The 72,089-nt window shown below is 37.8% G+C and overlaps 1 protein-coding gene and 1 pseudogene across 1 annotated transcript; both read right to left on the reverse strand.

Moving 5' to 3' along the window:
• Positions 1 to 38,235: 38,235 nt before the first annotated feature.
• LOC149212466 (auxin-responsive protein SAUR71 pseudogene) lies at positions 38,236 to 38,541 on the reverse strand (annotated as a pseudogene).
• Positions 38,542 to 41,415: 2,874 nt separating this feature from the next.
• Positions 41,416 to 41,931, reverse strand: LOC149212467 (uncharacterized). The gene has a single exon (XM_089388701.1). The coding sequence runs from the start codon at positions 41,929 to 41,931 to the stop codon at positions 41,416 to 41,418; it is 516 nt and encodes a 171-aa protein (XP_089244827.1).
• Positions 41,932 to 72,089: the final 30,158 nt, after the last annotated feature.

The following is a 72,089-nucleotide window of genomic DNA, read 5'->3' on the forward strand; positions in this document are numbered from 1 at the left end:
AAAACTGAACTCAATAAGTTATTGAAAGCCAAAATAATTTTTCCCATTAGACATTCTAAATGGGTCTCCAATATGGTACCTGTTATAAAGAAAAACAGATTGACTTTCGAAACCTTAACAAGGCCTGCCAGAAGCATAATTTTCCTTTGCCCCCCATGGAACAAATACTGCAGGCAGTTGCGGGCTCAGAATTAATGTCATTCTTGAATGGATTCTCAGGATATAACCAAGTGTCGGTACATCTCGACGATCAATTAAAAACCACATTTAGAACTAAATGGGGCACATACGCCTATCAAAAGATGTCATTTGGTTTAATTAACGCGGGTGCCACATTTCAGAGAGCCATGGACATCGCATTCAAGGGGTTAGTTAATAAGTCAGTGGTAATTTATTTGGATGATATAACTATTTATTCCAAGAAACGAAACAACCATCTTAGAGATTTAAAACAAATCTTCCAACATTATTTAAGGTATGGGATTTCGCTTAACCCGAAAAAATCTTTTTTCGCATTAAGTGAGGGAAAACTTCTAGGATTCATAGTGTCAAAATCTGGAATTCACATTGATCCTGACAGAATCAGGGAAATTTCCGTAGTACCCCTACCTCACAACAAGAAAGCCATGCAATCATTCCTTGGCCAGATTAACTTTGTAAAGAGGTTCATTCCGGATTTTTCAAGAATCGTATCTCCTTTACAAGCCATGATTAAAAAGAATGCAAACTTTAAATGGGGCCAAGATGAACATGAGGCATTCAATCTAGTCAAACAAGCCATTATCAATGCTCCATCTTTAGCAACTCCAAATTTTTATGATCCTTTTATTTTGTATACATTTGTCTCAGATAGGTCATATGCTGCGATACTCACTCAAGCAAATCAAGAAAAGGCGGAAGCCCCAATTGCTTTTTTTAGTTCCAATTTACAAGGAGCTGAATTGAATTATTCAGATGTGGAAAAACAAGCTTATGCTGTTTTCAAAGCAATTAAATATTTCAGACCTTTTTTACTCAAAACACATACCAAGATCATAGTACCGTTTCCAGCAGTGAGAAATCTTCTAGTACAGAAATATGTGGGTGAGAAAAGGGCCAATTTGAGTCATTATATGCTGATATTATTTATTATCTAAAGAATTGATATGCTCCTCCAAACCTCGATCATACCAAGAAAAAAGCCCTGAGGTTAAAAGCCAAACAATATCAACTCGTGAATGACATTCTTTTTAGAATAAATTATGATTATGTTCTCCTTAGATGTCTTGAGAAAGCTGAAGCTGAAAAACTCTTGCAGGAACTCCACGATGGGCCAGCAGGTGGAAACTACGCTGGAGATGCAACTGCTACAAAATTTTACGCGCAGGCTATTACTGGCCCACATTATTCAAAGACGCACATAACTGCGTAAGGAAATGCCAAGTCTGTCAAACCACTGCTGGGAGACAAAAGAAACCAGCCTTGCCACTACAACCAGTTACCATTGAACAACCTTTCGATCAGTGGGGATTGGACGTAATAGGTGAGATCATTCCTCACTCTTTTAAACAACATAGATACATCCTTACAGCAACAGATTACTTTACTAAATGGGTAGAAGTAGTTCCACTCAAGACGGCTAATGCTGAAAATATCATTGAATTCATAGATCAGTTCATAATCACTAGGTTTGGATTGCCTTCCGCGTTAATGTTTGATAATGCATCATATTTTTCTGGTAATGCGATGACTGAATTTGCACTCAAAAGGGGTTTCAAACTTAAATACTCAGCCAATTATTATCCACAAGGGAATGGGTTAGCTGAATCCACAAATAAGAACTTAATTAGAATAATTAAGTGAACCATTGACCAAAATCATAAAAATTGGCATAAGTCTTTAATATATGCTTTATGGGCAGATCAAATAACGCAGAAAGCCTCTATCGGCACTTCTCCCTTTAATTTAGTTTATGGGAAAGAAGTGGTTCTTCCAACACATCTGGCAATTCCCTCTTTAGCCTTGGTTCAATATATTTATGAAGCACCAACTTCTTCTTTACAACTTAGGCAACTGGAATTGATTAAATTAGAAGAACAACGAGAACGGGCTAAGATAACTCACGCTCATCATCAAGCATTGGTGAAAGCCTCTTTTGATTCCAATATAATATCCAGAAAAGATTTTCAGATGGGAGATCTAGTTTTAAAATGGGACAAGGCTCATGAGGAAAAGGGAAACATACAAAATTTCAAAGAATGTGGCTTAATCCTTTTCAAATCATAGAAGTCATAGGTTCGTCTACCTTCATGTTACAAGATTTAACAGGGAGAAGAGATTCTTTACCTGTTAATGGTCAGATTCTTAAGAAATATTTTCCATAGAAGATCATTCTTCTATTTTTGTAGAGTAGTCGTTTTTCTTTCCATAATAAAACCGGTTGTAATGGTTACTTTTGAGATTCACGAAAAGGCACAAGTTCTCTTCTAGATTTTGTTTTTTGCTTGTATAAATAGAATTATGTCTGAAAAATTAATCATTACTATTGAAAGATACAGTTAAAGACTATACACCTCGAAATGATATTAGTTTCAACTGTATAAATTTTGATGAAAAGCCACCTTTAGTTAGAAATTGTTTTATTTCAGTCAATGAAAGGTATCAATAACAAAATGAAGACTCTCTGTAGAAAGGTTCTTTCCAAAAAACTCTATCATTGTCGTCCAGAGCTGTCTTAAGGAAACAATGACTTCCTCCCCACCTAAGAAACTACAATATTCAGAGAATGAACCAAAGATACACTTTAACTTAAAGAGTAACAGGTCTCATCACGAGCCGACTTATCATGATCATAGATGTACAGCTTGCTGACTTTGCCAATACTGCATACCACAACAGGGCAATGACTCAAGATTGTTGCAATCAAAAGACAAGGGGTCTCATCACGAGCCAGCTTATTTAACAAAGTTATAAATCAGTGAATGACTGTGTCATGAATTGGCTACCAAACCAAGACATTGCTCTTTAAGAATAAAAAAGAAAATGAAAGAAAAAAGTGTGGAAATGGATTTTTCTTTGGAAAATTGTAAATTTCTCTAAGTAGGATACATGATCATTGCTGGATAATAGGTAACCCTGTCGAAGCTATAAATGCTTGCTGGTAGCAGAGGCTCTACCTACGACAAATGAGCATATTTCAAATTGATTTACAAAGAAGAATTTGTTTTTATCTTTCTAAACCAAGTAATGACTGATGTAGATACAAGGATTGGCTTGAGTAAGTAAATAATCAAAGTTGATAAAAAGAAGAAACAAAATATCATTGATAGGCAAAAGCATAATGTACTTAGTCTTTCTATAGTAAAGTTTAATTTTCTGGAAAATTTTCTGTTTTGGAAGTTTTGAAAATTCAAAAGAGAAACAGAGATAACTGGTTCTTCCAAGTGAATCGCCAATTGTTGTGGCCAGCAATAACCCCCCTTCTTATTTAGTGTTATTCCTAATACTAAATAAGTGGGGACCCTTAGTTAAAAATTTAAAAAATCAAAGTAGTGCTTAAATTTCCTTTTGGAATAAACTTACCATCATAAGCTTAGGAGACCCCCCTGAAAAATCCAAAAATCTAAGTTTTATGATAAGGTAAAACGAAAATATTTCCTTAGGAAATATCGCATCGCAAAAAGATAACAGATACCTCCTTACGAGCTGAATTTTAAAACATTGCGAGATCGCGATACACGATAATATCGCATCGCATCCAGCAAATACAACTTACATTGAAACACTTTAAAATTTGCCGATATACGATGACGTCGATCACAAATCGCATTTCGCAGAAAACAGGTTAACAAAGATTGTCATATATAACGTTCCTGCGATCTGCGATAATACGATATTGCAATTTCGCGATAACACAATAATGCGATAATACGATAATGCGATGACACGAGCAATTAACTCCGCGATGTTGCGATTCAGCGACGTTATCATTTTGCGATGTTGTGAAGCAAATCGCAAAATCGCTTCATCGCAGATCTTTCGGGCTCGTTATTTAAGAAAAGTATTTTCCATAAGCTAACACCTGGTTATGCGCTTTAATGCTAATAAATGAGTTAGTTGCCAATTATTAAGGGAATATGGTTTCATGCTTATTGAAAAGTCATCTCACGTAAGGTGGTATATTTGATGTGTCTTCAGCATTTAAAACTTTCCCATCACCCTTCCTTGTCATTATTTTCACTTCACTTGTGAATTGCAGGAATGGAGAACAGAGAATGATACAAAGCAATACGCAGGTTAAAATGGAAAAGAAAAGCAAAGCTCCGAGCTCTGAAGAAAAAGAAATGGCGCCCTTATATACATACACGGCCTGTAACAGAGACGCAGGAATTGCTACGTGGGAAGGCATGTATAATCTGCTTGAAGAGGAAAATCCCAGAGTAATGGAAGTTACTGCTACTGCGGGCTCAAATAGTTCTTCTGAGGCATCCATCACAGAGCTAGCTTGCTCATTCTTACACCGGGTAGCAGTAAGACACAAAATTCTTCCATACACGGACATGGTTAAGTGGATACTGGACACCGTTGATATCCGAAATAGACAGTTTAAGATTCAGGGTCAAGAGCTTGCAGAAATATTATTTTCACAAAATTTGAACTTTATATCACTGATAAGGAAAAAGCACAAAAGGTGAAAAACACATCAAGGAAACCCGGATCACGAAACGGAGGCAGTTTCCGCTAATCGCGCATCGCTGAGAAATTTTTTTCCGAAAGGGAAAGCTGCTAATTGCACAGTCACCTGCAAGCCCCAAAAATTGCAAGAAAGCAACGATACAAACGAATTGGAAGCAAAAAGCTCAAGAAAAGGCAGAAGCAATCCAAGGGTTAACCAAGTTGAACTGAGATTATTACTGGGCATACTTGGTAAAGCCACATAGCCAGTGGATGACTCTTAAGTGTATCATCAATTCGGCCGAAAAGATGGCGCTAGCTCTTGTCAATTCTGTTTTCTCAGCTCAACTAAAATCGGAAGTCGGCCAGCCGACTCTTCTCGAACAGATGCTGCTTGCGTGCGATTTCAAGGACCAAATACAGAAGTAGTTTTAATTTTAGATTCAATTTTAGTTTTAATTTTGTTTTATTTTCCTGAAATGAGGACGGTCATTTAAACCGCATCCTACATTTTTGTAGTAATTTATTTTTAGATTTAGTTAGTAGTATTTAAACCCTTCTCATGCATTTAGAGAAGGGTCCTGAAATTTATCAAAAACTTATCCCCAGAACATGCACTTCTGTACCCTCTGAGGAGGTTTTGATGAATGAAAGGAACAAGATTTATTGATGTTTGCATTTGATATCTGCTACTGATGTTGCACTTTTGTACTCTTAGTGGATGTTAGATCAAGAAGAGATAAATCGTTATCGCTTGAAGCTCATGAGTAGGACTAGTTATAAATGGTACTTCTATCCTTAACTATTTCTGCCTTATGTTAGAGTGATTTTCATGTTCAGTTATTTATATATTAATGTATGAATGCCTGAGTTATCATTTGGCACTTTTGTACAATGATAGCCATTTATTTATGCTTAGTGTATGAGTAGCTTACTATGCGATATGTTTTTCACAACTGTTTCGTCTAATTTTTTATACGAAGTGGTTCATCTTTATTGAATTCTTTTCTCATAACAGCGGAATGATCTTTATTACCAGTTGTTATTTGAAATCATTTTAGATCGCATAAAGGAAAGATTACACCCCGGGTTAGTGTAGATTTAGATATTTCTGCTTATTAGAATATAATTTCCTTATCATTAGATTAGAATTAGAGTAGTTGTATTCCATTTAGAAACTGTTAGAAATAGAAATATCAGTCCAACACACACACACACACACCTAAATTGGGAAACTAGTCCCATATCCCTAGTCAAACTCACTATACCAAACGGAAAAGGAGCTGCTAACCAAGGTCCGGACTGGGTGGGTATCCCCCTTGTTGTAGACCCGATTTTCGGGGCTTCAACAGAACCCTTACCTTTTCTAGGCATTCATTTCAAAAAAGAAAGAGAAATAACAAACAACTTCTAATAAAAATGTTGTCAGAAATCAATCAACACCAGTAAAATTCCTTCAAAGAATCTTTTCCAAACAATACTGCAAAAATAAAGAAAAAATTACCTCTATTGTATATCAGAAAATTCTTACCAAATCAAATCACCTCCCCGACAACAGCGCCAAAATTTTGGGTGCAGGAATTACAATTAAGTAAACTCCTCAACACTTAATTTGTCAACCTGAGGGATCCGTAAACTTAGAGACGAAGCATAGGCAATGCCAGAGATGGTATGAATCTTTCTAATATAAATCTCTACTTTCTTTAAAGGAAAGATTGCAGAATCAAACTAAGAAGAGAAAAAGGCAACTTGAATCATCAAAATAATCTAAGACTGGAACAAGGAAGAACACATTTACAAGAGGGAATTAAAGATAAAGGGGCAATCACTCTAGCTAATTATTGTTTAACTACTAAGTGTGTGTTTTTCTTTAGCAGAGACACTTAGCAGTCTCATCAGATGGGCCCTTTAAATCTGCTCCTTTAGAGATTTCCTTCTTGCACTAATCTGTCATACACTATCGCAATTTGCTTGCACTAGTGTAGGAATAGAGGCTTATGCAAAAGGTATAAATGGTGTCTTTACTAAAGGCGTTTTACTTCCTTGAAGGGCTTGAACTTTTCCAGGTTCAAAGCACTTAGATCCTGTGGCAAGAAACTAGTTCTTGCACCGGATTAGAGCTTCTTGCACTTAACATTTAATCTTAAAATGAGTGCTTGGTTACTGCAAGTGCTATTATACTATTAAATCAAACTTCACACACAAAAAATGAATGTTTCTAATCTTGACAGAGTGAAGAAATAAAGAAACAACCCATATACATTTATCTTGTCATAAAGTGTTTAATGAAAGAAGATTGCGGGAAGTATACTAGAAAGGCTTGCTGCATCACACCAATGTGCACTGGTGCGGGTTCATTTCTCCTGCTTGGACTAGGCAGGGGAAAACCAACCAATCAGAATTGCAGAAAAGGAAATATCATACCAACATCCACTGGTGCAGATTTATTTCGCCTGCTTGGACCAGGCGGGGAAAACCAATATGAAATCAGGTGCAGGAATAGGAAATTTAGCTACTTCATACAACGGATCCGCTTTCACTGAGACAGGAATGCATGTGCTTGAAATTAAATCACACTTGACAATATAAACACAAATTACAAGAAACAGGAAATAGGGTGAACGTGTTGGGTTGGCTGGGCCCTACCCAACCAGCGTGTTTCTCTTTCAAACAAAAACGTTGCTCAGTACTTTAATCAATTCATCAGCTTCAAATACAGAAATGAGATTTAGAAAACATGAGGCAGAGCTCCCTTTTTATAAATTCAATGAAGCAAGTACATGCGTTAATACATCGTCTAGCCCAAATTCGGGTGATAAAAAAATACAGTAACCTGTTACCGCCTCTCTGGCTGTGTCTCTGTTCTATACAAAAACTCCTATCAATAACTATTCTCGTCCTATTTACATTCTTCATTATATAGATCTTTGGCCAAAGGCCAAAATAGATTGTTCAACCGATTACATAAGTAAACGCTGAATTTAGCTTTTAGGCCTTCAAAATTAGACAATGTAACAAAACTGGCCATAGCCAATCTCCAGCTATTCGTTCTTCATAAATTTGATCTCGGCTGCCTTTGGATCGATCTTACTGTCGTGGCCGAAGCTCGGCTGCCTTTAGATCAATCTTGCTATCATGACTGAAGCTACTCAAAACGAGGCGGTGATCAAGGAGGTTTGGATCTGCTGCAAGGGTTTGCTATGCTGGCAACGGTGCAAGATCAGATCCTGCACTAGGATCAGCAGTCACGGTAAGTACTTTGACTACCAAATAAACATTGGAGATATTGATAAGTTACAAAGAGTGATTATAAGCAAGAAATCATGTAATAAATGATTAATTAATGCTAAGTTGAGTTGAAAATATGAAAAATAAAGTTTATACGAAATATGTCATCGTTCTTGGACTGGTGCAAGATGAGGGTGTATAAGAGAGGAAAAACAATGGTAAATGGTTATGATTTAGGAAGGGGAAAATGGCAAAAAAAAAGGAGCAAATTAGGGGGTTAACAATGAAATGCAACCGTAAGAAAAAAAAAAGGTACAAACAACTTGATAATAAAGTTCACCCAGTGTGGGTTATGTCTCTGGGCCCATCTCAAAGTGGGGAGGCCTCTTTCATTAATATTTAGCAAAATCAAATTACATGCATGTACAAAAGACACCTTATACCTCCACTCCTGGGGATGGTATGAAAATGCACACCTCTACTGAAGGAATGACTTGCATCATTGAATTCCTCGCAAAAAATCATGAAAAATGATTGTAAACTCAACCCCTTTATGGAACTGTCAGAATCTCGACCCTTGGGCATCTCAAAGATTCCCTAAAGATTCCTTCTCGTTAGTTGACTAGAATTTTGTTGCCCATATGACAAATCTGACTTCACCAATGTGCCTTGCAAAAAAATATGTAAAATGAGTATAAAGTCGGCGTGGCTCTAAAAATGTCAAAATTTGGCCATTAGCAAATCTTTTAGATTCCTCATGATTCTGCAAAGATTCCTATCTGCAAGTTCACTGAAGATTTGCTACTCACATGACAAATCTGATTTCATCACTACGCTCCTTGCTAAAAGTGAGTAAAATTCATTCTAGTTATCAAAATGTCAAAATTTTGCCCTTAGGGAATCTTTTAGATTCCTCATGATTCCACAAAGATTCCTCTCTACCAATTAACTGAAGATCTGCTGCTCATATGACAAATATGACTTCACCACTGTGCGCCTTATGAAAAACTAAGTAAAATGAGTATAAAGTTGGCCTGGTTATGAAACTTTCAAAATTTAGCCCTTAGGGAATCTTTTAGAGCCCTTGTATATTCCCTTGTGTTAGGGTTCCAGTCCTCGGTTTCCATACCCACTCAGGATTCCACCTCTACATTGGGTTTTGTGCCTAGGTTCCCTTGTGGTAAATGAGTTTAAATAAAAAAACTTGGTGTTAATTTTTAAGGATGCCTTCGTGGCAGAATGGTTGGCAGAGTTAATTTGTTGGGTCGTTGACCAATTTTAATTCTTTTGGTTACTTTTTTTTACTTTTAAAAAATATGGACAAAATTCGTTGACCGAAATTTTGGGGTCACTAGAAAAATAAAGTAGGCGACAATTTCGCTAGTTCTAGCCGCCGGAATCTGTTGCCTCGAAGTGTCAAATTACTGCCTAGTTAATTTCCTCCATATTTAGCAACTCCGCTAGATTTAGCCAGGCTTCCAAATTTAGTTTGTGCCCCGCTAAGTTTAAGCAAAGGTCTAGGTTACCAAAAGTTTGACTCACTATAACTTTTGCATATGATGTCGGATTTAGGTTTCATTTGCGTCGTTGGAAAGCTTGTGAGCTCTTTGATTAGATTCTAGTTTCATGGTAATCCCAAAACTTATATTTTTTAGCCTTTCCTGAGCCCTCTTTGATCACTCAGTGTTTCGAGAGCCACCTGGATCACTTGTAAATGACAGAAGAACTTTAAGGCTATGGCTATCTCTTTCGATGAAAAGACAAGTCTAGAAAGCATAACTGTTTTGTTTTCCTCCCGAGAAAACAAAGAAAACATATTTTGTGCTTTAATAATTTGGAAAGGATGGGAATCAAAGCTGAGCATTATAGATCATTTCTTCTGGAAAAGAATGTTATGGAAACAAAAGGGTTATGAATGTAGCAACCATAAATTCTGTGGGAATAGAGAAAAATATACGTGACTAGTAAGGGTCCATAAAAATTAAAAGAATCCAAGAAGTAATTAACCACTAAAATAAAAGGCAGAAATGTACATAAGAATGGGAGAAATTAAAATCAACACTAGTCGCACAGTACATGTTAATGCCCTGGTAATGCCGAAATTAATCATCTACCTGGGTGCAGTTCTGAAACTGGTGGACTGGAGATAATCATTGAACACTACTAAATTCTACCCAGTTGGAAGAATTGTAATAATAATAAAAAACAGTACAGTTAAAGTATTTAGTTGGTGTTGTGGAAATTAAACAAATACAGATACGAACAAACAGAACCCATTATTTCATGTTGGAAAGGTAAACTAAAGAGATTAAATATATATACGAGAATATTGCAACGCATGCAAGACCAAACACAAACATCTTCCAAAAATTCTTCTGAAGGAATAAGCGAGTAATAGTTAAAAGGATAAACTGTAACTTCTGTGTGACAACCATTAACGAATACTTATGAATTCTAAAAAAAACAAAAAAATTACACAACGTCTTGATATAGAGCAGGAAAAATGAGTCTTGGATAACCCTTCCAATGGTGAGACCAAACTATTACATCATTAAAAGCGACTGAACCCAAAGCCCCAACTGCCAAAAGTAGAGTACAATATTCTTATAATCCACAGCTAACAAATTTAGGATCAAGCCCTCATTTCTAAGGCTAAGACTCCCAAAATATCCTTGCAAGGGATTTTCTTCATAAAATAGGGTAGTTATTGCTGAATGAAACCCCTAAGAAAGGAGGGTTAATAAACTTTGAATCTTCAATGTTACCCCTTAGATAAGGCAACAAGCCACTTGGAAATAGAAATAAACCCTATGTCAAAGCTGAAAGCCGAGCACGTTGGCGACGCCTTGTGGATTTAAAGCATCCACAAACGGTAAGAAGCATTACCCGACCAAACCCTATGCACAAGGGGAAAACAAATGAGTTAGAATAATCCCAACAAATGACCAAAGAAAATTATAAAAAATGAATAAATAGGGTTTGGTGGTTAATCGGTTGACTATAAATAATGTCGGTACATGCCCAGAAATGACTCTGTTTGAACCTAAAACAACATATTAGTAAATTGCAAGAAATTAGAGTAAAGTTGTACCAAAGGAGTGAGGGAAACTAGGGTTTCTAGCTCGATTACCAATTGAATTCTAGCTAGAACCCTCAAGCTGGAAAACCCCTTGCTAACGTCGTGTTTGTTGGCATCATATCGTGTGGCCAAAGTCTGCAGAGATTGATATTGATAACAGGAAGGGAGTCGTAAACACGTGCATAAGAAGGTTGGGTAGCAGAGCTTCCCCAACTGCGCAACCTTCCAAATGCCTAGCAAACGCTCGGGGAAAGCTCGGTCGTTACACATTGAAACCCTAGGTTCCAGATGAGCTATGGGATTTAGACCCCAACAAATTGAGAGTGTAGATTTGATCATCAATCCAGTCAATTGAACTATGGAAGGATCAACCTTGTTGTGACAACTAGGCCCGATGCATAGCCGTACATATGTTAATTAATACTCGTTTGTAGAATTTTCCATCAAGGAGAGACATATGTGTTTATAAATTGATAATATGTGATATGAATATCAAAACCAAACATTAACCAATATCATTATTAATAAACATAATCCTCTTAAGTGTGTACCAAGTGATGTGTTTTATGACTGAAAATAGAATATCCAATCATCTAATGTGCACTAGAGATAATTAGGTAAGGTATATATATATATATATAAGATGTAAAAGCATGTTACACTTATGATAGAGGTGCCTTTGTTTTCCTTTAATTTCACTGGTTACAAATCTCCCAATTTAGTTTAATACAAAATAAAACAATTATTTTAAACTTACAAGAAAAATATATATTTGTAAATTTTATATATTGAAAGCATTCTAATAACAGAATTGTATGGCGATAGTATTGGTTTACTATATTTATATTTATTATGTATATATGTAGTTTCTTAATAATTATTTTGCTTTATTTTTAATTTAAATTTTTTATTAATAATTTTTTTAATTTAATTTTTCATCTTATAAAATTATAATTAAAATATAAATAAAATATATTAACATATTTTTATTTTTATTTTATATTAATTAATATTATATTAAATATTAATTAATTTATATATATATATATATATATTAATTTATATTAATAATATTATATAAATATTAATAATTTATATATATTATATATAATATATATATATATATATATATATATATATATATATATATATTTTAATTAATATTATATTAAATTTTAACTATTTTGTATTTCAAAATATATGCATACTTTTTCACATTTAAAATGAGCGAGTCTATCAGATAAATAACTTATAACCTAAATGTGCTAAAATCATTAATTTTAAAATGCAGAAAATAAATCCCAGTATACATTTTTTAATAAAAATATTGAAATAGAAAATGAAACCCACTTGTATACATCCACATTATTAATGTGATTGTGTTCATCAATATAAATTCAACACAGTCTATATTTTTTTATTATAAAAATATTGAAGTTAACCTAGATTGTGCAATTTGTTTTTTATCCTCGTGAACATTTAATATGCACATCTCCATTATTACACTCTAAAGTCAAACATATTTTAAGGTCCACAGAAAATATGAACCATATCAATTATGCTCTTATCGCATTAAATGGAGAAAATTTTACCACCCAGGTTATTGTTTTTAATGAAGCAAGCAAAACAACATACAATCTAAACCGTGGAGAAAAAGAGATTGAGTTCCAGTTCTGCCATCAATAAACTACCCATTCATTATCACATATACGGAGATAAACTATCCATCCATTAATGGAATTTGGATAAATTCATTTAAAAAACAAGAGCTTATCAAAATCATTCAGGACAGATTGATAACGTTGGATGTCTGCTGTTAATGAGCTCAAGGATCCTCTCAAACAAGGATACATTACAGGGAATCCTGAGAGCTCCCTTGTAATTATATCCAAATTCCTCTACAGAATCATCCAGCAGCTCTGCAAATAACGAATGGTTGAGAACGGTGACATCTATCACAAATCTGATAACAATATCCTTCCCTGCACACACAGGCACCAACCCCTTCGAAACAGTATTGCCATCTGAACTCTGTCTGCTCTTCTGGTTCTTCGATATCTTGAGAAACGCCATTGACTGCCTGAGGGAATGGATATCAATAACTCTGTGCATAGGATACAACTCCTCTGATAGTCCACTATAGCATTGAAAATCTGCCAGAGTGTGAATACTGGAAGCCCCAGAGAGAAGGATGATATATATGGTCGGATGTGCCGTAGAATGATACGACAATTCGTGCGCCATTAAGGGAATATTGTTTAAGAAGGCATATAATAAGAAAAAGTCGCACTCGATTCCAATAGTCCAGTCAAAATCGACAGTGGCGTACACTGTTGAATTAGAGACCGAAAGCGTCGGATATTTAGTTAGACCACAAACTACCCTATTTGTAATTTTAAAATTTATCGTCTGCCTAAATCTTAAAACAGTTGTTTTTTTTTTTTTTTTGGAAGTTTTTTTTTTTTTTTTGGTTTAATTTTCTAAAATCTGGCATGAATTTATAAAAATTACAAGTTTTATAGGTAACCGGTCACAATCGAAATGTCCTAAGGTTATTCAGGGTGCAGAATCTATATATACAATAAAAAACCAGTTTAAATAACACAAATCAAAATTTCACCTCAAATTTTTTTACCACACCTGAAAGTCTAAAATCCATTAAAAAAATTAAAATAAAATCTTAATTTATATTATTTTTACTCTATAAATTTAACACATATAAAAACTACTAAAAACACCTAAATTATACGAAAGCTCATCATCAAAGTTATAATTTCAAATTCCTACCAAATTTTTAAAAAATATCATAAAAACTTCTTTAAAATAATCAAACAAAAACCAATCAAATTTAAATTCGTTTGTGGGCAGAATATTTCCATGTGTTTGGTTTGCATAATTACCAATTTCGTTTTGTTTAGAAGTTAGCTTTCGTGGACATGTTTTCCACCATATTTTAACGAGGATGATTTTATTTTATTTTTTTCTAACATGGAAATTTAGATTAAAAAAATTTGAATCATTCTCCTAATCACTTAGCTTTACGAAACATTGACAATGTGCAGTAGCTTTCTAAATTCCATATGCTAATTTAAACATTTAAATAATAACTCACCAGCATACCAATCGTCATTGATAAAATAATCATTCATTGTCACGAGATAAAAGTGTAAACTAGTAAATAAATAAATTGGAAGTTGGCCAAGACCGTTAACTAATCAGATGAAAGTGGAAACCAATAATCAAATTATTGGGAAGTTGGCCATGACGGTTAATTAATGAGTATACGTGAAAGAAATTCCATCTGTAATTGAGCCCAATTCTTTATGACAATGTAAATGGGGCCATGTAGATTTCTTTAGCTCTTATTTCAATGTCGGCACTCATTGTTGGACACAGATTGTCATTGGTGTCAATATGGTAATATTCAAGGAGTTGACAGAGCCACCAGAGGAGCAGATGGAGACGAGAGGGGCAGATAGAGCCAAAGAAGAGGAGCACATAGAGCCAGCAGAGCCATAGAGGAAGTAGACAGAGTTATCAGGAGCTATCGGAGGAGCAGTGGACGCGTTTAACAGCAAACAAACAGGAGTCGTCAGATTTCCAGCAAACAGATCCAACGACTACCGGGCGATAAAGATGCATGGGAGATAGCAAGCAGGGATGGGTGAGTGGGCGGTAAACGGTATTGATCACACCGCCTTTAGAGGGTGCGCGGTAATCGCACGCGGGCGAGCGATCACAATCACCGGACGACGCGTGGCAGATGGGATAGGGCAGAGACCGCTTTGATCGTGCGATAATGAGCGGGCAGCTTGTGGGCACGGGAGGTGCGAATGCCGTTGGATCGCTTGGTGGATGATCGGACGGCAAGGCTTAAACCGTGCAGCTTCGAAGGATGTGACAAGGAAATATTACGTTGGGGTGCAGCGATCAACGGAAAAGGCAGATTTTATATATGTATGCGCAAAATACATTATCGGAGGAGAAAACCATATATATATATATATATATATAGATATATATATATAAATATACATAGATATATATATATATATATATATATATATATATATATATACTTTAACACTATCCATGACATAAACATACATCGGCGGCCAAAACCTTACATATATGCGTTTAACACTATCGGAGGCGAAAAGCGGACTTGAAAATATATGCACGGGAGATTTGGGATCCTATCAGGTCTGGCACATCGCATCGGCACTTTGGAAGTAGGCACTACAATATGTCAAGTGGACATTGCGATCGCCGATAGCGATTATTGCATCGGACCTGACCCTGTGCCCCTTTGCGATCGCTGATAGCGATAAGGTTGCGGACTTGACGAGAGTATCAATTGCTGCTTAATATTATATCGCGTCCATAGGAGGATCGGCCCATCGGCCATCAGCGGAGTCATGGGTGCGATATATAAAGGACCCTCGCGAATTGCTGATTGCGATTTCACTGCGGACCCGACATAGGTATAGATACGGGTGCAATGATCCTTGAAGTCCGCCCTTTAGCACTTTTGACTGTTTTTGCTCATATTTCCTGTGTAAATGAATTTTTGGTCTGTGCGGCGTTTAGAGGCAGAAATACGCTACGGAATTCTCCCGATAGCTCAGAAGGCTAGAACCAAGCCGATTGCTATTACGATAGAACATGGCATGTCTGTCAAATGAAACAGTCCCGGTGGATCCCTGTTATCATTGAAAAAAAAACGAGCCTGTGTTACAGTTTTAACACACAGTGACCGAAAAGCCAAGAAGTTGAATGGAAAACCAACACAGAGGAAGCCACAGTGACCAAGGAGGGAAGCTAAAAGATCAAGCGAGTCAAAGGAAACGACATCGACCAAGGAGGAAGCCAAAGAGGCGGTGGAAAGCGGAAATGAAGAGTCAGAGACATCTGAAATACATAAAAACATAAAAACAAAGTGAGATGGTGATTAATGGATAGATAATAAGTGAGAGAGGAAGTCAAAGAACAGGCAAGAGGAAGGAAAGGCCAGAGAAGCAAGAGAACAGGAGGATAGCAGAAGCTCAGCAAGCTTGTGAGTAGAGAACAGTAGCAAAACAGTTTATATCAAGGTTGGGTTGGAGCCTCAGAATTGAACAGGACTGAAGTCATTGGCGGTAGGTGCTCCTAAGTGCAGAACCACTGCAAAACAGAGTTGGTGCTCTGGAGGTTGGAGCCTCACTGAAGTCCAAGTTGGAGCTTGGCAACCATTCACAATCCGATACATACTTATATTGTATTTATTTCATTGCACTGTCTTGAGTTTTTAATAAAAGCATTAATTCCAGCTGTTGATTTTTGTGTTCTGTGTATACATATACATATTTATATATGCTTTTGGCAATCACTAGAACAATTAAAAAGTTAGAAATACTGATTCACCCCCCCCCCCAGTATTTTCAACAATTGGTATCAGAGTAGGCTTCTTCATACTAGCATAATAGCTTGAAGAAGGATCCGCAGCCATGATGAGAAATCACGAAGCATTAGGAAGACCTCCTTTGTTCGATGGCACTAACTTTGGTTTCTGGAAGAAAAGAATGACCTATTACTTAATGTCCCTTGTACCTGAAGTCTGGCATTTTGTTCAAAATGAATACAAAATGACTACCACTCTTCCAACAGACCAATACGAAAGGAAAGCCTACATCGCAAATGCAAAAGGCCATGAACTCCATCACTAGTGGAATAACTGATTCCGAATTTACAAAAATCATGCACTGTACATCTACCAAAGAAATGTGGGAGAAGCTAGTTAGCTTGTACGATGGAGACTCAAAAGTAAAAAAGGCAAAGATTCAAACTCACCGAAGACAATTTGAAAGTTTGAGGATGGAAGATGAAGAAGACATTGTAGCATACCTCCTCCGAGTAGCTGAAGTGGTAAATTCCCTGAAAGGATTGGACGAAAAAATTGAAGAAAGTACCATTGTTCAAAAGGTATTAAGGTCTCTTCCGGATAGATTTGACTCCAAAATAAGCGCTATAAAAGAAGCAAAGGATATAGATACCCTCAAAATGGATGAACTCCATGGAATTCTCACTGCCTATGAAATGAGGAAAGGTGGCCCAAGCTCCAAAGATGCAGCATTCAAGGCCTCAAAGTCAAAGAAGGGGAAAGAAAGGAATCACTGTAGTGATGAGTCAGATGTAGAATCCGAATTGGCTCAATTTGTACGAACGCTGAAGAGAGGATCTAAGCTTAAAAGCAAGTATCCTCTTATCTGTTTTAAATGTGGTAAAATAGGTCATTATGCAGCAAAATGTCCTCATAAACATGACAGTGATGATGAAGGAAATTCTAAAAGAATGGCACATAAAAAGAAAGGGTTCAATAAGAAAAACTTCTTCTCCAAGCAAGATGAGTCTGATGAGGATGAGTTTATGGTCATCAAAAAGAAATCAGATGAGGAAAGTGATCATGATGAAATCCAAGAAGCATTATTCATGGCACTCGCAAATGATGATGACTCAGGGCTGGAAAGAAATGTAGATGAACTGTTAATAAGCGCCATTGAAGAAAATGAGAAACTACGGAACAAAATCATTTCTCTCAAAGTGGAAAACGAGGAAATAAGAAGGAGAGAAGATCTCTTGGAAGCAAAGCTTAAAGAAAAAGAAGAGACATGTGAAGAACGTGAGGCCGAAATAGTGTCTCTGAGAAAGGAGTTGGAGCAAATTAAAAAGGGCTGTAAAAGCTCTCAAATACTTGAGACTATTCTGAAAAATAAAAAAACCTCAACATGACAAGTCTGGAATAGGTTTCAAAGGAGAATCCTCAAGCACTAAGAATAGTGCAAAAAGCTATGCCGATGCACTTCCCTGCAATCCAAAAGATATAAAAGTATGTTATTAAAAGTGCATCCCCGATCCCAAGAATAAAGAGAGAATTACTCCAAAGAAGAATGTGGAGTCAAATCATGGACACTACAGCAAATACAAACCTGTACTCCACCAAGGGCCCATCGCAAATCCGAAGAATGAGGGGGGAGTAATTCCTAGGATGGAAATCGACTCAAATCGTGGTTGCTTCAACAAGTACAAAACCATCTTTCTTGGACACTGCTTTCATTGTAAAAACTTCGGTCATCAAGCGAGACATTGTATGGCTTGCAGAAGTGAAAAGACAAAGCTGAAGGACCAAATAATCAACTCATATGCCCCCAAAAGGCAGGGACAAATCAAAACGTTCAATTCATTTGGTCCCTTGACCAAATTTGCTCTGATTTTCTCTTCCTGCTACAATAATGGACACTATGAACAAGACTGCCCACTCAAAGGAAGAAAGACGAGTAGCAAGAACTCCAGCATGGACAAATGCAGTCTGGCTCTATATGCTCAAAAGAGTGAAAACCAATGGTTTGTAGATAGTGGGTGCTCCAGACACATGATAGGAGACAGAAGGAAGTTTGTCTCAATGAGAAAAAAGGAAGGGAATGTGTCCTTTGGAAGCGGATCAGGCAGAACTGCAGGAAAAGGAACAGTTACTCTGATCAATGGAAAAGGAAAAGCTCAAGATGCTTTGCTAGTTGACGGGCTCAAACACAACCTCCTGAGTGTCAGCCAATCTGTGATCAAGGACATAAGGTCGTTTTCAGCACCAAAGACTGTGAAATAAGGAACTTTGCCTCAGGGAAACTTGTGGCAAAAGGGGTGAGAACATTAGACAACATTTACATTCTGAAAAAAGATTCAAGAAAATAAATGCTACTTAAGTTAGATAGATGAGAGTTGGCTGTGGCACAAGCGACTTGGACATACAAGCTTCGAAAATCTGATCGATATCAACAAGATCAAAGTTGTACGAGACATCCCAAGGCTGTTCAAACCAAATCAAGTAGTGTGTGGTCCATGTCAACATGGAAAGCAGACCAGAACCAGCCACAAGACAAAGGAGCTCTATACATCGAAGCCCTTGGAGATCATCCATGCTGATGTGTGTGGGCCAACTAGAAATCAAGCACTCCAAGGAGAAAGGTACTTTGTGTTATTTGTTGATGATTATACTAGAATGATGTGGATATATTTCATAAGGTATAAATCTAAAACTTTTGAGTGTTTTAAGAATCTAAAAGCCCTTGTAGAAAATGAAAAAGATTCAAAAATTAAGTGCCTCAGAACAGACAGAGGAGGAGAATTCACATCAAACGAGTTTAGTGAGTTCTGTAACATTCATGGAATTAAAAGAGAATTCTCGGTTGCCAGAACACCTCAGCAAAATGGGGTAGTTGAAAGAAGAAACCGAACAGTCCAAGAAATGGCAAGAACTATGCTATTATCAACAAACTTACAGCCTAGATTCTGGAGAGAAGCAGTAGGGACAACTGTCTATACACTTAATCGAACTCAATTAAGACCAAATTGTGAAAAAACTCCTTATGAGCAATGGAACGAAAGACCTACTTCGGTGAAGTATTTCAAGATCTTTGGAAGCAAGTGCTTCATAAAAATAAATTATGGTTCACCAGGAAAGTTTGATTCTCGGGTTGATGAAGGGATATTTCTTGGATACTCTACATGGATCAAGGCTTACAAGTGCTACAATTATCGACTGAAGAAAATAGTGGAAAGCATTGATGTAAAGGTTGATGAAGAACTTCCAGTAAAGGAAATTGAAGAACATGAAGATGACTTTCTCATTGAAGAAGAAGAACCTAAAGAAGAAGAGATAGATGAGGAAGAAGAAGAGAAAAGAGAACCACCTCATACCCCTTCAAAGATGAAGTATGTCGAAAGATATCATCTAGAAGAACTGATCATTGGCGATAGAGATGAAGGTGTGCAGACTTGAAGAAGGATAACAACCTCACCCAAGAGAAAAGTCATTGCTCTCCTATCTATGATAGAACCAGAAACATTTGTAGAAGCATGTAAGGATCCTCATTAGGTAAAAGCCATTGAAAAAGAAATGTCCCAAATTGAGAAGAACAAGACATGGGAGCTGGTACCTCGTCCAAAGGACAAAAACATAATAGGAACCAAATGGGTGTTCAAAAATAAAATGAATGAGGAAGGACAGGTTATCAGAAACAAGGAAGACTTGTCTGTAAAGGCTATTCACAAATTGAAGGAATTTACTTTGAAGAGACATTTGCACCAGTGGCCCGTATGGAAGCTATCAGGATGTTCTTAGCATTTGCTTGCTCAAAAGGATTCAAAATATATCAAATGGACGTGAAATTAGCATTTCTAAATGGGGAACTCAAATAGGAAGTCTATATGGAGCAGCCAGAAGGTTTTGATCTAACAACAGGAAAGGACCTAGTCTGTAAGTTGAAAAAGGCTTTATATGGATTGAAACAAGCTCCCAGAGCTTGGTATGAAAGATTTGATCACTACCTACAACAACAAGGCTTCAAAAATGGAGTGGTTGGAAGTAATCTATACACAAAGATAGATCAAGGTAAGTTACTAGCTGCTCTTGTTTATGTCGATGATCTGATTTTTGCTAGTAACAATGATGAAATGAGCCATGAATTTTCTCAAAACATGTCAAAAGAGTTTGAGATGTCAATGATAGGAGAGCTGTCCCACTTCCCTGGACTTCAAATATCTAAAACTAGAGCAGGATTGTGTATATCTCAAACCAAATATCTAAAAGACATGCTAAGAAAATATGGAATGGAGGATTATGCACCCATGAGCACACTTATGACCACAAACTGCAAACTGAGCAAAGATGATGACTCCCCTCTAGTAGATTCAACTCATTATAAGTCAATGATTGGAGCCCTTCTATACTTAACAGCTACACGACCAGACATAATGCAAGCAGTAGGAATGGTGGGAAGATTTCAATCTACTCCCAAACAATCCCATTTATTAGCTGTAAAAAAAATTCTCAGATATCTAAAGGGAACTTCTGATTTCGGTCTTTGGTACCCAAAGAACTCAACACTGACTGTAACTGCATACACCGACGCTGATTGGGTTGGATGTATAGATGATCGGAAAAGTACTAGTGGAAATGCATTCTTCCTAGGAGACTGTTTGGTATCCTGGCTCAGCAAAAAACAGTCATCCATATCATTATCCACAGCCGAAGCCGAGTATATTGTTGCAGCAGACTGTTGTACTCAGATACTATGGATGAAGGAAGCTCTAAAAGATCTCGACATATGTAAATATCAACCAATTACCATTTATTGTGACAACACAAGTGCTATCAGTCTTAGCAAAAATCTAGTGATGCACTCAAGAACCAAACACATACCAATCAAGTATCATTTCCTCCGTGAGCAAGTAGCTGAATAAAACATCGTCCTGGAATATATCAGTACAAAGGAGCAGATAGCTAATATTTTCACAAAATCTCTTCCTCGAGAAGCATTTGAACATCGACATCAAAATATGGGGGTTATTTCTTTATCATCACTCAAGTTCATTCATAAAGATGCAGTAGGACAGGGGGAGCAGTTTGACAGGGGGAGTCCGTATGCATTCCTTTGCCATTGATGTCAAAGGGGGAGAGAGCAGAAGAATATTGCCATCAATAACAAAGTGGGAGATTGTTGGACACAGATTGTCATTGATGTCAATATGGCAATATTCAAGGAGTAAACAGAGCCACCAGAGGAGCAAATGGAGACGAGAGGAGTAGACAGAGCCAAAGAAGAGGAGCACACAGAGCCATCGGAGCGATAGAGGAAGCAAACAGAGTTATCAGGAACTATCAGAGGAGCAGTGGACGTGTTTAACAATGAACAAACAAGAGCCGTCAGATTTCTAGCAAACAGATCCGACAGCTACCTGACGATAAAGATGCACGGGAGATAGCGAGCGGGGACGGGTGAGTGGGCGGTAAACGGTATTGATCGCACCACCTTTGGAGGGTGCGCGGTAATCGCATGCGGGCGAGCTATCACAATCACTGTGTGACGCGTGGCAGATGGGACAGGGGATCGCTTTGATCGCGCCATAATGTGCGGGCAGCTTATGGGCGCGGGAGGTGTGAATGTCATTGGATTGCTTGGTGGATGATCGGATGGCAGGCCTTAAACCATGCAGCTTCGTCAGATGTGACAGGGAAATATTACGTCGGGGTGCAGGGATCAACGGAAAAGGCAGATTTTATATATGTATGCGCAGAATACATTATCGAAGGAGAAAACCATATATATATATATATATATATATATATATATATATATATATATATATATATATATATATATATATATATATATATACTTTAACACTATCCACGGCATAAACATACATCGGCGGCCAAAACCTTACATATATGGGTTTAACACTATCGGAGGCGAAAAGCGGACTTGAAAATATATGCACGGGAGATTTGGGATCCTATCGGGTCCGGCACATCACATCGGCACTTTGGAAGCAGGCACTACAATATGTCAAGTGGACATTGCGATCGCCGATAGCGATTATCACATCGGACCTGACCCTGTGCCCCTTTGCGATCGCCGATAGCAATAAGGTTGTGGACCCGACGAGAGTATCAACTGCTGCTTAATATTATATCGCGTCCATAGGAGGATCTGCCCATCGGCCATCGACGAAGTCATGGGTGCGATATATAAAGAACCCTCACAAATTGCCGATTGCGATTTCACTATGGACCCGACATAGGTATAGATACAGGTGCAATGATCCTTGAAGTCCGCCCTTTAGCACTTTTGACTGTTTTTGCTCATATTTCCCGTGTAAATGAATTTTTGGCCTGCACGGCGTTTAGAGGCAGAAATATGCTATGAAATGCTCCCGATAGCTAAGAAGGCTAGAACCAAGCCGATTGCGATTGTGATAGAACGTGGCATGTCTGTTAAATAAAACAGTCCTGGTGGATGCTTGTTATCATTGAAAAAAAAAAACGGGCCTGTGTTACAGTTTTAACACACAGTGACCAAAAAGCCAAGAAGTTGAATGGAAAGCCAGCACAGAGGAAGCCACAGCAACCAAGGAAGGAAGTTGAAAGATCAAGCGAGTCAGAGGAAACGACAGTGACTGAGGCGGAAGCCAAAGAGGTAGTGGAAAGTGGAAACAAAGAGTCAGAGACATCTGAAATACATAAAAACATAAAAACAAAGTGAGATGGTGATTGATGGATAGATAATCAGTGAGAGAGGAAGCCGAAGAACATGCAAGAGGAAGGAAAGGCTAGAGAAGCAAGAGAACAGGAGAATAGCAGAAGCTCAGCAAGCTTGTGAGTAGAGAACAGTTTATATCAAGGTTGGGTTGGAGCCTCAGAATTGAACAGGACTGAAGTCATTAGGGGTAGGTGCTCCTAAGTGTAGAACCACTACAAAACATAGTTGGTGCTCTGGAGGTTGGAGCCTCACTGAAGTCCAAGTTGGAGCTTGGCAACCATTCACAATCCGATATATACTTATATTGTATTTATTTCATTGCACTGTCTTGAGTTTTTAATAAAAGCATTAATTCCAGTTGTTGATTTCTGCGTTCTATGTATACATATACATATTTATATATGCTTTTGGCAATCACTAGAACAATTAAAAAGTAAGAAATCCTGATTCACCCCCCCTCTCAGTGTTTTCAACACCCACAAAGATGAGATTCGTTTATAAAAGCGATCCGAACAGTTTCATCGTCAGCCTTGGGCCACCAGTTTTGATATTCATAAAAAATCTCATCTAATAGTAGTCTGGTGCACTGTTCACCGCTCGCTGAATGGTCACAGATGATTCACAAAATGCTCAGAAGATTGACAAAACACTTTGGTGACCACTTCATCCAACTCTAAAACATTCAAGTTCTTAACCCTTTTTTTTCATATAATATAACATGCATTTTGCGGTTTTGTTAACTTAATTTACTGGGAATATGAGTTCTGTTAATGAATATCCACAAACGTAGTGGGATCATAAACTGAGATTTAGTGGATTTTTTAATTATAATTTAGAGTATTTAATTTATGATAAAGTTTAATTAATAGATATAGTTTAATTAATTATTGGAAGGGTAATTTTATTATAATTTTATAATTTTAAATGAAATTATGATTTTTGTAATTTCAAATATTGTTTTGAATTTATAAATAGATTTAACATTTTGAAAAATTATTAGAACATTTGAACACTCCTCTCCTGATTAAAAAGCTTAAACTTATAATAATTAAAATTTCTGTTTTATTTAAACAAAATTGACCTAAAAAATACTCTTAAATAGACCATTTCATCTATTAAAAAGTAAACTAATTAAAATCTTATTTTATATATTATGATAATAATCACAAAAATAAATTTAATAAAAAAATTAGATGAGAAGCTTCCATTAGACCATATCATTCACAAATATATCTATAACATCTACTATAATGAAAATATTGATGGTGATGGTGTTAAAATTTCCAAAAAAATCAATAATAAATTAATCTATTGTAAAAAAATTAAAAAATGAGTAATAGTTTGTATTATGTTAGCGCACGAAATAAATATAGATGTTGTCTTGAACACACTATCCACACTATCGTGGTTTTACCGTGCAAACTCTTTTTTTCTCATAAACCCATGGCATTTTTTTCCATTATTTTTCTTCCTTCAGTTTTATTCAAATGCGATAATACCAACAAGTGGTTTTCGAGCACTCATCTTAATAGATCAAGCAAAGGGGTCTGAGGTGTTCTATCTAGTGATTTCTGAGTTCATGCACGAAAGTAAGGAGCTATTGTCCAGACTCCACAAATTGAGCAAAATCTTAGCGATTGAGCAGTGAATGAATGGGTCCACAATATTGAGTGGAATCCAAATCCAAAAGGTTATCGACTATGACTTGGAGAGTTCAGTCATTTTCTTGTTCAGCACGTAGAGAAAAGCGCATGTAATCCAGGGTGAAATCCACATGTAGTGGAAGATAAGAGGCCCATGGAGTGGTGTGTAGAGAAGAATAGATGAGGATTTGAAATACCCATCAATATGTGGAGCTGTGTGCAGAGTGACCGTTGATAATTTGGAACCCTGGCCCTTGAAAATCCAAACAGCACTGGGGACCTATCCGGCTGGGTGTACTTGCATAGAAGAAGAGAAAAGATACATTTGTCTCTATAAAGCATAGTAAACCCTTAGAGCTTGCAATTTTTTTTCCTTGATTTGCGATGTTGTAGAAGTCAATTTTTTTTCCTAGGAAATCAAATTTTTTTTTCTTGCTTTATGTGGTTTGGTTCCATGATAGGGTGCTTTTTTCTGAAATCCAAATGAGGCTAGGAAGTTAACACACAAGCCTACTTCAAGGGATCATCTAAAGTTAAGAAGAGGGGTATTTTTTTCATTGTCATGTTAATATTGCACAATTCTTTTTATATTTCAAAATAAATCTAAAGTTAAGAAGAGGGGTATTTTTTTCATTGTCATGTTAATATTGCACAATTCTTTTTATATTTAATATATTTTGAATTAAAATGTTTTACAAAAAATAAATAATTTTTGTTTGGGAGAGACTCTGTGCAAAGAAAATGTTAAGTTTGAGGTGGAGAGATTAATGGTAAATCAGGAAAATGTTAAGTTTGAGGGGGAATTTTAATAGTAAAATAATTTTGGATTATGGAATATAATTTTTGAACTGAAATGTTTTAAAAATAAATAAATATTTTTTTCTTTTGAGAGAGTGCTCGTGTAGAGATTAATGGTAAATAAGAAAAATGTTAAGTTTGAGGTGGGGAATTTTAATAGTAAAATATTTTTTGATTATGGAAATTAAAAATGTGAGATTTTTTTACTGCAACAAGGATTGCATAAGGTGTTAGACAAAAAGATGATGACACTTACAACTATGAATAATGACGAATGAGAAGATTTAAATAAAAGAACACTCTTTACCATTTGGTCATGTATTTTAGATGATGTTCTATTTAATATTATCAAAGAAATATTAGTACACTACTATACGAAAGGGGTTTTTAAGACATTTATTGAAGACAAAATTATCATTTCTTTTTAAAATTTTCATTTTTTCTTAAAAAAAATGTCTCAACTATTTCTTTCATGTACGATATTATTTATGATATTTGTTTGCCCCTAAATAACTTAAGCAACATGCTTTTAGGCTTAAGCAAAGATCCTCCAACGAAATCACATAGATATCTTAGGGTCTACCCATTTCAAATTTACTGAGGTTCATCGTAACAAAGTTGGAGAGCAAGGCCAATAGGTCAAACTTGGAGATGCAACACCAATAAAATAAAATGGAACGTTATAGGATTCAAATAAATAATTAAAATAATCACTTTATTAATTATTTAATTATTTAATTTATTTTTATTTTTATTTTTATTTAACTAATATTCTTATATATGAAATTTCCCAACATTAATAATTATTCATAACTTTTAATATAATATAATAATAAAATTCAATAATAATAATAATAATAATAATAATGATAATATTAATAATAAAATTAGAAAAATTAATAAAAACACAAAATTATTATAAAATCAAAATACAAATAAACTAAAATCAATTCAAAATAATAACATATAAAAATAAGGAGAACACATAAAAATAAATTATAAGAAAAACATAACCAAGTCACAAGAAGGAAACCGAGGGGAGAAAAACAAAAGGGGGCTTAGGAATAAAGGGAAGGGACCCACTAACTGTTGATCTTCCATCCATCATCCCTATTAAGAGTATCAATTATCTTCTCAATTTCAATGACTTCTCTTAATTTACAATGATGAAAACAATCAACCCTAATGAGGACCTTAGAATCCTCTAAACAAATATGGTCTTTCGTCAACTCAGCATGTTCTGCTAAAGCAGAGAAGAGAGTCCTATAGTGTCTAAGGTCCGTTGCATGCTCTTGAATTCTCTAATATATGGAATAACCAACCTATCCAATGTAGGGGGTTCCACAAGAACATGGAATCAAATAAACACCCCTCATGCTTTTGGGATCCACAAGGTCTTTGACCAATCTTAAAGAACCATAGATGGTTTTTAATGGTCTAAAGGTGGAAACCACCTTGTGCCTCCTAAGGATCCTAGCAATCTTGTCAGTAGCCCCTTGGATAAAAGGAAGCTAGACACTAGACGCAACCTCAACCAACTCTTTCTTAGTCCTAGGTCCTTGGCTAGTTTTAAAAAAAACTCTTATACCTTGGTATTTATGCTTCTTAAACACATTAAGGAGATGGGTTTTCTCATCAACAAGATGGTCTTCATCCAAAACCCTTAAAGCTCGAGTTGCTAGTGTGGTGAGAACACCTAGCTTTTGGGCTGGACAGTGATGGATCTTGCATGTAAATATTGTTCAGTGTGGGTTTTCTTACGATAGACCTCGTGAGAGAGAAAACCATCATCTTTATTTGAGATAATCACATCAAGGAAGATAATATTTTGGTTTATTCTTCCCTGTTCTGCATGGGTTTTGTGGCTTTTGCATTAAAAGGAGATCGAGACCCAAATCTCCTCTTAATGCATCCAAGCTTAGCAACATGCAAGGGTATTTTGTGGATTGTGCACTTGCAAAAGGAGTGTTGACGGTGCTGGACCTGCCAACATGTCAGGGGATCTCCCCGGTAAGAAGTCCCAATTAGACCTCAGACTGTTTGGTGTAGGAGTCCCAACGGTGGGTCATACGGTAATGCCTTGACTGTGATTTCACACAGAGGCAAGTAAGATGTCCATGTTGGTAGCAAGGATGTGATAATTGCGACGAGACAAGGAAGGTCCATGAACGGTTCTAACACACGGAGGGTGGGGTGAGTGCACCCCTTGAAAACATGTGATAGCACGTGGCTTGGAAGGGAACACACGAGCAAAGATTCATCACAAACTGGAAAGAAAGTTAACTAACAATCCAAAGTGATGATTAAACCAATCCACACATTTCAGTAAGATTCATACATACTTATACAGAATAGTCCATACATGCATGCGTAAGAAAACATATACATATACCATTTAGAGTAAACAAGATAGTTGGAATACAATATGAAATATGCATGAAACGTATTGGCTCTATTATATTAAGAAGTGTAAGTTCTAGTAATACAATACATCCATGTCCAACCACTAGTTCCGATAGTGGAACATTACAGCCACAACCGCTTGCTCCTCCAAAGAGATATACTAGCTTTGTGCAGTGGAGAAGCCAAGGCTCTTTATAATACTGTCCAAGCTCTCTCTAAGATAGGTCTTATCGGAAGCTTGGCAGACTGAAAGCCTATATAATCAGTTATGGGGGACTATTTATAGCAAAGGGTTGTGTGGCCTTAGATATTCCGCTTTCTGACAGTTCATCTACCCTCATGACTCTTCATCTACTCTATGACTGTTACATCCAACTATCAACACTTGAACTTCCACTTGACAAGACGTTACATTACAATGCACATGTACCCATGTGAGACAAAATGGCTTGAGCAAGCCATGCTCCATCATTGACACTTGGACCGTTGTGGTGAGACCAACTCTTTGACATCTTTATGATGGTTGACGGTGGTGAACTGATGCCAAGCTTGGTCATCCGTGATGGTGTCCCTGCGCTCAATGGTGACATCTTGTTGAAGCAAAAACTTGCCTCCGTTGCATCCGAGTACACTAATATGGCCCCTCCATCCAACTCAACTGATAGCATGCGCATGGTCGTCTTGGGTGTGACCATACTGACTATATGTTCATGCATAGTGTATGCGTTGATCTCCAAACATGTGCTGGTGGTCGTGAACATCAACTTGTCAAACTACATGTTCAGCTCCAGTCATAATTGCTTCTTGTCTTCGCCTCAGTGAGTGTGCCAAATGGGTGCGATCACATGTGTGCGCACAATGACATGCATGTTGTTGAATTCCCTTACATGCAATCAACAACACTACTCACCTTGTCTATTTCATGCCAGCTATTGGGATGGATCTATAACTTGTGTGGGTAGAGTTTCATCCGTCTGTGCATGTTTCACCCCCTGTTGTACCTGTTCCTGCTGCAACTCATTCTCTTATCTGTGCAGCTCCTATTCTTCCTTGAGTTGTTGTTTCGACGCATGAAACTCCTTCTTTGTTCCTTTCTCTTTTCTCGCGCGATCGACTTGTCACGCTATCACCTCATAGCCTCAATCTCCAAAGCTATTTTTGTTATCAGTGGATCTAATTTGAACTTGCAGCTTTTCTTCACATCTATGCTATCAACAACCTTCCTCTTGCACTGGCGGCATGCAGGTGTACTAACTTCTGCTACTGCTGATGGTGTTGCTCGCTGTGATGCTGCTGCCATATTATCTCGATGTATTTATCTACGAACAACTTGATGTATTCATATGTAGGCAAGTTCATAGACACTTGGCTGCAACCCCTGTTGTGCTCTCAACGGTGTCCTTTGACTCTGTTCTCTTGAAGGCCATTGTACTTGTGCTACTGAGAGACAGACGAACACCTGTGATGCTTGGAGACATAGCAACACTCATGGCAAGAAATCTGTCAGTTGAAAACTAAAACAAAATTGAGGACTGACTTGCAACATACCTGCGTGATTGAACATGAAGGTTCCACAATTTCTGCCAGGAGGTGGGGAGATTGACTACCAAAACTGCGCAAGGCATTGTCTGGGTTGTTAGGAGGCTGACTAACTATTGGAATTGTGCAATGCATAGTCTTGCCTGGCCTGCTGAGGACTGAAACTTCACAATGCACAATTTCAGTCAGCAGTGACATGAAACCAACAAACTGCATTGTGCAGTTTCTGGGGCCAACACGACACTTTCTCCAAGAATTACTCAATACAAGCCTAGAGGTCAGTGGTGGGCAAGACTTTCGTAATTTATAGAGGAAAGGCAGAGCCTCCGCTTCCGAAAATGCACAGTGCTAGCAGGCAAGGCACTGTCCGAGCCAAGGAAGCTTAGACAGGTCGACGAGTGACTGCAAACATGAGAAGTGTGGATGCATGATGAGACAAGTCCAAACAAGAGTGAATGATCATACATGCAAACAACAAGTGCAAGATTCAAAAAATAGGAAAGCATGCATGTGTGTGAAGCGAGTCACCATAAGGGTGACCGTCCGTGCAAAAACAGTGGCATGCATGCAATAGTAGTGAGATGCAAACGAAAAATGAAATGGTGCTTCTACAAGCTAACATACATAAAAATGACAACAAGTGCTCACCGAAATCAAGCAGACAACACTCACACAAAGCAAAACACAAAAAGCGACAGAAACACAATGCGTGACATGAAAAATGGGCTTACCCCGAAACAACTGAGTTGTTAGTGCCCAATGATTCTCTTTCTATCATCCACTCATTACTATAGTTCGATCTCTTCCTGGTACCAAACCTCCTCACAATGCATCTAGGCTAAGAAACATGTAAGGGTTTTGTGAGTCTTTTTCATTTGCAGGAGGAGATATGTCGCAATTGAGTCCTAAATCAAGAGGATTCGATGAGAAATCATTGAAGAGATATCCAACACTGCAACCATAGATATCTTGATCCGGGTTTAAACAAGAACGCAAAAAATTACAGAGATAACCATAAACATAAAGATGCAGCAGAAATAATACTTCACTTCATTAATGTAAAATGCTGAGATATTCTTACAAACAGAAAATGGAAATAAACAGCTAGGGCGATGGTAGCTTATCTCTGAGAAGAGATGTGGTGGCTACATGCCTTTGAACTCTATTACAATGAGGCTTGAAGGCCTATTTCTTGTTGAGAAACAATGGAAAACCCTAAACATCCAAAAACCTAACCCTAGAAGATGAAACGCCAAACTGTGGGCCCCGTTTGGGTAAATTGGTACATCAACTTCCCAGGGTCGTAACTTTAACATACAATCTCTGTTTGACACGTACAATATCTTGTTAGAAAGATATATCCGAGAACTACAACTTGGGGAAGAGAAACATTGGTCCATAGACACATGTTGCTCCCAGTTTTCCCAAAAAACATTGTTTATGGCCTCAAAACGGCTCCAGAAGTTTAGGACCCGAAAAACTGCTAAAAATAGTAAACTGTGCTACAATTAAGGAAACGAAAAGTTGAAAGAAACAATGGTGGGCGTCCAAGTGGACTTGGCGGGTGGCCACCAATATCCACTTGGATCATTCCTCCCCCCTTAGGAAGAAATGGTCCCCATTGCATTGAGTTCCTCCATGAGATGAGGAAACTTCTGCTAATCTTGGTCCCTGGTGAGCCACTTGCCCTGGTGACGGAGTTGGCCTACTTTGACAACTCGATACAGTTGGATGTTCTGCTGGCAAGTGTGCTTGATCTGTGTGTCCATGATCCGATCAGTTGCAGCTTGTTCCATGCAATTTGGAATTAACTCTGTGGGTGTGAGCTATTCTGCAATGTCGGATGTGTCTAATAATGGTGGAAAGTATGGCCGAAGGTGGTCCACATTGAACACTGGGAGTAGGCCAAGGAATGGGGGAATGCTATGCTCAAATGCATTGTCTCCCACAACCTTGGTAATGGTGTAAGGACCATATCGGAGAGGTTTGAGTTTCCGATAGGCTCCGGTAAGGCGTTCCTTTTGCAAATGCAACCAGACTTTATCGCCCACCTGAAACTTGTGTGGCACTCGATGTTGTCATGTCGTTGCTTGTACTTGGCATTTGATTTCTCCAAAATGTCATGGACTTGCTGGCGAATATGTTGGATGTGCTCAATGAAGTTGTTTGCCTTATCTGTTTCGAACTGGACATGAGCTGAATCTGCGTGAGTAGCTGCAAATGGCATGGCCACATCAATGGGACATAGTGGCTGGAATCCCAAGCCCACCTGAAAAGGGCCATGGCTAGTCGAGCTATGGAGAGCCCAGTTGTAGCTGTGCTGAACATAGGGGAGGCTCTCATCCCATGTGTGTGGATGCTTTGAGTTGTATATGCACAGAATGTGTACAATCATCCTGTTGACAACCCCTATCTGGCCATGAGTTTGAGGATGGAAGGCTGTGGACTTAGTGAGTTTGGTGTCCAACATTGACCAGAGACTAGACCAAAATGTACTGAGGAACCTGCTATCCCGATCTAAGATGATAGAATGTGGAATCCAAAAGTGCACCCACACTTGTTCAAAGAAGAGTTTAGCAGTGGCTTTTGCTGTGATATTCTTCGAGAACCTATCGACGACCACAAAACACAGTCATTTCCATGCTTAGTGGAAGGAAGGCCTGACATGTAATCCATGGAGATGCATTCCCAAGGTCGACTAGAGGTAGGTAGTGGGGTATAGAGGCCTTACTTCTTGACTGTCGATTTGGCAATGGTGCAGGCAGTGCATGATCTGATGTACTTCCTGACATCTTGTCGAAGATTCGGCCAGTAGAAATACTTCTGTAGTACTACCACCATTTTCTCGACCCCGAAATGCCCATCAGTACGACTGTAGTGTGCTTCCCAAATCATCTTGGCATGCTCGCTTGAAGGAACACAAAGGTGACCCAAGTGGCATAATAGGGCATCCTAGAGGTGAAAATCTGGAACATGCCGACCCTCTAAGAGTGTCTGGTATGTGTGGCCAAAGTTTGGGTTGCTTTTGTAGAGAAGTGGCCAATTAGAAGTCTCGTGCCCACAAGAGTTGAGCACGATGGTTAATGACATGATCGGTGGTTGACTGAGGCAATCTGCAACATTATTAGTGCTGCCCTTCTTATACTTGATATTTAAATGGAACTATTGCAGGTATGTGGACCACTTCTGATGGCGATCATTCTATAATTTCCCTTGGGTCTGTATGAACTGGAGGGGTCGGTGGTCTATGTGGATGATCGTTTCCTTCCCCAAAATGTAATGTTTCCATTTTTGGCAAGCCTGCACAATGAAATACATCTCTTTGTCATAAGTGGGATACTTTTGGACTGTGTCTGAAAGTGTCTCACTATGATATGCCACGGGATGCCCATGTTGAGTAAGGACTGCCCCAATAGCATAGCCAGAGGCATCTGTCTCGACCTCAAATGGTTTTTGCATGTCTGACAATGCAAGCACTGGTGCCGAGCAGAGGCGGTCTTTCAATTCTGCGAATGCCTTCTGTTGAGATTTAGACCAAAAGAATTTTGCTTTCGCTCATCCCCTTGGTGACTTGACTCAAGGGCCAAGTGATATGAGAAAATCCCAACACGAACTTGTGGTAGAAGTTGGCAGGACCTAGAAAGCTGCGGAGCTCCGTTAGAGTGGTTGGAGAGGGCCAATCCCAAATGACTTGGATCTTGGCTAGATCCACATGCACCCAGTGTTCATCAATAATGTATCCTAGATACTGAACTTGGGTCATGCCAAAAGTGCATTTCTCCAAATTGGCACATAACTTGTGTTACCAAAGTGTTTGGAGAACCTATCAGATGTGCTGGAGGTGCTCTTCCCAACTCTGGTTGAAGATCAGGATGCCATCCAAGTATACCACTACAAATGAGTTGGTGAATGGCTGCAAGATGTCATCCATTAGCCTCATGAAGGTTGCAGGAGCATTCGTCAATCCGAAAGGCATAACCAACCATTCGAAAAGGCCCTCCTTGGATTTGAAGCAGTCTTCCACATATCGGAGGGTTCGATTGGTACCTGGTGATATCCTGACTTCAAATTGATCTTTCTGAAATATTTTTCCCCCTTCAGTTGGTCTAGGAGGTCATCGATCTGTGGGATCGGGTACCTATTACGAACAGTGATCTTGTTTAGTGCTCGATAGTCAATACAGAGTCTCCAAGTCCCATCCTTCCTCTGTACCAACACGATCGGGCTCCCATAGGGTGATGAACTCGGACAGATGTGACCTTTTTGTAGCAGCTCCTGAATCTGCCTCTTCATTTCATTGTTCTCTAGAACGGAGCGCTGATATATTGGTCCATTAGGCAGCGGCGCACCTGGGGTCATATCGATGGAGTGCTTGACCTTACAATGCAGACGAACCCCTGCAGGGAGGTGAAGATGTCCTCATACTCCTCCACGACCTTGTCCATCTATAGTTGTCATGCAGAGGGGCCCTGTCTAGAGGTCGTGACCACTATCTTCTTCTTTCCTTGAGGGCGTGTCATCAGGGAAACAAATTTCCCGATTTTGAAAATGAACTTACTGCATTGTTTTGCAGTAACCAAAGAGATGGCAATAGGCAGTGCTACCTCCGGTATCCTGTACAACTTATTTCCCAAAGTAATAATAACAGCATAAGGCCTTGATTCATACACAACATGTCGCTTCCACAAGTATGGTTGTCCTAATAATACATCATAAACTTCAAGGGGAGCAATGTCACACAATACCTCATCCATGAAGGGGTTGATGTTGTATGGAAGGCAACACTGCTGGCTCACGTGAAGATCCCGTCCTTGGTGAAGCCACCCGATGGTGTACGGTTGTGGATGTGTTGTGGTCGGTAAGCCTAGCCACTTCACGACCTCTGCCGAAATGAGGTTCTTTTGGCTCCCACTGTCGACAATGAACTGTAGCAAGGATCCCTTTACCCACATCTAGGAGTGGAAGAGACGCTCCTCCTCCTTTGGATCTTCGAGTTCCTCCTTCTGGATCTTTGTGGTGGCAACGGTAGCATTGGGTCCGCATAGATAATTTGCTTCCTTTTGTCATTCCCCTTGTCGGGTTCTAAATCAAAGTCGGAACATGCATCTAATTCTAAAACTTTTAGCTTAGCCACTAGTGACTGCTTGGCCCGACACTCACTTGTGTTGTGAGTGGAGCTCTTATGGAACTCACACCATTTTTCCGTGTCCTTTTTGGGCTTCGCGGCGCTGTTCTTTGCTTGCAGCTTTGGCGGCTTGTCTTGGGCCACCCCACCTTGGCTTTGCCCTTTGTTCTGTGATTTGAGGGCACCTTTCCCTTGCCTCAGATTTGTAGATCCAAAGTCTCGCTTCTTCGGTTTAAACTTTTGCTCGACCTTGACAACATACCGATATGTCGTGCCAAGCGAGGAGATGTTCAGGAATTCTATTTATTCCTAGATGTACTTGTGCAGGTAGCCACAATATTTGAGTATCAAATGCTGCTCTGAATCCTTCATACCCAACTTTGTGCGAAGGGTATGGAAAATATTGGTAAACTCCGGCATGTCTTGGTCCCTTCCCTACCGCAGCATGGTCCACTTTATGTATTGATCCTCATAGCTTCCGACAAGGTAATACTGCTCCTTGATGGCATCTCGGAATGAATTCCAGGTGGGTGCGGCTGAAAATAGTGAGCCAGTACTTTAATCCTTCTGCTCGCAGTAGGTTTCCCACCAGTCCTTGACGTGGGGGGCTGCTTTGAGAAGAGAAAAAATAATCTTTTCCCGACTGGAAAAATCATGAACAGAAAAATAACCCTCTAGCATATTTAACCATTTATCAACTGCATTTGTGTCTATCTGACCCTCGAATATGGGGATTTCAAAATTAACTTGTACCTTAAACGGTGTGACATTTCTAGAGTAGCTATGGGAAGCCGATGCATCACCCCTAGGTAGCCGCTGAAGGATCTAGGCAAAGTTGTCCATCATTGCATTCCTTTATTGCTCGAGGACTTCTTCGAGCAAGATTTTGATAGGATCTCCTGCTCCCTCGTCTTTCTTTTCATCCGCCATGGGAGGCTGTCAGGTCTTGCGAGGCTAGTCTTGCAAAGGTTGGACGAGTTCAAGCCCTAACTCCTTATATCCCGACCTCATTGGGGACATGCAAGGAAAAAAAGAGAAAAAGCATATCGCTCTGATACCACTGATCCAGATTTAAACAGGAACACAACAAATTATAGAGATAACCAAAAACACAAAGATGCAGCGGAAATAATACTTCATTTCATTAATGTAAAATATTGAGATATACTTACAAACAGAGAATGGAAATAAACAACTAGGGTGATGGTAGCTTATCTCTGAGAAGAGATGTGGTGGCTACATGTCTCTGAACTCTGTTACAATGAGGCTCGAAGGCCTATTTATTGTTGAGAAACAATGGAAAACCCTAAACATCCAAAAACCTAACCCTAGAAGATGAAACGCTAAACTGTGGGCCCCGTTTGGGTAAATTGGTACATCAACTTCCCGGGGTCGTAACTTTGGCATACAATCTCCGTTTGATGTGTACAATATCTTGTGAGAAAGATCTATTCGAGAACTACAACTTTGGGAAGAGCAACGTCAGTGCATGGATTTGTGTTGCTCTGAGTTTTCCAAAAAAATGTCGTTTAGGGCCTTAAAACGGCTCTGAAAGTTTAGGACCCGAAAAACTGCTAAAAATAGTAAATTGTGCTACAATTAAGGAAACTGAAAAGCTAAAAGAAACAATGGTAGGGGTCCAAGTGGACTTGGCGGGTGGCCACCAATATCCACCTGGATCATATCTCAACAAAGCGAGAGGATTTGATGCGAATATATCCTACACTACAACTACAAATAATCTTATTGTGCCTTCTTTCTCTTGTCCTACAACAGATGAAGGCTCAATCACTAGATTGCACAATTCTAGCATTGCAAACTTCATTAACAATGGTATGTGGATATAAGTTTGTGAAAATAAAGGTGATACATTGGGGCTTTTAGCTACTAGATCAAACCTCTTGTCTTAGAGCGTTACATCAAACCCAACATTCCAACCATGCATGAAACATTAATCTTAAAAATTATCAAATATATAAGCACTAAAATATCAAATGTTGGTTGTGAGAATGAGGTCAACAAGTGCCTTATAGGGAATGCTAATAATAAAAAACAATAAATTTCTTGGTGATAAGCTTGTAGATGATTGCAGATTGTTCCCATTTCATACCATTTGGGGATTTTATGTAGATTTTGTTTAAAGGGAGGGTCAAATCTCTCTTTTGCCTTTTTTTTATAATTCTGCCACTGCCCTCCTATTATATTTATTTCATACCGGAAATGCTCAGGTTTCACATAACTCTCCGCATATTAGTTTCCTATTAGTTTCCTATGTCTCTCCAAAGTGTTTGGATAAAGTTACACAATTCAAATTCTTAGTCTCCCTTTACCCATAAATTAATTGTTGTGCCTTGTTGTGCTCATGTCTATGAGCAAGATGATATTATTTGCCTCTATATGATTATAATTAAAATGATTAATCTTTTGAATTCCCTATTTCTAATAAGTGATGGACTTCATCATGAGAAAAATTCTTAGAGTTTCTTCACCCCTACTGTGTTAAAGAGACCTATTCCATCAAACAGGTCCTTTTAGTTATCAAATTTTAAAATTGCAATGCATTTTGAACATCATTTTATCTGCAAGAGAAAGGTTGTGAATATTAATCTTTCTAATTCAAGTCTTACCTAAATCCTTCATAAATTCATATATTTCCATGACTACCATAACTATATTTTGGAATTATTGTTGAAGAATGATTACTCTGAGTTTTGTTGCTTCCAAGTGAAACAACATCATTTCAAAGTACTTTTAAAATGGAATTAAACATGAGCCCTAGTGTGCGAGTTTTTTTTCCATAATAGTGGCTGAAGTAAAGGAACTCCCGAAAGTAAAGAAACTCCCAAACTACGGTGACAATGTGGATATTTATTAAGTATGGAGTTAAGATTAAGCGCTGAGATTTTACAGCTCATTACTATCATTAGAGGACAGATATTTAAACACCTTTGGTACTTTAGACAATCTTAGTCAAATTTGTAATTCTAATTCCCATGTTTCTTACAGGTTAAAATTACAACTCTAGAGAATGGGGTGTATCGTGTAGACTTTCTTCTCTACGCTAAGCATAAGCTATTATTTTCTGAGCCAATTCATGCTAATGAAATGCTGGCTTCAGAACATTCCAGTCGGCCAGTATAGAGATTATGTGGGAGCTTGTAGAAGCTTGTGTCCTGAGACAATTTAGAAATTTGTTACAGAGTTTCTCCTATCCCACTTCTCACCGGCCCACAATAATCCCTTCCATGTGCTCACAAAGCTAAAATATCAATTCCATACTTCCAAGTCAGAGCATATGCACATTCAGAAAATGAGACTATATATTTGTAAAATGCTAGTATATCTTATTAATTGAAGCATCATTTTGAAGAAAACAACATAGTTACTAGTTCTTGAGACTTTCCCTGGTTTTGACTGTTTAACACAGGCGTCAAATAGGACCACTAGCTAGTAGTCAGCTGCCAATTTTCTATGGAGGAAAGACCCACGTTTTCATTAAATGGAGAAATTCTTCCCACACAGGTTATGGTTCTTAATAAAGCAACCAAAATCTAAACCGTGGAGAAAAAGAGGTTGAGTTCCAGTTCTGCCATCAATAAACCATCCATTCATTATCACATATACGGAGATAAACTATGCATCCATTAATGGATTTTCGATACATTCATTAAAAAAACCAAGGGCTTACCAAAATCATTCATGACAGATTGATAACGTTGGATGTTTGCTGTTGATGAGCTCAAGAATCCTCTCAAACAAGAATACATCACAGGGAATCCTGAGAGCTCCCTTGTAACTATATCCGAATTCCTCTACAGAAGCCTCCAGCAGCTCTGCAAATAAGGAATGGTTGAGAACGCTGGCATGTATCACAAATCTTATAACAATATCCTTCCCTACACACACAGGCACGAATCCCTTCGGAACAGTATTGTCATTCTTCTTGCCATATGAACTCTGTCTGCTCTTCTGGTTCTTCGCTATCTTGAGAAACGCCATTGACCGCCTGAGGGAATGGATATCAATAACTCTATGCATGAAACGAATCAAGTGTCACACTGGAAGTGATTGCGAAGAAATGAATGTCTGCTAGATTTAGCAGAGCAGGAGAACATATGGCATAGGATACAACTCCTCTGATCATCCGCTATAGCATTGAAAATCTGCTACAGTTTGAATACTGGAGGACCAAGCAAGAAGGATCATATAGATGGTCAGATTTTCCGTACAATGATACGTGTACCATTAATGGGATATTGTTTAAAAATGCATATAATAAGAAAAAGTCGCACTCGATTTGAAAAGTCCAGTCAAAATCGACGGCGGCATACATTGTGGAATCAGAGACCGAAAGCGTGGGATATTTATTTAGACCACAAACTACCCCATATGTAATTTTAAAATTTATTCTCTGGCCTATACATAAATTTTAAGTTTATTCTCTAGGCTATATGCAGACTTTAAAGGAAGGAGTTGTTTTTAGTGTGAGTATAAAACATGCAGATTTGAAAGGAGGAGTTGTTTTTAGGCTGATTTTAAAATTTTGGAAGTTATTGTGGTAAAAAAATTTAAAGTGAAATTTTAGAAAAATTAAACTTAAAAAACCTACATTTGTTAAAATATCTCACTAAAAACAAATCAAATTTTTAATTAATTTGTCGGCTTTCACTGAAGGAATATTTCCAATTACCAATTTCCTTATGTTTGGAAGTTAGCTCTCGTGGATATGTTTTCCACCTAGTTTAACGAGGATGCTTTTATTTTACTTTTTTCAACCTGGACATTTAGATATAAAAAATTGGAATCATTCACCTGATCACCCAGCTTTTCGAAACATTGACAATGAGGTAATAGATTTCTAAATTCCATATGCTAATTTAATCATTTAAATAATAACTCACCACGATACCAGTAGTCAATTGATAAAATAATCCTTCATCGTCACCTGATAAAAGTGGAATCTAGTAAACAAATAAATTGGAAGTTGGTCGAGCCCGTTAATTAATCAGATAAAAGTGGAAACCAATAATCAAATAATTGGAATTTGGGCATAACAGTTAATTAATGAGTATACGTGAAAGAAATTCCATTGCACTGTTCACCGCTCGCTGCATGCCGACAGGGTATTCACAAAAGGACAGCCATATTTCCTATGTTATAGGGTATTGAATGCTTTGACAGTGACCGTAACAGTGGAAAGGTCAGCCATCGCGCGCCATGTGCATCATGAAGGGTCATCCATCTCGCCGCCATGTACTACAGAAGAAGGACCGCGACAAGTAAGGACGATTTAAACGACGCATTATTTTAAGCATTTGTTTTTAGTGAGAATTTTTTGGAAATTTTTCCCGTGGGATTTTTTGGTTAAATTTCTATAAAATCCAGCAGCAATTTATTGAAATCCCAAAATTGATAGATAATTTCTGCACAATGAAAGCGTGGTAGAGATTTTTCAGGGTGCTGAATCCAACTCCTTATTTTAAAATAAGGAAGATTTAAATTTAAGAAATAGATAAACCAGTGAAACCTTTTAATCCGAACAGATAACAGACAGCTGCCACTTGTAGCAGGCTTTCCAAAATTCCTGTCCACTTGCAACACTGTGGTTTGAATTTCGTGTCCAACTTGTGGAATGGAGCAAACAACGTTGTTTCGTTTCAACGCACGAGATCGTGCCAATGACACTTATCTGTAAGCTTGATTGTTTGCAGGCAAATCGTCAAAATCAGCGTATCTCATTAATCTGATCTCCAAGAAAAAGCTCAATCTTAATGTTTTTGCACTCTTATTATTTAGAAATTCAATGACTGTTTGTATCATTATATATGTGGATTGTATTTAATTTATTTCGTTTTAGGAGCCAAAGGATAAATACAAATTAAATTAATAATTATGTAAACATTAAATATTATTTTCAGTATTTTTATTTGATTTGCATTTGTAATTTTGATTGAGAAATTTTATGTTTTATTTATACATTTAAATTTATATAATGATAATTGAAAATTAATTTACAAATTTATATAATAATTATGTTAATAGATATGTTTATTTGTTTTTATAATTTTAATTTAATTATTAATAATGTGGATGGTTGAAATTTACCTTCCATGAATATTTTAGAATGTTCTTAGATGTATACACAAATCAAAGATTAAAAAAGTAGTCATGTCTTTTTTGCTATTTTAATTAAATTGATTAATTAAAAAAATGTTATATGAACAAGTGTTATATGGAGTTATTTGTTATTTTTCTGCATGTGATATTGATAAATGATCGTATTGACCCATAATATTGTAACACAACTTATTTACAAATTAAAAATCTCCATAGTAAATTGAAAGTAGATCGAGATAGATAAAAATATCTATAGTAAAATGAGAATAAATCTAGATGGATAAAAATATTATTACATTTTTTTTCCTTGTATATATGTTTAATATTTATATTAATTCTTTTTGTAATCAATATTAATGTAATTTAAAATAAATGTTTTTTTTTTTTTTTTTTCAGAGCGAAAAAGCAAGATCATATTATATAAGATATATAAAGAGACGGATTAGTACATTTGCTTGTAATTCTGTATATGACCCATATAGGTCTGGATCATTTGAAAAGCTGAAGAGGTGGGAAGCATAATCCCAAAAAAAACGGCAAGACAAATTTGCCAAGAAAAACGACAGATCAGAGACTGTCATCCAGATTCAAAATTTACATTGTTCATAGAAGTGACATAGGAGGAAAGTTCCGGAGAAGGGAAGCATTACATAGTAAAATTCACATGATACATCATCATTTATAAACAAAATCGGAGGGGTCATAAGACAAAAGAGAAGAAAACCAGTGCATACCTGAGATTCAGCTTTAATGATATTAGGAATCAGGAAGAGAAAATTCCTGGATAGAGAAAATTTTCCCTTCAGAAGTTACCTTCATAAACCAAAAACCTGGAGCCGATTGAAGACCCTCCTTTGACAACAAGTCTGCCTGCTGGTTTTGAGCCCTGTTGATATGATGAATTGAACTTCCTTCCATCCTTTCCCAGAAAAACCTGATCCTGTCCATCCATCCTACAAGGTGAGGCTTGTAAATATTATTTTTCCTTGATACATAATCCACCATTACTTTTGAATCTCCAAAAATTGAGACAGCCTGAATGTTTAGAAAGAAGCAAAAATTTAGCAGGCCAGCAAGAGCCATCGCCTCAGCTTTGCTGTTGGAGCCCATTCCCCCATTCCAGTGGATGAGATATTGATTATTTTCATTCACTATAATGTGCACTCCATAGCCGCAGGAAACTTTCTGTTCAGCTCCATCGAAATACGCTCTCGGCAACATTGTGTGCGCATGTGTATGATCTTTACAGTCCCTTTTTTGCTTGAGAGGCATTTGCGGAAGAGAGTCATAGAAAGATACAATAATGGAAAAGATTTCCAAAAATGGAACTTTTTTGTTATTGAAAATAACATTGTTTCTCCATTTCCAAATACTCCAAAGAGTGATAATAATTAACGGCCTCCATAAATCCTTTTGCTCACTCCACCAGAGAAACACTTCAATTATGGAAGCATGAGAAATATGAGGGATTCCATAACAAATCTCCAGAGATTTCCATAATTGCTGAGTTCTTTGGCAATTTAAAAACATGTGACAGTTGTTTTCCTCAGCTGATCTGCATATTGGACAGAAACTTGGACCTTGCCATCCCCGCTTTTTCAAGTTTTCCCAAGATAGATTTTTGTTATGGAAGGTTAACCATGAAAAATAAATCATTTTGGAAGGGCATCCAGATTTCCAAAATACAAGAGGGAATATAGGACTGTGAGAGGCATCCTTTATCCCAATTAAATTCTGATAAACATCTTTAACACGCACCAGATTAATCCCTTTTGAATTTTTCCAGATGAGACAATCAGAATCCGATGATCGGAAAATACCGCAATTTCTGAGGCACGTCCTGATGTTCTCCCATTGATGAGCAATAGCAACCGACATCTCCAAATTTTCTGCTTCTTTCCAAAGAGGGATCGATCCCTGCCAACCAGAAATCAAATTGTCCCAATAGAAAAAACCTTTTCTATGGAAAAAATTTAATAGTGATTCAGGCACACTGATCTCCTCGGCACCACTCAGAAACTGGTCTTTTCCAATAAGGATCTTATTGCCGGCTTGGAAGCGCCATATTAAATTCTTCAGAAAATAACTTTCTACCTTACGGAGGCTTAACCATATTGAAGACCCATATGAGGAGCCAATCCTTCCCTCCCTGAACCAGAGTGATATATCCTTCCTGCCCAAATATTTCTTCTGAATTGTGATACTCCATGGTCCCTCTCCATAAATCCCTCTCCACAAAGACTTACATAAAAGTGCCTTTCCGAAAGTCCGTAAATCCAACATACCCCATCCCCCCATGCTCTTCGGCAAAGAGATATCAGATAATTTAGAGAGATGAAATTTCCTTTTCCCTGCTTGGCCACCCCATATAAAATTCGCAGTTAGCTTATTCATTTTTTGAATAATGCTAGTAGGAAGAAAAAATAAATGAGCCCAATATACTGCGAGTTGATTTAACACCAATTGCGCCAAGGTCACTCTTCCCGCCAAAGAAAGGCATCTGTATTCCCAAACTGATATCTTCTTGTAGTATCTATCTAAAATCCATTGCCAGTCCATCTTTGAATATCCATTTGATTTTATCTGGAAACCCAAATATTTAATTCCATGTCTGATGGATTGCGTCTCTATTCCAAATAGGGCGGATAACCATTCTACTGCTTCCTAGTTGACATCATTGTGGTAAATTATTGACTTCGAATTGTTTATTTGCAATCCTGTAGCCTTTTGAAAATTATTAAGGATATCATAGAAACATAGCCAGGTGAATCTGCATAACATTCTAAACAAAAGAATGTCATCCACAAATAAATTATGTGAGATGGAATTATTCCTGCAGATTTTCAGTGGTCGACACCTGTTTTCCTTGACAGCCTTGTTGATATGGAGGCTAAGCGAATTCATAGCCAAGATGAATAAAAGGGGCGACAGGGGACAGCCTTGGCGAAGTCCTCTAGCCGCAAGGAAGTAAGAAGATGGAATCCCGTTAACGATGATAGCATAGTTCACCTACTCAACACATGCCATGACCCAGTTTATCATGTTGACCCTTAGTCCAATCTTTGCAAGTAAGCACCTGGTGAAACCCCAGTCAAGGCAATCATATGCCTTGCGGAGGTCGATCTTGAAAATGACAGCATCACTTTTTTTAGAATGTATGGCAAACAGACTTTCTTGTGTGTTTGCAACCGCGTCCAAAATGTTTCTTCCCTTTAGAAAACTGTGCTGATCCTTTGTTAAGAATCTTGAAAGAGTTTCTTTGATTCTTTCTGCAATAATTTTCGAAATAATTTTGAAAGAGATGTTACAAAGGGATATCGGTCTAAAGTCCTGGAAGGATTCTGCTTCTCCCTTTTTTGGAATGAGTGCTATATGAGTGGAGGAAGTTTTCTGATTGATACTGCCTGACATCCTGGATCCTTCTACCATCCTTAACAGATCAGATTTGATAAGATCAAAAAAGTGAATGAAGAATTCTATCGTCCAGCCGTCTGGACCTGGGCACTTATCCCTTTTAAAAGATTTCATTGTTCCTAACAGTTCCTCCTCGGTTACTGGCTGAAAGATTCGATCATTTAGTTCCTCATCGAACATCTGTGGGAACAATTCAATGCCCCATAAAATATCCTGAATCCTGCAGTCTTCAGTTCTCTTATACTGATTTTCAAAGTATCTCACGGCCTCGTTTGAAATGTCCTGTTGAGAGTATAGAAAACCTCCTCTTCCATCACTTATTTTCCATATAGAATTCTTTTCACGTCTGGAGCTCGCAAATTTGTGAAAAAAATTTGTATTCTTGTCCCCCTCCTTAAGCCAGATTGCCCTACTCTTTAATCTCCAAAAAGTTTCCTCCTGTTCTAAGATTTTAAATTTTTTCTTTTGGAGCTCCTTTATACGGCATCTCATTTTGAAAGATAGTAGATGAGCAGCCAGGGATCCTGATATGTTGTCCAATTCCTTTTGAATTTCCCGGAGAGCAGATCTATTCATTTGCCTTTTCTTGAATTGCCAATCCTTAACCACCTTTCGAATGGAGTCCATTTTGTCCCTGAAAGTCAGAAAAGGAGGAAAGTTTTCAGTTGATGACAACGCTCTCCAGGATTTTATTATAATATCATTAAACTCTTGATCTTCCAGACATGATCTATTGAATTTGAATGAGTAGCCTTTTCTAAAACCCTTTTCTCTCCAGCCTAGAAGAATCGGTCTATGATCTGATATGAACACATTCTCAATTGTTGAGAATGGCATGCCCATCTTATCAATTAGACTAGCATGTAGAATAAATCTATCAAGTCTCTTGGCTATATAAGCTTTCTCAATTCTTCCATTTTCCCACGTCGGAAGCATTTTGGGAGGGATTATATCAACAAGGTTCCTGCTTAGAAGCTCATATTTGATTCGGTCTGCAAGGGGATCCTTTTTCCTGCTGATGCCCCATATTTCATCCAAATTTAAAGTGACATTAAGGTCTCCTGCAATCATCAAAAATTCAATGTCAAAAATTTCTGAAGCAAAAAGTTTCTCCCAGAATGGCAATCTGTTTTTGTAGGGAGCATATATATTCAGAATGTTGATTGGACATTTCTGCCCCCTAATTTGCGCCGAGATGAGGATTCCCGCCAAACATCTATATGCTTTTGCTTTGATCCAATGAGGATCCCATAAAACCGCTAAGCCTCCAGAAAGGCCATTAGCTTCCAAAGCGGTTATATGCCAGGAGGGAAACATTTTCCTGAAATAGGAAATTGCTACAGAAGAGGCATGCATGGTCTCTTGGATTAATATGATTTTGGGGCTTGCTGAATGGAAAAGATTCTTTAAGGCCAAAATTTTTGGTCTGCCCCCAGACCCCTTACATTCATGGATATGATAAAAGTCATTGGAGATTCTTTCCGGCCATGCTTGCTCTAAGAGGCCTTTCTTCTGTCATATCAATGATAGGGACATCTATAAGAGAGAGATTACGGACTCCTCTGCCTGCTCCATCAACCCTCCCCCTGAAATGTCTACTGCCCCTGTTGTTTTTTCTTCTCACCGTAATGTTTTTTGCAGAATTTGGGCTTATTTGAGGAGAAAATTGTTTCCCTGGTTTATGAATGGTGAGAGGTCTAAGTTCCAGCGATTTCTTGGTTAAAAGGTAGTCCAAGTCGCTGCCAATCGAGTTTGAAGGGGAGGATATTGGGGAATTTACAGGGGTGGCCGTAATCATAGGTTCTTTTCCTTTTCCGGATGGAGACTTTTTCTTGTTTGGGGACGGAGAGGAGGATGGGATGATGTGGACCTCCCTGCTGATGTCTTTAAAGGGCTGAGGGACTGGGATAGGAAGAGGGACTTCATGATCAGAGGCCGGCTCCAGAGGAGGCATTGAAGGAGAGATAACATCCAAAGGGTTTGGAATTTTGAGAGACGGTGGAGTTTTCTGTTGGATTTCAAGATTAGCCCTTTGCTCATCGGGCTCTGAAGGAGACAGGCTTTTTGTAGTTGTTAACTTCTCTGTTCCCAGGGAAGGGGATTTTGTCCTATAAGTTTTTGCCGCGAACTGGGGGATGCCATGATGCTTTCGGCTTCTTGGGACAGGACGCCGTGAGCAATTCTTGATTAGATGTCCAGTCCGGTGGCATGCTGAGCATCTGAAGGGGACTCCCCAAAAATCCAGCCTCTGACTTATTTTTAACTCCCTCCAGAATATATCAATATGGTCCGGGAATCCTCCTCTGTAAGCTTTATCTATAAGAATCCAAGCCACACGTTTATCTTTCTCTCCCAGGCATCTCGGATCAACATATACACATCTTCCTATGGCATTTCCTATCTCTGCTAAGGTTTCCTTTGACCATAACTCCAGGGGCAGCCCGGGTAACTTGACCCAAATCAAGTTATTGGTAGGGGTATTCTTTAACGGGTTATAACCCATATACCATCTGTGTAATGCCAGAAAACTTCTTCCATAAACCCACTGCTGATTGTGGATGGTTTCCAGGTTGCTAGAACTTAGGAAATGAAAGCAATACCATTCCTTCAATAGTCTGGCCACAATAGGAACATAGCCTATCAGAGGTTTCCATTGCAGTTCGAGCCAGCTTCTCATCTTGGAGTCGTCCATCTCCGGGAAGTGCCACCGGCCTACCAGAGCATTATCCTGGAGGCTTTCTATGCGGTCTGCCAAGTGAACACTTTCAATTTTAATAGTCGCGGGTGGGGGGATAGTTTTTACAGGCTTCAGATTTTTTTGTGAATAGCTCATAGATTCGTCATATGCGACCTCGGTTTGTCTGCTTTCGCGGAAAGGCCTTGCCTTTGCCCGACCGATTCCATCCATGTCATCTTGTGGGTCCGAGGGACGGATAAACATGTCATCCAGAGTGGATTGCCATTCATTTGACAACTTGGCGTTGTCGTGGAAGGATTCTTCCTGAATGGCCGCATGGACCATGGCCTCCATGGCTGATGTGTCAGACGAGAGGTCCATTCTTAAAGAGTCCACCTACTTTCTTAACTCAGGAGTACTATTAAATCCAAAAAGAATATATGTCGGACCAGGCATTTACACTGCAAACTGAGTGGACTGACGATCTCTGAATAAAATGCCCAGAGAAGATAGGTTCAAACGGGTCAGAAACGAGGCTCGTCTGACAAAAGGACTGACAAGAGGAAGCCTCGGGAACAAAAGGCACCTTTTCCAAAAGAAAAGTAGTAATCATAAGGCTAGCTGTCCTCCGATTTTGAAAGAGGATGATGATACCATGAGCTAGGATATGACAGGAAGGAAGGTTTTTTTGAAAAACAACGACTTCCTTTGTTTCGGGATTTCTGCTCTCGTCCCTTGCAGAATTAAATATCACTGAATATCATAATATTTGGATCTAAAAAGTCTCAGCCTAAGATCATCTTGGAAAGAAGGAATGAGTTTAGGACTAAAAGCTTGTACCCCAAACCGAATTCCGGCATCCCGGAGAAAGATCCAGCACCGAAAAACCAGAATACCAGAATGGTGTCGACAGAGTACCAAAAACTCGGCTAACCTTCCAGAGATCTTTCCTATCTTGGATTGTTCAAACGGGTGAGCCCAGAGACAAAGAATCTCATGCCTCACCAGAACATAGGTTATTCAAGATGACGCTTCAGGACATACTATGCAACAACAAAAAACTTCGTAGACACACCACCAAGGTCCTAACTTAAAGTGAATATCTGAACATGGCTTGGTAATGACAAAATAATTTTGAGGCTTGAAAACAGATACCCATGACCAGTTTGAAGTTGTTTTTCCCGACATGTGAATTCAAAATGTATACGAGAGAACGAATAAAAAAGCGTATCTTCTAAACAAAACAACCTTTTTTATTTACAGAACTAGAATTCCAACTTCATAACTAGTATCCAAATCAGAAATTAAACCATTTTATAAGCGCTGAGATTCTTTTTCAGACAAAATTCTTTATGGAAATCATGATAAAAAGTGTAAAGAACTAACCTGGAGCCGCAGGCATGCCAAGGGTAGGGTGCTAATTGAAAACGATGAAAAATCACCACGACCGAAAAAGAACTGCAACCAGAAACAAAGGAAAGCCAGATAACAGGTCCAAGATAAGGTAGAAATCAGGGAAGAAGGATCCTTCCAAATACCAGGAGTAAAAAACTCGCCACTGCGTAAGGAGTACGCAGGGAAGAGGAAGAGAAAATTAGTAGAAGAAACTTTCCTCTTTGGTCAGTGGTGGAATAATAGCTTCAGACAGAAAGCTAGCAAGTAGATGGTGAAGTGGAACGTGGCCGAAAACATGCAGAGCTCTTCCTCAAAAGGTGTCAGCGTTTGTGCCGAAGATGAAGGTCAAGCATGCATGGAGACGTTTCAGGGGAAAGCTGGCATGCGGAGACATGGCTAGATAAAGGCCTGAACGACATGCATTGGCTGAAGTCTTCCCCGTTAATGCGATACGTAGGATGACAGACCTCCGTCACGTTCTCTGGTTGGATGTCTTTACCAGCAAGTAAAAAAAACTCTATTTTTTCCAGAAATTAAAACTTCCAAAAATATGAATTATCTTCTAATAATAAAATTTTAAAAATAGCGTAATATGAAATATATATATTTAGATAATATTTTATAAATTTGAAATAAATATTTTAAGTTTTTCATAATTTATATGAAACAGTATAATATTTATATATGAGGTAAATAATATATTTATATTTATATAATAATAAATAAAAGTAAAAATTTATTTTACACCTAATAAGTAAAAGAAGTTATTAAAAAATATGCAGAATCTTGTCGCATGAATATAAGTTTTCAAAATTATGAATTATCTTCTACCGTATGGGTGTCCATTTACAATAGGATGATTGGACAAAAAATGTTGCAATATTTGGTAAAATTTATCAATAAAAATATAAACAAGTATAATATGCAACATTGTTGTTTAGTACAAGTCTCTTATATAAAAAAAGATCTATAGAAAAAAAAAAAAAAAAAAAAAAAAAATTGAATGAACTAAACTAAATAATTGCTATATACATTTTATTAACATGAATATTATTATTTAAAAAAAAACATAAAAAATTAAACAATAAATTGTTATTATATAATATATTTTTATATTGATATAAATTAATTAATATTATATTTTAGTATTTTTTTTTGTAAGCTTAGCAGTACCTTTCATTCATTCATCTATAAATAGGTAGGTTACAAATATATGAGTCGTTCGATGGCCTCAACCTACCCAGTGGGAAACTAGATTTGTTGGCCACCGAATTGCATTATAAGCCATACAAAACATAAATTGTTTGAGCCTTTTTAGCCAAGCCTTATAAGGTCGATAGTCTAGAAACCAACTAATAAACATCAAACTGAAAACATAAATATTACCTGACATAAACATCCAAAAAAATATAAAATTAACAGTCATAACTTCAATCCACTAATCATCCAACTATTCCACCTAACCAGGATCTTTAGCACTTGATCCTGGTAATTCAGTTTGTGGCAGACATGGGATATGTCGCTTGATGCGCCCAAAGCGTCGTTCTAGTTCTGCAACTGATGTTGGATAAGCTGGAGCTCATTTTGAATGTCCTGTAGACCCGACTCGACGTCATTGTGCACCACTTTGTTCGTGGTCGCAGCCATTGCTTTGGCCACTAAGCACTTCATTAACCAGTAAAGATGAATGGACTGTATGAACAAGGTGAGATGGTCGCTTGTGTACCTAGGGTCCATGATTAGTTTCCCCCAGTCTTCGACTGGAATTTCCAGCTTAGCTTGTGAATTCAACTCTGCCTCCCAGTTCGCAATCAATTGTTTCACCTATGTCAGGGTCCTTTCGCAGTAAGCCTTAACCGTGGCCTGAAGATTCTCATAATTGTTTTTTGACCATCTTCCATGCAGTCCCATGCACGCTATCCCTCGTTGCGCAGTCCCTTGTCATGCAGTCCCCTACCATGCAGTCATCTACCACGCAGTCACCTGCCCCACAGTCACCTGTCGCACAGTCTCCTGTCGTTCAATTCTTTGTCGCGCAGTCATCTACCGCTCAGTCTGATCGGAAGATGGATCTACATCTTTTCCTTTATCTTCCTAGTGTCTTCTACATCTTCCACCTTGACCCGAGGCTCCACTGCGAGGTTGAGACTTCACCATATCTACCAAGGTTGGGCCCCCTTTCTTCACCCTTCTCCCACTTTCCGGCACTAGTGACCCAAGCCACTGTACAGAGGCCAAAAGTAAAGACAACATAGGCAAACCAGAATTTATACACCAACCTCAAGCAGAGACATGTAGTAGCTGGGTACTCCTCTCGTCTTCCCATTGTCGCAAACCTGTAACCAACAAACTTAGGCTCCTTAAGAAACTGAGGACCTAGGTTTATACGCAGGATATATGGTCTTAACGTCACCTTTGCTCCCACTACCTATAGGTGCCAAGGATTACCAACCTTCACGTCATGGATCTCCCAAGATCTGCGATGCTTTATATTATCACAATGAATACGAGTGTGAGGGCGTGAGGGATACTACCCACCGTCCCAAAACAATAAAAGCTCTTATATCAATCAAGACCAAGCGGGCCTTCAGCTATCTCACACCCCGATCAGGGGTTCTGATTAAGAGCCAGGTCCTGGTTCAAAATCAAAGTCAATTGTTCCATTCCTTCTTCCCCAATCTCCCTTATCCAAGGCTTATCTATATTCACTCGTGGCTGAAGATAGCCCTAGTTTGCTAAGAAATATGTAGCTTTGTTGCCATTGCAAGAGACATGCGAGGGGATGATATATTTGAAATATTGAATAAGTTCACTGATATCCTAGATCAAGCGAACAATCCTCCAACTTTTACTAATATTTTCCCACTGGGACCCCTGGTTAAGATTTTTAATAGTATTAATGACCAGAGAAGAGTCACCTTCCACCACCATTTTTCTCAACCCTTCCCTTTTGGCTATTATCAAACCATGTTTAACAACATTGAATTCATCTTCTTTGTTACTTGCCATGCCACAATCCAAAGCATATATTTGGACATCTTGGCCCCGCGAATCCCTAATGACCCCTCCAAAACCCACATCCCTAGGGTTACCTTTGGATGCCCCATCGAAGTTTAGCTTGAGAAAACCCTTAGGGGTCATGAGAAGTGAGAAGGAGATTGACTGAGAGGCAAATTTAAGTTCCAATATGAAGGTGCAAGCATTTTCTGGGATAAGTTAAGACTAGACAATATTCGTGCTTCTTGGGGGTTGACCTTCCAATCATCAGAATGCCATTTCTCTACTAGTATAGAATCGCTTACATTTTGGAGTATTCCTTTCCAGATTTCCAAATGTGACAGTTTCTGGTCCTTGAAAATCCTTATGTTCCTTTCCTTCCATACTGCCCATAAAAGAAAGCTGAGAGATAGACACCAGGCTCGATTTACCATCAGATTGGGAGAGATTTTTTTTCCTCCAACTCCCAATGGTGGATTGGATACTGGTATTATCCCAGTCTAGATGACCAAAAAGAGTATTTATATTCTGCCAGAGTCAGGCTACAAAGGGGCATATATTCAGGAGATGCTCTATGGTTTCAGTCTAAGAGGCACACATATTGCGAAAAGAGGGCACATGGATTTCTCTCTTCTGTAATTCGTCTCAGGTGAGAATCCTGCCACTACATACTAGCCACAAGAAATACATTACTTTCGGCCAAAATTTTCCCATCCATATTTTCCTCTAGAGCGGATTGTACTAATCTAAATGCTCCTTTGATTCCAGTTGATAAGCTTCTTTTATGGTGAACATACCTTTAGTTTTATAGCCCCACTTGAGAATGTCCTGTCCTTCTAACGATGCAATTCTTCTAGTGTAAAACTCAAAATCAAACACATCCCATTGATTTGAGTCAGGAGGGTTGTTCCAGTCTTGTTTCATTTTCCACTATCTCCATTGATTCCTGGGGGTCGGGTCCCAAAACTGATTAACCATCAAGTTGTGGTGTTTATTAGTGAAAAGGAAGATCTTCACAAAATCTTGGCAACTCAATAGTTTTTCCCATTGTTGCCATGAATCTGGCCAGAATAGAGCACTCCTCCCATCTTTGATTTCCCTGAATGTATGGTTGCAAATTAACTCTTTATTATCAAAAGCTAAGTTCCAAATTGATGATCCTCTTGGATTTCCCTACATTCCCAATCTTTCCTCTGTAGTTGAAGGCATGTTATATTTCTGGCCCCAGATGACCTTCCAAAGATCAGTTACACCTTGAATCCATTACCACCAGAGTTCCCCCCCCCCCCCCCCCTCCCCCATTACTTGGTTTAGTAGAAAGGGATCCTAAAGACCTAACCCCCTTCCCATTTTAGGTTTAATCAACTGATTGCATGAAAGGAGTGCCCATTTTTTAGCTTCCTAAGTCCCCTGCCATAGGAAGTTTTCGAAGATAGTTGTCATATCAGAGTAAGCAGTTTTAGGAGTAGCTAGACCCAAGAGTTGATATATTGGGATCGATTGTAGCACAACCTTCAGTAAAACCACCCTCCCAACAATGTTTAGGGATCAGAAAGACCAGTTTTGAAGCCGAGATTGGATTCGCTCAAGGATGGTTTTCCAATAGGAAGTCCTAAGAAAGTTAGTCACTAGGGGAATTCCTAGGTATTTGGACAGAAGGGAGCCAATGCAAAATCCTAGAATCCTGGCCATGAAAGATTGGGAAGGAATCAAGGTGTTGAAGAAAAAGGTATTGGATTTCTCATTACTGATCCGAGTACCAGAATCTTGCATAAAGTCTTGCAGTATGGCTTTTAGAGCCCTGGATTCCTAAAGGGAGACTTGACATAATAACATTATATCATCCAAAAATTGTTGGTGGGATAAGGGAAGATCATTGCCCCATAGATGAATTCCTTTTAAATGGCTAACTTGAATAACTGATTTTATATATCTTCCCAGCCCTTCCGCAGCCAGAATGAAGAGGAAGCGCTAAATAGGGTCACCTTAATGAAGGCCTCTGGATGCATTGAAGGTGTGGGAGGGAGAGCCATTAATGAGGATCGATAATACTGGGGAGGAAATGAGAGAAGAAATCCATTGGATCCATCGCTGGTCAAATCTAAAGGCTTTCACTATGTTCATAAAAAAGGACCAACTCAGGCGATCATAGGCTTTGGAAGTCTAATTTTATCATCATACCCTTTGATTTAAGGCTCTTGAGAGAGTGAATTGCCTCCTGGGTAGTGACAATGCCATCCATAATTTGGCAGCCTTGGACAAAACCGGTTTGCTCAGGAGAAATCAAGGTAGGAAGAAAAGGGTTTAAGACGATTGACCATAATGGTGGAGATAATTTTATATATGATATTACATAGAGAAATAGGTATGAATCCTTGAGGGTCTTCAGAATGAGTTGTTTTTGGAATTATGGCTATAAAAGTAGAGTTCAGAGAGGGATGTACCTTCCGAGATAGCCGAGATTCTTCAACCACTTCCAAGATATCCTTACCCAAAATAGGCCAGGCCACTCGAAAGAATTCTGTTTTGAAGCCATCAGGGCCCGGGGTTCAAATCTACATCACTTATCAATAAAGTTTTCATCTTTAAATGTTAGTATTGAAGTGGTAAAGGCTGAAATATTTATCTATTTTTGTAGATTTTCTTATAAGGCATGTATAGTGTACTTTTCTTTTTCAAAAATTCAACTTTAGTTTTCTTTTTCATAAATTAAAAATTAAAATAAATCTAAATCCATATATATGCTCTCTTCATGTAGAAAGGGATTCTAAAGACCTAACCCCCTTGCTACTAAATCCATATATATGCTCTCTTTAGGATCCCCATGTACGCCGTGACCTCGGAAAAATAAACAAGCTATGGGGCCAGTCCAGGCATCACCATGATTCAGTAAGTTGTCAATGGCAGAAAAGGGTAAGACCATCACTACGAAACTCAAGGAGGATGAGGAAGATCTACAAGCTCTGATCGCTTAAATTGAAGCACGGGATGAGGAAGAGGAAAATGTTCCCCAAGTACCTTCGACGATAATACTACCACCATATATCCCTCCATGGAAAGGAACGACCAAGATTCCGAAGGACCTAGAGGCCACGAAGAGTACGCTCCAGACCCCACTTCTTCCGGATGAAATACGGTTTGATGGTCTGCCACTGGGTCGAATACCAAATATCAAGTTTGAAGATTGGGATCACGCAGAGAGTGAGAAATTTCCCCAGCTAGCCAAGGAGAAATTACTACAGCAGAAGTGGTTACGGGGTGTGGCGAAGGCAAGATTACTCAATCTAAGGTCGATACCCCACTATCACCGTGCGGCCATCACAATTTTTGTTATCCGACAGTTACTATGTCTCGTACATGATGGGTATCTTTGGCTGGAGGAACCAATTCCCATCACAGCTGATCTTATACATCGAATCTCCTAGCTACCAACTAAGGGAAACAGTTCTGCAGATATAGCTGGGATGAGTAGGGACGTGGGCCTCCCCGAAGCCATGAAGGTTAAATACAAGCTGGAAAAGTGAAAGCGAGGGTATGTAATAGCAAGCATCAAAGACCAAGGGGTGCGCCTCGCCACCCAATTGCTAGTTGGAAATTTCATGAGGAAATGTTGCGCAGACGAGATGCCAGCCTCTGTCATTGCGCTCACAGAACAATGTGCAAAGGGAGTGCAGTTCAATTGGGCAGAGTTTCTTTGTGATGAATTTTTTACGAATTGTCACGAAGCCTAGGAGAAAGGTAAGACTTTCCATTACACATGGTTGCTCTTAACAATCTTACTAGTTGTAGGAGAGATGTTGGAAGGTAGCCAGTTTCCTGACATTAAGAAAGACCTACCTGAAGCTATGCGGTATAATTTGCTCTGGGCTATGAAAGATGCCATGAGGATTCGTGAGATCAAGGTATTTTAGATATTCATGGAGGCAAGTATACAGACACAAACCATTCATAGGCCATGGTTATCCCCAACAACATACATCCAGTTGCAAAGTACGGCCGAGTTCAAGGCGGATATGCATAATCTGTATATTTGGGCGTGAAAGGATCCTACTCAAGCATGGGTAAAGCTTATGTTCATTGCAATGGACGATGCAATTTTTGAGGAAATGGAGGTATGGCCTCCGAAATGGCGCTCTCCAGACTTGGCTGAATTAGAAAAAATTGCGGCTTAGCAGCGGAAGAAAGAACTCAAGTTGCGCATTACACAGTTGGCGGAAAGAATGTGCCATGAAAAGGAAGCACCCATGCAGCGGGAGGTGACTGAGGCAGTAGCAGAAACTATCACGATGGCTGATAAAGAGATTGTGGAGGAAATATCCCTGGAGCAGGACATACAAGGGGAAGTGGAGACACAAGAATGCACAGACCTGACCACAGCGTCAACTCAACTTAAGAGACCGCGCGTCCAGGAGCAACCACCAGCACGCAAAAAGACGAAGACAACAAGGACTTTGGAGGGAGATCTTCTTGCCCACAAAGAACCAGTGCAGGATATCACTAAGAATGCTCTGGAGGAATTGATGACAGAGCAAACGACTATGTTGGGGGTGCTCAGAGCACAGCTGTAGGTGTTACAAGTGCGACCCCCAGGAGGGATGATACCAAACCTAGCAGACAATACATCTGCAGCAGAATAGATGGTGCGCACCCACACAACAAACACCTTAGGGTTACCAACAGGCGCCATCATAGCAGAAGCCGAAGGTAACGTGAGAAGTTGGGGGTTGAATTTGTCCGCCCTTCCCAAAGAAATCCTATACCAGTTGCAGGATGGGGTAACCACTGAGATCCACGCCAAGGAAAGCTGCACCCTACATATTTTGATAGAGAAAAAGGGAAATCTGGACCAGATCAGTCTCCAGCATGATGACTTGGTTGCACACAACCAAGAATTAGAATAGGCCATGGCGAAGGTTTGCAATAGTGTACCAGAGCTGGCTATGCCAGCGGAACTCCCAGCAACTGAAAGGATTCATCATATAGCTGCAAGATTCCGTAAGGCTTAGGAAGAGGCTGCCAAAATTCAATGGGAATTGAACTTGCAGATCACAGAGTTAAGACTAAAAGCACAACCCCCTACACCAATGGAAGTCAGAGAGCAGTGCTATACAGGATTGCACGGGATTGTTGGACCAGTCCCTTCTTACACTCACATCACTGCAGGAAGACCCAACGCTACAGTAGGTAGAAATAGAAGCACGGGAGTTGCAGTAGGCCTATGATAATGTCTAGGGGACCACGTAGATAGTTGCCATTACTCAACGCTTGGCCAAGATGAGGGAGGCTCAGGAACTTAAGGCATAAATCAACGTTGCTCGCCAAAAAGAAGCAGTCCTTAAAGAACACATCCAGTCATGGCTTGATGAGGCATTCATGGTCATTGCCAGCATTGAAAGAAAGCTAGCCCATATACAGGCAAGATATGAACTCAGAGAAGCAAGTGAAGTTGATAATGATGTGTCAAAGGCTCGTGCGCAATAAGTACAACAGATATAGTAGGATCCTAAAGACCTAACCCCCTTTCCATTTTAGGTTTAATCAACTAATTGCATGAAAGAAGTGCCCATTTTTTAGCTTCCTAAGTCCCCTGCCATAGGAAGTTTTCGAAGATAGTTGTCATATCAGAGTAAGCAGTTTTAGGAGTAGCTAGACCCGAGAGTTGATATATTGGGATCGATTGTAGCACAACCTTCAGTAAAACCACCCTCCCAACAATGTTTAGGGATCAGAAAGACCTGTTTTGAAGCCGAGATTGGATTCGCTCAAGGATGGTTTTCCAACAGGAAGTCCTAAGAAAGCTAGTCACTAGGGGAATTCCTAGGTATTTGGACAGAAGGGAGCCAATATGAAATCCTAGAATCTTGGCCATGAAAGATTGGGAAGGAATCAAGGTGTTGAAGAAAAAGGTATTGGATTTCTCATTACTGATCCAAGTACCAGAATCTTGCATAAAGTCTTGCAGTATGGCTTTTAGAGCCCTGGATTCCTAAAGGGAGACTTGACATAATAACATTATATCATCCAAAAATTGTTGGTGGGATAAGGGAAGATCATTGCCCCATAGATGAATTCCTTTTAAATGGCTAACTTGAATAACTGATTTTATATATCTTCCCAGCCCTTCCGCAGCCAGAATGAAGAGGAAGCGCTAAATAGGGTCACCTTAATGAAGGCCTCTGGATGCATTGAAGGTGTGGGAGGGAGAACCATTAATGAGGATCGATAATACTGGGGAGGAAATGAGAGAAGAAATCCATTGGATCCATCGCTGGTCAAATCTAAAGGCTTTCACTATGTTCATAAAAAAGGACCAACTTAGGCGATCATAGGCTTTGGAAAAGTCTAATTTTATCATCATACCCTTTGATTTAAGGCTCTTGAGAGAGTGAATTGCCTCCTGGGTAGTGACAATTCCATCCATAATTTGGCAGCCTTGGACAAAACCGGTTTGCTCAGGAGAAATCAGGGTAGGAAGAAAAGGGTTTAAGACGATTGACCATAATGGTGGAGATAATTTTATATATGATATTACATAGAGAAATAGGTATGAATCCTTGAGGGTCTTCAGAATGAGTTGTTTTTGGAATCAGGGCTATGAAAGTAGAGTTTAGAGAGGGATGTACCTTTCGAGATAGCCGAGATTATTCAACCAATTCCAAGATATCCTTACCCAAAATAGGCCAGGCCACTCGAAAGAATTCTGTATTGAAGCCATCAGGTCCTAGGGCTCAAATCTACATCACTTATCAATGAAGTTTTCATCTTTAAATGTTAGTATTGAAGTGGTAAAGGCTGAAATATTTATCTATTTTTGCAGATTTTCTTACAAGGCATGTATAGTGTACTTTTCTTTTTCAAAAATTCAACTTTAGTTTTCTTTTTCATAAATTAAAAATTAAAATAAATCTAAATCCATATATGTGCTCTCTTCATGTACATGATACATCTATTATTATAACTAAGCAAAGTTACTTGGTAATGATATGTTTGTTCATGCATGCAACATTGAGTAAGATATAAATATAAAGTAACTTAACTTGCAAACTTGATAAATTGTAAATGAAACAAATAAATCCATTCTAACGACATTCATCAAAACTAATGTAACATTGATAGAATATAACATCAAATCCACATCATGAATTTAAAAGTCAATGAAGACATTGTCATACGCACAAGTTCAAATTCATGTATTTGTATTCCAAATTTATCTAGCTGTACATTTTTCTTTTCTACAAAATGGAACTTCATTCCCAACATAGATAATGGAAGTTCATGCCCATGAATGACATTACGGAAAAGCGGCCTCACAACTGATCTAGAAATTGGGTGTATAAGTCACCATCGCCACTCTTGGCACTCCCAAGTGCATTTCCAAATTGGTATTGCTGCAAAAATTCAATAACCAATTAGCTGTAAAATAAAAAATGCATATAACCAATTTCGTTAATTAATGATAAGTTTTTGATCAACTACTCATTCTCCCCATGAAGATGTAAGGCAATGGAGAAGACTGCCCTTCCTAGGTAGATGGCGGAGCACTTGGTGATGGATATAGGCATGGTTCAGGGGTGATTGATAAAGGTATGGTGGAAGAAAAATAGGAAAACATTAGTGGGTTTGGGCGATGATACATCCCCATCAGTTGTACGATAGTGGGAATAACCCTAGGGCAAGGGATCACCCTAGGCGGGAAAATTGGAATGTTAAGGGTGGATGATTGGAACAATGAGAAGGGTGGATAGTTAAAGGGTAGGGATGGGAATTGGGAAGGTTTTGGGGAGGCGGTTATAGGCATGGGAGAATTTATGAAGGAAAAAGGTGGTGGGTGTGGCCAATAATACATCCCCATTGGTTGTACAATAGGGGGAAGCACCCTCGGGGAGGAGATTGGGATGGTATTGATTGGAGAAGTGTTCCCAATTATATAGTTTCTTTCACCGACATGCTCATTAAATAATTGGAGTCGACAAGTTGTCCCACCAACTGTAACAAAAAAAAAGTTCATATAGTTATGCCTATGCATTGCAAATGATAGTATATCATATTTCACATGAAAAAATGCATAACATCATATTTCCATACCATTTTTGTGTATAATAGAATGTTGCACTAACTTAGGCATGTGGTCCACATTTCTTTGTTGTTGAGAGGATAACTCCAGTTGTTCATTCATGCTGTTTTTTTTGCACGAACTCGTCCAACCCTTTCAAATTGTAGTTTAGCTTTCCCTGCTTTTGACCTGCGACCACAACACCTTTTCTTATTGACTGGGCTCAAGAAACTATGTTTTCTCTTGGTAGTGATCGTAGATGGAGTTATAGTATTGAAAAACATTCTGTTGTATTCTTGACATGCTTTGCTACCAAGTTTTTTAATGCATATGCCTGTTCCAAATTTGTAGGTATTATGGATCTCAATTTCTCATGAGTTGATGAGTTAACACGTTTCATCTCATCATCTTCAAATAATGCACTATCTAGTCGTACATTGGTTGATTCAACATTATATGAGAAATTATCTAAAACATCAATGCTTGTTTCATTATGATAATTTAGATTGGGAGGAGAATCAAAGCATGGTAGAAGCTCTGTTTGGATTTTTGGGCCCAATATAGGTGATTCATTAAAATCAAATAAAATTCTAGGAATTTCTGTAGTAGGATTAGTGACATTAGGCAATAAATTTTCACCCAAACTAATGTTACTCGTCAGCATCTCAACTTTCAATACATGTTTTTAGACATTTCCATTTAGGTCCCACTTGCAATTACAGAAGTGTAGATTGGAATATTTATATAAGACATTGTACCAAATATCACGAGTATTCTTAATTTGGCTACGAACCCAATAATTTTTGTTATTCTTTCCATCAGGCACACAATCTTGATTTGGGATTTGGTTAGCTCTACACTTGGATGAATTCAACTATTCCTCAATTTTTCTGGGTCGTATAAAACCAACTTCTTTTAAACGTTGCATATGATTGTAATATAATAGAGTCAGTATTAACCGTCATAGCCATCTTAGAGAAATATTAACGAAGAATCTTAAGTTTCTTGTTTATTTCCTAATGGCTTCTAGCAAGAAGAATGATATCATCGGCGTAGAGGAGAAGAGTGATGGTAATACTAGCAAGCTCAGTTCCTTTGCACCCCTCGATTTCCAAACACTCCTCTAACCTATCGATGTAAATAAAAAAAAGGGTAGGGAAAGGGGGCACCCTTGCTTAACCCCGATATTTCATTTAATATCTTTATACCACCCTTCGGTGATTTTAATATCGGCAACAACTGTCTTGTAGAGGCGAATCATAGCAATCTTCAACTTAGGAGGAATAATTATGATCTCATCAAGTCTTTTCCAAATCTTATATTGAGGAACAGTGTAGAAGGATTTTCTAAAGTCCACAAAGTAACAAAATATATCAGCTTTACTATTCCAACATTCCTCGGCAATGATCCTGAGTGACGAGGTGGTCTATAGTCGAGTGGTATGTCCTAAACCTAGCTTTCCCTTTAGCTCTTTTACTCTTCCTTTCAAGCCAATGGCTAATTTTATTTTCCCAAATGAGACCATAAATCTAAGCTAAGATGTGGCTAATCATAATGGTCATGTAATTAGTGGGAAAGGTTTTGTCCCCATTTTTAAAGATAGGCACAATAAGGCTTTATGTCCAAGGTTTAGGGAAGCCATGCTTTACAACCAAATTGAGAAGCTTGTGGAGATGAGGAATGAGGATAGATCTTACAAAATTTAAGATCTCAGCTTGGTATCCTTAAATGTCTTTAGCTTCCCCTTAGCGAGGTTATTAATCCCAGACTCAACATCCTCAAGAGAAAAGATATCTTCCTTAATAGGAGTGATAACGATGTTTCCCTTGGTGTCTGGGGAGTCATACAACGTCTTAAGATAGACGTCCCACTTTTCTTGAGTCCTCAAGAGAAAATATATCTTCCTTAATAGGAGGGCTAACAATGTTGCCCATGGTGTCCAGGGAGTCATATAATGTCTTAAGAAATATGTCCCACTTTTCTAAGGGGACCGAATGATTATCTTTAGATTTACGAACAAGCACCATGCACCAAATTTTTTTGGGTGCAACTTTAGAAAGGTGAATAAGATGCTCTTGTCTCTTATTAATATATGACTACTTCTTCTCTTTAATGAGGGATTTGTATATACTAATATTTCAAAGCTTTACAGTTTCGTTAGGAGCGTCGTGAACATGTGGCTCCCAATGAACTATCAAGAGGGCTAATCTAGCCCTAGCCGACCTGCTCTCCTTGACAAATTAACCCACAACCACATATAAAAATTCACAACTCCATTTTGATACGTCCTTTTTAAGTGCTTGAAGTGGCCCCTAGCTCCTCTATGGCTGCCCCTTCACCTCCCTGTGTCAAACCATGGTTTCTCTTGGTGGTTTCACACCCACAAGCTTGGGTACAAAGCCCACAGACTTGGGTTCTTTATCCACAAGTCACTTTTGTGTGCCAGTTCTTCCAAAACCCACTATCCTAGGGTTTGGAGTACCTCTCAAGCTACAAATATCAACACTTCCTCTTAGCGAGGGAGGTACCTCCAACACTAGGAAGTCTCCATCAACTTCATCACCGATGACACTAGCCCATATGGCATCCATCACTGCAATATACTTTGTAGAATTAACCTTGTAATATCGATAGTTCCTTTGCATCATCTCATCTTAACCTGAAGACCTAAACACTTCCATAGGGCTACTCCCTCTAAACCGAGACTCCCTTTAAGTTTACACTGTCTCCAATGACTTAATCTACTACTTACCTCTTGTCCTACAAGGCCAGTCTAAGTTGTAGAGGAACATGTTCCATCATCAACCCAACTCAATCCTACTAGCACTCATCCTATTGGATCAAACACCACCTGTGCACACCCTCCACTCTCAAATATGCAACATCATGATCTAATGAAGAAACTAGTCTGCCAATCTCCATTCCATCACATGAAGCAATCTCGATCAAACCAATATCATCCATGTTAAATAAATCCTCGAGCTTTCCTAAAAATCCATGGAAAGTCAGAGGAAGTTCACGATCAACCACCTACCCTACAAAAAATTGTTTTTCACCAGGTTCTCCACTAATCCACCAAAACTCCCAATCAATCTCACTTCCATGCTATTCAAGACCACATCTCCATGACTTCATTTGAACCCTTTGCTCCACGCTTTATATAATCTAGCCCCTTTGAGCTGCTTCACAATGCACACTCTAATTCATTGGCCCTTCAAAGTCACTTTGATACTATGTTGTTTTTACGTGATACTAGAGTCTAGGATAGAATCTTAAATCATTGATGTTACCAATCCAAGTATCACAACAAGGCTACTTTGCATAGTATAATAATATACAATAGTAAATCAACACATGGACAAATATAGACAACTTTTTACAAATTTTTACAATCCAACATTGTTATATTAATAATCTAATAATACAATAGTCTATGGTTCATGGTGCCAGTGATAATTGCCCTCATACATCCACTGATATAAGAAAACAACAACTAGGGCTTGGTGTCAGTCCTTTGACAACTAATCTACCCTTACAAAGTACTCTGATTGTCTAGCTGATGTACAACTCCTCACAACTCCCTTTGTCATACATTGTACACATCTGCTTAATCCTTTAAATCCCGATCTGCAACAACTCTAATCTGCCGCTATCAATGAACCAACTCCATTAGGTCAATGAACTTAGCTCCAAATGCTCTCTACTTTATTTTTAAATGAATCAACACATTGGTACTCCTCTCGAGTTGTTCACAACTCCATTTGTTCACAACTCTCAACTTCTCACTGCTGCTCCTAAGTTATTTTGGGAATTTCTTCCCACTAGTGCCTTTTTATGTTGCCCGATGAAGACACACTTAGGGTTGGGGGACTTCCCTCTATCACTATCGAATGTCCTTCTCTAGAAATGAACTTAGGGCATGGGGAACTGACCAAATTTTGCTGTAGATGTCCTTCTCCACAAGACAAATCTAGGGATACAAATTGCGCCTAGCTGATTAAATTTGTGATCTCTTCTTCTGCCACTTCTAATAATATCTTAGTCCTTCAAGAGACTTGTTCATTAGGGATTGAAGCAACCCTATACAACCCTCCATAAGTTGATTTTTATGCTACTCCAATTCTGCTTCTTCTAGTAGCCACCTTAGTCGATCAAGGTGCTACTCTAGGCCACACTTGGTCCACTCTCACACTGCCCTCCAATAATCTATGAGCATCCAATACAAATGCCCAATCTAGACTCTTTCCTTTAGTAACAAATCATCCTTAAACACATCATCAATACATACCTTAGGGTTGGTGTCTCTCTGCTATAGCCTCTGCTCCTATTTAGGGCTTCCAACAACCTATTATCCCTCTCCAAAATGCTCTAACAACCTCCTAAATACTGTGAACTTTCTCCCTTGTGCTATTGCTGCCATATTTTTCTATCTAAGGTCTTTCCATCCATTGTTTAGGCCTTTCGACCACCTTCTAACTGAGGTACAAGGCTATGACCCTCCTATCTAACTATTGTACAAGACTGCGACTCCTTTTAGAGATATGCCCACACACAAATATCATACCAATCTGCCAAAAATTACCTTGGATTGCACATAGAGTATCTCAACCCCTCAAAATAGGAAATGCCACCAAATCTATACACAAATAGACCCAAACTTGTCCCTCAAGTCTGTGCCTCCTCCACAGATTAAACACGACCCTCAACAGTCACTAAAGATCACCCGCAGATCCTTTAATATTCATGAAAGTCTACTTCTTAGATTTGTGGCCCAAAATCAATTTTCTTCTTGTGATAAGGTGTATATGGAGTAGTCTTATGTGTTGTTATATCACACTTCTTTTAGAACTCCTCAAAGTCATTCCCAAATAATTCTCCATTGTTATCCATCCTCATTGCCTTTAGTTTCCTCTTTGTCTAATTATCCACAAGAGCCTTAAAGTTTTAAATTTGTCAAACACTTCAGATTTATTCCTGACAAAATAAATTTATGTATTTCTTGAGAATTCATCTATAAATGAGACATAATGCATATAGTTTCCTAGTGATTGAACCAACACATTTCCGAACACATCATTATGCATCCACTACAATATTTATTTTTTCGCCATACTACTAGAGGATAATATTACCTAATTATGTTTCTTGTATAGGAAATGCTCATATAAATCAAAATATAGAGAGTAATTATACATACATTCTACCATACCTTTACCGTGTAGTGCTTGAAGGCCCTTCTTTCTGGTATGTCCCAGTTTTTTATTCCATAGCATAGTCTTATTTATAAATACTATAGGGTTTTTTCCTTCTTTAGTTCCATTAAGAGGAACAAAGGGATTGTTTCACCCATCACTAATAGTCCTTCTCAATATATTAAATAGAGTTCAAAGCTTAACTCCTCTTGCTAATACCATTGCTCCTTGAACTATTCTATACATTTTATTTTCAAACATTGTTTTTACACCTGCATCACTCATCTTGATTATTGAAATCAAATATATGGTCAATACTGTGATGTGTAGAACACCAAAGAGTGTTTTAATCCTTCCATCCATGAGATTCGATGTGAATTTTCCTTGTCTTATGGTTTTGGTTGTCGATAAATCTCCTAGGAAAATGTCATTTCCATCGTACCTTTTCAAACAAACCACTCCTTGCGACAAGTCATATGAGAAGATTCAATTGAGTTAACCAACCATGCCTCAAGATCTACATGTGTGCATGAAAAGGGCAAGTACACATCCCCTACTTCATCTAAAGGTTTTTTCTTCTATAGAAGCAGTATCATAAGATCCTTTTCTTTATGTCTTCTTTTTTGCATCTCCAACATACCTTTACAAATTTTCCTGGAGATTATATCTTCCTCTAGATTTAGATCTCTTACTTGAGGAATTATTTTTGTTTCTATACTAATAAATCCCTACCAAATACTTAAGAAAAATTGATTAGAAAATATACCAAAAAATAAAAAATAAAATAATGATTATTATTATTTTTTTATTGGCTTAATCCACAAGAACTTTGAGCCTTTAATCTAGTAATTTATATAATAATTTTGAATAGAATTATCACTAATTAAACTACACTGTGTGAGCTACACTATAAAATAGTTAAATTACGTCAATATTTTATATTTAAATATAATTATATATATTATTCATAAATATTAAATGATCACATCTATATGATAATTAGGTTGTTTAATATATATCCTTCATTATAATAAATTGATTTTTTTTAAATAATATTTTAACATAGTTTAAATAAAGTTAAGAATATTTTTAACTAAAAATTATTAATAATTAGATTTTGTATTATTTATATTTTATGATAATTTAAGAAACATTTAATAATTTTTTATTAAAAATTATAAATTAATTTAAAAATAAGCAAAAAAAAATGTCGGCGAGTTTTGGATAGATGGTGATGACTATGTTGTTAAGGTACTCCTAGATGTTTAAGCCAATAATTCAATTCCCCACTCTATTCGAATGTTATTATTGGATATGACCACGATATAGCCTCACCACTACCAAACTTTCAAAAAAAAATGAAACAATATAATACATTTTTTTTTTTTAATTATACAAGCCTTCAAGAAGAAATTTCCCATGTTGAATGTGACATTTCACATGAGAAAAAATGCATTACTAACTCTAAGGTGCTTGCCAAAGTAGCAAGACAAGTTCCAAACATAGGCTACTCTTGGGGTCACCTCAATCATTATAGTTATTCTTTACTAACACCTCAAGTTGTTGTTCGGCTATGTGTTGGTGGATAGGAACACTTCCAAAGAAGAGATGCTTCTTTAATTGAATTAATTATAGGTGTTAGTGCACTCGATGGACCAAAGACTAGAAAAAATTGAAGGTTTCCTTGACTTGCCCCATGCTTTAGATTGTTCTCCAAGAGATTATGGGGATCCTATCCATGTGGAAGCCTCAGGCTCTAGAAAATATTGAATGTTAACTATGTTATCTGGTTATTTACTATCAAGTCCTAGTTACTTTGTTTTTTTGCTTGAGTATAACCCTAGAGGCCACTTATTTCAAACAAAGTTTTTGGTTTTTTGGTACACTATTACTAAAAATTTTGTGTGGCTCTTAAAGAAAGTGAAATTTTATGCCTTGCCTAGTTTCCCTACTGGAAGACCAAGACATATTTCAATTTATTATAGTTATTAGAAATAATGAAAAAAATTGTACTTAGAAAAAAAATAATTACAAATAAGAAATAAATTACAATTAATTTTATTATGAGCTACATGTGTAATTCTTTGGGTGTTCAACCTTTAGTTGACATGTATCCATTTTATTGCACTGAGACACACATTCAATAGGCTAGTATGAGGAAAATGTATAATTTCTTTTGTGCTCAACCTTGAGATACTTCAGTACCTCAACCATAAATATTTCTAGATTCTGAACTCCTCTCCACAGTATTTTCCCTTTTAGAGTAATTCTAGTTTATCTCACTAGCATTGGATTTTAGTTTAACTCGAGTTTGTATGTATATAGGGTTCAAATTTGAATTCATCATTACCCTCTAAAAACCCTTTAGCCTCTGATATAGGTGTATACAACAGTATACAATTTTTCCTATATAAATCAAATTAAAATAAAAAGTTGCTTATCAAATTTGCAAAGAAAACCATTTCTAATTTTTTCACTTTAAGGATAAAATTTACTTTATAATATGTTTTACCCATTATTATTTTTGTATTATATATATAAACAATTAGAAAAATGAATTCTAACAATTTCTCTCCATATCTTGATAATTTATTACAGTTGTGTCTTAGTAATGGGAAATGAAGATCAAAACTTTGGTTGTGGTGAAATCTTTTGTTATTCGTAGATAAAAACAATTTCAATTCGAATCAACACCTTAGCCTATTTGTGTTTGGATTTAAAAATGCAAATTGTCTTACATCCTACTCTTTGATTGCATTTACTACTTTCTTAACTTTCTTGCATTTATGAATATCACCAACATGTTTTGTTTATGCCTATTTATTTTGAAGATATGACAACAAACACTTGAGATTAAAATTGATTAAATCGAGCTATGATTCCTTATTATCCATTTTTCAGTGTTCATTCATTTTTTGTTGATTAAAAATAATGTCAGTTCTATGTTCTTTTACAAATGGTGTCATGCATAGGAATGCACATGTCCACTAATCATTGACTCCATAATTCTTATGAAAAAATATTCTTGTAAGTTATATTTATTTTATGGAAAATTTTGTTGTTGCTGGTTTGGTTTTAAATAGTTGTTTTTTTTTTCTTTATTGGAAATTACAATGATATCTATAAAATAATACTCTACCTTTATTTTTATTTTCTTAAACTCATTGCAATTACGTGAATAATTGAGTCTTGTAAGTAAGAAAAACAATTTCATTGTATTGAGGAATGACATCCATATTAGATGAAAAGGTAAATGATTCTACTGAATTTCCTGCATATGGTTCCTATATATATTATAAGTAAATGATCCAATGAAATTCTCCCCATTTGATTCATGTGTAGAGCTTAAGTAAATATATATGATTTCTATATGAATTTTAGTACAGGGGAACCAATGTCATCTATATACACTCCTTGAAATGTACTTAAATTTTATGTTTTAAAGATCCTTGAAATTTACTTAAGGTTCATATTTTAAGGAAGATTCGTAGACCTGCACTACTTAATACAATAAAAATTGTGATGTATAAGATATACATAAAATTTTAAAATATTTTCTCTTTTATATGAAAATAATAATTTATTTTAATTTGTGAATATTAAAAATCCAAAATATAATTAATCTTTTAATTTGAAATGTTAACTTTCTCTTCAAATTTCATGCTAGACAATTCCTCTGCTTTAAAAACCCAATCTACCCCATCTAGCAAGTGTTAAGGGATTAAGGCAATGGTGTCCTTTGCATTGGGCAAATTGAAATACCCTTATCCTCCAAAACTATCTTTATAATATTCAACAACATAAGGTATGTATGGTGTTGAAATCTTTATCTACGTCCCTATTTTGTGCATAGAAAAGCAATGAGGAATCTCATGTGAAATTGTTTTAAATAAAAATAAAAATAAATATTATCAAAAGAAAATATAATAAGTATTGCATGATTGTGCAGAGGCACATAACATTGATATGCAAAAAATACAAGCCTGCATCAATCATCAATGGGTTTGATCGTATTTTTTCAGAACCTATGGGTTTGATCGTTAAACTTTATGAATTCATAATTAAGCTAGTATACCAAGAGATTTAGTCCACATCGTATTAAAATATACGAGACAGATTGTACAGTGATATACAGAGATTATAAGCGTGCATCCATTGTCAATGGATTTCATCGTTCAATCCTTTTATAAATTTAGAATTAAGATATTCTCCAATCGTTATGCAGAGATTATATGTCATCCATTCAGAATTTTCGCATAATATTAAAAAATATGAGCCCTATCATGAGTCTCTTGGTATTCCTGCAACTTCCATAATAGGAAGTGTTTTGCAAAGATAAAACCATTGTGGCCCGCTAATTTAGATCAATACCAATAGCAGGTGTTCACAAAACATATGAATGATGTATATATGTGTTTGTATACTAGCGTTACACATGCAATAATTTGGTCACAAACTCCATAGCCAATTCGATCAGAGGAGCTGATACTCGAAGGACTAGAAAGAGGAGAAGCAACACAAATACAAGGAGGCTCAATATCAAAGCCAAAGCAATGATGTCAAAGACGGGTCTGGTGTTAATCAACATGTTCTGCAACCATAATAGAAATTTACAAACATCTGAAGCATAAGTAACCGACCACTCCTCCCACTTCATCCAATGTTGTGGAGGCAAGTAATTTGTTTCTTACAGTGTCAACTCCTGAATCCGTTTTCTCTGCGTCCACTCTACTTCGACCACCTGCAATGGAAGTGTTTTTGAAAATAAACATTAAACTATAATCTAGATTTCATACCCACAGATGGCTAGACATAGAAGTAATGCTTAGTTAGATATTTATTTATGAAAAGTGGAAAGTTCCAGATGATTTGATCAAAGTACTTGAGCCAAATTGGTTGTCACTAGATCTCGCGGCTTTAACAACAGTTCTTTTCAAGATGATCCTGTACTGAATTTGGGAATTAGCTTGTGACGTCTCACGAACTGATCTTCCGAAGTTTGTTTGCAGAGGCAATAACCCGCATAGACCTTCTGCTCCGTGGACAGCCCCGCTAACTTTGGCCATGGCAGTAGCAGCCCTGACATCCATTGCTTTTATGAAGAACCAATCTCGCCTGATCTCTCCAACAAGGAACTCAGCGGAGTAATTTCAGCTCAAATTCAATTGTTATCCAACCTCAGGACTCTGAATCTGAGCACCAATCTTTTTTCCAGCCAGTTCCAGCCCGCCATTTTCAATCTCAGCAAACTTCAATCGCTGGACATCAGCCGGAACGAATTCCTCAAACATTTTCCGGTTGTCTCATGGCTCGACTTGATGCGGAAAGGAAACAAATAACTAGCAGCTGCAAGAAAATATTGGTTGAGCGGTAAATATAATTTCAAATTTCAAATTTCGAGCGGTAAATATAAATTCAAATTGGTGTGTCGTCCGTATTTACAAGTTCTGCCTGCTCTGAAAAATGGAACCATCAGAAAACACGGAGTAACATGCATGCTCAGCGCGTCACATCTCAGATGCGTCTCCGAATGCATAGCATGGTCTTATGTATGGTGGAAATGGTCAGCATGGCATCCAGTACTGTCAGACACTGTGTTAAAGACATTAAATATCCAATAACATAGGATTTAGTGGTTGCGTTCACAAAATGCTCGGAGGATTGACAAAACACTTTGGTGACAACGTCACCCAACTTTTTTTACATATAATATAACATGCATTTTGCGGTTTTAATAGCTTAATTTAGTGGGAATATGAGTTACGTTAACGAATATGCACAAACGTAGTCGGATTATAAAATGAATTAATTTAGTGAATTTTTTTATTATAATTTAGAGTATTCAATTACTTTACTTAATTTATGATATAGTTTAATTAAGAGATAGAATGGTAATTTTTATTATAATTTTAGATGAAATTACGATTTCTTGTTGATTTATCATTTTGAGAAATTATTAGTACACTTAAATTTTGTTGATTTAAAAATTTAAATCGGTGATCATTAAAATCTCTATTTTATTTTAAATGAAATTTACTTTAAATTGGTGATCATTAACATCTCTATTTTATTTTAAGTAAAGTTGACTTAAAAATAATGCTTCTAAAATGACCATTTAATAAATTAAAGAGTAAACTAATTAAAATCCCATGATAATAATCACAAAAATAACTTCAATAAAAAATTAGATGAGATGCTTCCATTAAACTATATCATTTACAAATATATCTATAACATTTACTATAATGAAGATGTAGATGGTGGTATCCCCACGGGGTAAGCGAGTTGGTAATCACATTGCGGTGAAGTTCTTTAGAAAGGCGAGCTCCATACTGAAGGTCATGAGTTCAAATCCCCTGGACTAACCCGTAAGCTGTAGAGAGGGGCAGGCGTAGCTTCTCAGGAGTTATAGTGGTAGCGATCAGAATCGACCCCGTGTTACGCGAGTTGCGACACTGCTCCAATTGCCGATTCCTTTGAAAAAAAAAGAAAATGTAAATGTTGGTGTTGTTAGAATTCCCAAAAATATAAATAATAAATTAATATATTGTAAAAATATTTTGTGTTAACACAAGAAATAGATATGGATGTTGTCTTGAACACAATATCATGCTTTTACCATGCAAACTCTTGTTTTCTTAGTAATCAATATTATGTTATCTTTATTCCATTATTTTTCTTCATTCAATTTTATTGAAATGCGATAATACCAACAAGTGGTTTTCGAGAACTCATCGTTCGAGAACTCATCGTAATAAATCAAGCCAAAGGGGTTTGAGTTGTTTTATTGAGTGATTTCTGAGTTCATGCACGAAACTAAGTGGCCCATGGAGTGGTGTGTAGAGAAGAATAGATGAGGATTTGAAATACCCATCAATATGTGGAGCTGTGTGCAGAGTGACCCTTGATAATTTGGAACCTTGGCCCTTGAAAATCCAAACAGCACTTGGGACCTATCCGGTAGGGTGTACTTGCATAGAAGAAGAGAAAAGATACATTTGTCTATATAAAGCATAGTAAACCCTTAGAGCCCTATCCGGATGGGTGTACTTGGATAGAAGGAGGGAAAAGATACATTTGTCTCTATAAAGCATAGTAAACCCTTAAAGCCTGCATTTTTTTTTCCTTGATTTGCGATGTTAGAGAAGTCAGTTTTTTTAGCCAATCGTTTGAAGCAGAAACAGTAGGGATTGGACCATCATTAGCGTGAAATGGTTATTGGGCAGATCCAATCATTGTAGCGGCAGAATGAGTCAACTATGGATCGGGAGTAGAATCGGCTTACTTGTAATCAGCAGGGGCTTCGTCACCAAGTGCTTCATCATAAGTTCAAGTTCCGATCGGAGCTATATCGAATTGAATTCGACCCTAGCTATAACAAAATGATTAGCTGCAAGGAGGAGAGGAACCAATAGCAGAGTCAACAGGTGCAACCGAAACACCAACCATTTACGCATTACGGAGAGGAAATTCTCTCATTGGCGAGCACAGATAGGCGTATCAGTAGCATTCATTATTATGATTCTGATTCTATCCCGGTCTCGGCCAGCGGCAGCTCACACAGTATGGTGTCCTTTCTTATTGGCTAGCGGCGGGATCCCCAAAACAAAACACAGATCGGCTATGATTGGCTATCAGCTATGACTTCCTTGTGTCTATGATTGTCTATCATCTATGATCGGCTACCGGGTATCGGCTATAA

This window comes from Pinus tabuliformis, chromosome 1_1 (genome assembly GCF_031772625.1).
Source record: "Pinus tabuliformis cultivar Carrire ecotype Pingquan chromosome 1_1, CPIR1, whole genome shotgun sequence".
NCBI classification, from domain to species: domain Eukaryota; kingdom Viridiplantae; phylum Streptophyta; class Pinopsida; order Pinales; family Pinaceae; genus Pinus; species Pinus tabuliformis.

Bases quoted from the DNA above. Each gene is read 5' to 3' on its own strand.
- LOC149212467 (XM_089388701.1), bottom strand. From the start codon at position 41,931: ATGCCTCTCAAGCAAAAAAGGGACTGTAAAGATCATACACATGCGCAC.